We start from the raw sequence: 51,682 nt of genomic DNA on the forward strand, positions 1-51,682 counted from the left end.
ATATATATATGTGTGTGTGTCACCAAATACATACATACATACATATGCCAGGTTTGCAACTTCAACTTACTTTCGAAAGAATAAAAATGCAAGTTTTATGTGAAGGGATCTACTGAACCTAAGTGGAAGGTATATATTTTTATAATGCTAATTTGTTGACGTCAACCATCAGCTAACATTCAAGTTTCATATGAGGTGGCTTATTAAACCTAAGTGTAAGATACATTTTTTATTGTACTAATTAGTTGACATCAATCATCAGCCAATCATTGCTAAAGTGTACAAAAATTAGTACCTCGGAGGGTAATAATTCATGCATTTTTTAATTATTATTATTTAAACCTAGCGGAAACAAGAATTGTATTGGAAAGAAATTTAAAATATATAGCATTAATTTTAAATCAGTCTTACCTTAAACCAATGTAACTCACGTTGCATCTGCAAAGCTGCACCAGGAACAAGGTTTAGTTGATTTAAACCTTGTTCCTGGTGCCAATCTTCCAGCTAGGTGCAAGATGTTGTTTTCTTTATCATCATGAGACATCAACAACAAATTTTTGTGATCACTTATTCGAAATATGAGGTTAAATACTTCCTCTTGACGATTCATGACTGCCAACTGGAATACATTTTGTTTCTCATCATTTGTAAACCAGATTGCATCAGGAAATGACTTTATAATCTCTTCCACAACTTCACAAATCCCCAATTCTGCTGCTAAAAGGAGCGGTGGTTCCAAAATTGAGGAAGCTTGTTCATGGTCTAGATTCTTTGTAATTTCCTCACACAAGTGTTTGACAAGTTTAAGTGCTTTGTCATGCTTCAACTTTTTCTCTCTTACTTCCCTTAAATGACTCCGAACTGCAAATTAAACTGGCTACGTAACTAAGTAAAAATATTGAAAAGTAAAAGAAAACATCCTAGAGTTTCTTACCTAAAAAGAATTATGAAGTATTTGGTCTGACGTATGGCAAAATAATTAACTGATTATTGAAACGAACGTCAATTAAATGCGTTACATAATAAACTGCTTGTGACTATTTCTAAAACTAAGAATTTAAAGTGGGATTTGGTTAAGCCAAAAGAACGATGGTTGCCTCAAGGTTTTTTGCAACCTTTAGTCAAACTAACATTTTAAACCCAAGATCGATGTTGTATAGTTATAGATAAATTCGTATGTACCATTATATGTAGCAAACCTAGTATCCCTCTTGTACATAACTACAAATGTACCATTCTTATATCTATTTACATGTACTATATTATATTAATAATATAGTACTTGAAGAATAGGGCTTATTAATAGTTTACAATTAAACTCTAAAATTGAGTTTATGTGAAAACATCTTAAATGTCTTCTTTCGTATAATACAACTCAAAGAATAGAGCTTATTAATACATGATGCGGGAAGAGCAATTTTTTATTAAGTAAAATGCAGAAATAGAGAAATAATAATAACAATAACAAGGATCTTCATGAGATGGATGATTGAAGATTAGTAATTATCTGAGAAGCTTATACTCACGCTTAAAAAGGTTAAGGTATTGCCAAAACTTTAGCTTTTTTCGTCTTCCACTGGCAAGCCTTTTTCGTCTTCCACTAGCAAATGCAGATTGCTTTCCTGCTATTGCTCTCAAAAGAGACTCACCAGAAGACAACTTCTTTGTAGCTAAACGACCTTCATATTTCTCAAGCAGTTCTAGTGTCAAGTCTGAGACATAAGGATGCACATGAATTTATGGTTAATTTAAAATTTCAAAATGAAAAAATTGGTTGAAACTATAAGTTATTGAAGTAAAATAATGAAAACTGCACTACCAAAATTTTTAATTGGCCATGCGTTGGATGCATAAAAAAGTACATGTTTTGATATATACTTAGTGGCTCTAAATGTTAATGTTGAAATGCTTTTAAATCCGAATTCTGTTCATTACCACTAGTTTTTTTATGTACAATTATTTTTTAACTCAAATTTTGTTTTTTAACGATTACTCGCCATAAAAAAAAAAAAATTTAAACCAGGACTGATAAATGTGGACATTCCCGAATAAACGTGACCTGAATTTTAAGAAAAAAAGTGACCATCCATGTACCATGTTAGTGAAGGACTATATAGTACATGAAAGTCAGATTTAATTATCTCATTAATATCTGCTCGTTTAGTAGTACTAGTACTAGTGGTAAGAGAAAGAGATAACTCACCATAAAATCCAGCAGTTATAAGCGAATTTATGAAAGAAACACCAGAACTATATTGAATCTTTGTTCCGGTAACAAAGGCCAAATATTTACCACTGAATTGCAATAAATATGTAATCATCTTCTTTTGGCCATGTCGAGCTGCCTCAATCAAAGGCATCCGTCCAGAAAAATTTAACTCGTCAACTAAACTTAGATTTTTTTCATCTTTCTTCAATATCATTTCTGCTGCTTCTTGGTTGCCAACAATTGCAGCAACGGAAAGGACTGTGTTGCCGTCGTTATTTTTCACTGTCACTTGATCTGCTGACATTTTATTCACAAGATATTTGACAATATGATTCCCCCTGCCTGTTCCAACAGCTACATGAAGAGCTGTGTCGAGTTTCATCGTGATCCTGGCTTCCAACGCATGATCATCCTCATCACAGCGTTGTCGTACAATTTCCAAGTTGCCTTCCAGTATAGCTTTATATAATGGCAGGTAATTCTGGCAATCCTCTGAAAGAAAAACAGAAGGCAAAATTGCCAAATCTTGTTTATTTTTTTGTTTGTTGGACTAGTTATTTACTTGCTGAATTTTATTTTAATTTTCTACATACTACTTACCCTTATTCTGTGGGGATAGGGCGATGCGCTGCAGTGAAGGAGCGACAGGCCGCGGTGAAGAAGGGACACTAAGCTGAACTGAAGAAGAGGGAACAGGCAGAGGCTGAGATGAAGAGGGGGCGCTAGGTTGCGATGGAGAATTGACAACTGGCCGAGGCTGAGTTGAAGTAGGAGTGCTAGGCTGCAATAAAGAAGATGCAGTAGTTTGAGTCGGGGCTCTGGCCTGTGTTGAAGAAGCGGCGTGCTGCTGGGGTTATGAAGGTGCGCTGGGCTGCGATGAAGAAGGGGCAGCAGGTACAGGCTGAGATGAAGGAGTAACAGGCTGAGACGAAGAAGGGGAACTAGGCATAGATGAAGAAGGGGCGATAGTCGTCTGCGACGAAGAAGGGGAATTAGGCTGTGATGAAGAAGAGGCCATATATCCTTGAGTACTCCTCTTGAGAATGCAACGCAATGTGTGAATTATGTAGGGAGGACTGAGTATTTAGTGGTTTATTATATTGCAATCGTGGATTTTTATGTTTCTTTTCCCATATCGAAATTTCTCCGACGCCCATTTTTCCGCATGAGATACATATTTATATATTTCATAAAAATAAAAATAAAAATTACCAGCAAGAATCTTGTTACATGTGCATTTAGATTGTCCTCTCTGGAGTGATGAGTTTTTCTTATAAACGAATTATTCTCACTCCTTTTAACGTCATACTCTCTCTTAAAATTCGAACTTAAATTTCTAGTGGAAGAAGCTCATAAAAGAGAGAAATGTTGCGAACTCTTGTTGTAAAGCGTCAAAGTAAAAAATTAGAATGCAATATTGTTGTACTTGTTAAAAGACTTTTAAGTGTAAATTTGTGAAAAATTAGAATGTAATCTTGACTGATTGTTGAGACGGTAATTTAGGACCACAAAGCGTTTGGTCTCCATCAACTTACAAATAATGCTCTAAAGGTTAATGTCAAAATGATTAAAATTGTTGGAATTGGTGAATAAAATTTACAAACCAATTCCACCTGGAAACTTGGATGGACTTGCTTAGATAGTGCCAACTAGATAATTTGAGGATGACAATTGAGAAAATTTACATAAAAGCTACAAGGACAATTTGACCAATCACCTAAATTTATTTTAGGTGTAATGATATATTCATAGACTCTCTAATTTAGGCATTCACCAAAGAATGTTGTGATCAACTAACAAATTATATGTAATACGAGAATTTTGCACTCATTATAATTTAACCATAGCCTAAACTACTAGAAATAACATTATAATTTCTAAATACACTCATACTTTATTTTATATTTTGTTTTAATTTTTTAAACATTGAATCTTGTATAAACCCTAATCCTAAATTTTCATATACGAATTTGATTGCTAATAAGATTAGTTACATCATCTCCAAGAAGATAAGATTAAAAAAATCTGAGATGAATATTATAACATTAGATTGTTTTGGACATATACCTCGTTTGATACTGATTTTTATTAATTAAAGGGGTAATTACATAGCCTCCGAGAGGTTAATTAGCTTAAACAAATGCAAATGGTTGATGTTGTATGTGATTTTTTCACCACGCTCGGGCTACCACGAGGATATAGTTCTGCCCAAGATCAGTCCGACTCCACTGATTGTTCAACCCAATCAATTAAAACATGATCCCTTAATTGACAACGTCACCATATATATATGTATATGTTTGTTCTATTTTATGAATGATGCGTAGTAAAGATTCTTTCAAGGAAAATTGACCGGTAAAACGTCACCATATATATATATATATATATATATAAAGTGATGTTTGCATCTTGCCAATTAAAACGTGACTCTCTTAATTGGCAACGTCACCATATATATAAACAATAATATTATACTTACAAATAAATCTTACAAAGATTTCTATACAAAGTAAGGTGGGAAAAAATGAATAGAAAAGTGAAACTCATTAAATTCACTTTTCCATTCATTTTTTGGTACATCACTTTGTATAAAGATTTTTGTAAATTTTTTTTGTAAGTGTAGTATTATTCATATATAAATAATATTTTATAATACATAAAAGATAAGTATATCCACAACTTGTCATTCAACTCATGACTACACATCATTTATAATATATTAGGACATATGTGTGTGCTCCCTAGGTTGGTAAAATGTCACTCTCTTAATTGGCAAGATGTATTAAGTATTCAAAAACCATATATCATAATTTTCATTTTCAATTTGACCAATCACATAAATTTATTTTAGGTGTAATGATATATTCATAAACTCTCTAATTTAGGCATTCACCAAAGAATGCTGCGATCAACTAAAAAATTATACGTAATATGAGAATTTTGCACTTATTATAATTTAATCTTAACCTAAACTACTAGAAATAACATTATAATTTCTAGATACACTCATACTTTATTTTATATTTTTGTTTTAATTTTTTAAACATTGAATCTTGTATAAACCTTAATCCTAAATTTTCATATACGAATTTGATTACTAATGAGATTATTTACATCATCTCCAAGAAGATAAGATTAAAAAGATCTGAATTTAATATTATAACATACGATTGTTTTGGACATATATCGTGCTTGATGCTGATTTTTATTAATTAAAGGGGTAATCACATAGCCTCCGAGAGGTTAATTAGCTTAAACAAATGCAAATGGTTGATGTTATATGTAATTTTTCCAGCAAGCTTTGGCTACCACGAGTATATAGCTCTACCCAGGATCAGTACAACTCCACCGATTGTTTGACCCAGCATAAGCTCGTTAACTTATAGCTCAACTCAGCACAAGCTGATCGCGAACAAACCGGATGATCATTTAATCAATTCCTAGATAACTTCAGATCCCATATATTACGGGATTGACTAGATCAACAACAATTTCTACGCAATCACAACGCTCAATCGCAAGAATATCAGAATTTCAGTTCAGATCAATTGTAATCTCTTTATTTTCGCTGTTTCCTTTGTACAAACCTTGTGTTTAAACCCCCTCAAATGACGAAAAAGGGGCTACGGTTTTTACATAGAATTTTCATTGTTAGCTCTCACAACAAATACAAAACACAGTTGATGTAGGCTCAAGAGTTTATCTCACCAAACCACTTTAAAATTTTCCATTGTCATTTACTTTATTACATTCAATATTTGTCTATCGTTGGTTATTCATAATCACGCGTACATCTATTCTGATCCCACCAAGGTCGATCGAAATTCTTTGGTTAGTGTAGATTTCTGTATCAATAATTTTAAATATGAGGATTATTTTACATAATTTTGATTAATTAAAAGGGTAATTGCATTATTTGCAAGAGGTGAATTTAAATAAATACAGATGGTTTAAATTAAAAATTATTATATATGGTTTCGGAAGGTGTACGCCAGCTGGTGATGTATGAATTTGAATAATTAAACGGTTCCTAGAGGTTAACTTAATATAATTCTTTTACTTTGTCAAAAGTAGAGGTACTGTTATGTGTCCATTACATGTAAAATAAATTTAGATGACCCCAAATAGGTCAATTATATTTGTACTATTGTATGTTTCTTTCCCTCATAAGTGGTTATAACTATAAGGCTTCATTTGGTACACAATTTTTCAGTATTTTATTCCCTATTCTACCTAAAATATACATTTATTCTCTTATTCTCAAAATATTATTCTATATTATTCAATTTTTTTAAACCTCCTAAATTTGTTAATTTAACTAAACACCCCCAAAAATTTTAGAAATTGACAAAAACACTCCAACAACCCACATTTGCCAGATTCCGACCACCACCGTCGGAAGCTTATCAGAATATGGTATAATGACATACTACTAGTTGAATCTGCATTGTCGTCAATGACGACCAAGAGATGGCTGAGAGATGGCTGTCGTTGACGACCAAATGCGGCCAGATTTGACCATCAATGGCCAGATCTAGCCTTAAATCTGACCTTTTTCGACCAAATCCAAAGTAGATCTAGCCAAAAAAGCCCATATCAGTGCACGACAGGCCATATCCAGCTGATCATGTGCTGATACGACGACTCCGACCACCCTCCGGCGATGGTGGTTGGCTGTCCATATTTAATGGGTGGGTTGTAGGTGTTTTTGTCAATTTTTAATATTTTATTATACGGGTATTTAGTAAATAAAAAAACGTAAGGGATATTTTTATTAATTTTCAATTTTTACATCGTAATACCCATCTAATTTTACTTTTTTCAAAATATTAACCTAAAAAATATTAGAATAATGAACCAAACACACCCTAAGTGTTTCCAAGTTTTCTCTCAAGGAGTAGAGAGGACCTGTTGAAAATGAAAATTATGATATATGGTTTTTGAATACTTAATACATCTTGCTAATTAAAACATGATCTCTTAATTGACAACGTCACCGTATATATGTATATATTTGTTATTTTATGAATAATGTGCAGTAAAGATTCTTTCAAGTAAAATTGACTGGTAAAACGTCACCATATATATATATATATGGTGACGTTGCCAATTAAGAGATTCATGTTTTAGTTGGCAACATCACTCTCTTAATTGGCAACATCACTCTCTCTCTCTCTGTATATATATAAAGTGATGTTTTGCATCTTGCCAATTAAAACAGGGCTCTCTTAATTGGCAACGTTATATATATAAATAATATTTTATAATACATAAAAGATAAGTATATCCACAACTTATTGTCATTCAACTTATGACTACGCATCACTTATAATATATTGGGACATATGTGTGTGCTCCCTAGATTGGTAAAACGTCACTCTCTTAATTGGCAAGATGTATTAAGTATTCAAAAACCATATATCATAATTTTCATTTTCAACAGTTCCTCTCTACTCCTTTGAGAGAAAACTTGAAAACACTTATATTTATAACCACTTCTCGGAGAAAGAAACATACAATAGTACAAACATAACTGGCCCATTTGGGTCACCTAAATTTATTTTACATGTAATGAACACACAACAGTACCTCTACTTTTGACAAAGTAAAATAATTATTTTAAGTTAACCTCTAGGAGCCGTTTAATTATTCAGGGGGCATTTGGTTTAGGAAATATTAGATTACTAGAAAGTTAGATTAAAATTATTGGGAATATTCGAGGCTGCAATTATTCAGGGGGCGGCAGGTGGGTGGGGGTCGTGGCTTGGGTGGACTGAAATTTGTTTTGAATTAAAGGGTAATTTTGTCTAAAAAGTTAATTAATTATGATGAAATAGTAAAAGTCATATTCATGTAAATAAATTTAAAAATAATAGCATTATTGTCCTAAAATTTTATTAATAAAGGATAGAATTATAAAAAAAAAAAAAAAATTACCCTGACAATCTTAGAATACCTAAGAAAATAGAGCTAATTAGATTATCTCTAATATTACCAACGATAACTACTATTGATATTTAAAGATTATCGAAATCTTATATTACTTAAGAATCAAGTATGGTAATCAAGTAATATAAGATGATAACTCTAGTAATCTTACATTAATCCTAAATAAACACCCCCTCAAAGTCATACATCACCAGCTGGCGTGCACATTCTGAAACCATATATAATAATTTTTAATTTAAACCATTTGTATTTATTTAAGTTCACCTCTTGCAGATACCAAAATTACGCCTTTAATTAATCAAAAATATGTACAATAATTCTCATATTTAAAACCATTTGCATTTGTTTAAGCTAATTAACCTCTCGGAGACTCTGTAATTACCCATTTAATTAACCAAAATCGGTATCAAGCGAGGTGTATGTCCAAAACAATCGTATGTTATAGTATTCATTTCAGATTTTTTTAATCTTATCTTCAAAACAATCGTATGTTATAATATTCATTTCAGATTTTTTTAATCTTATCTTCTTGGAGACGACCTAACTAGCCTTATTGTAAGATAGTGACAAGAATAGCAATCTGTAGATTCGTTAAAATTGCTGGGCATATTTGTATGAAGTGCACGGTTCAAGACCTAAACCGAAGTTGGTATAGATTATATTTTATATCACATATAGATGTTTATGAAAAGTCAGTTAACTCAATATAGACCAAAACACCGCACCTTTTCTTTCCTTCTTCATAAAAACATGGCAGAATCATTTCCGCTGAGCATTGCAACTAATATTTTGACGAGAATGGTCTTTCTGAATTTCCAAAAAGCAAGCTTGTCGTGGGACCTTCCAGAAGAGACAAAAAAGCTCCAAAACACCCTGTCCAAAATCAAAGCCGACCTCTTCAATGTCCAGGAACAACAGGCTCAGATCATTGAGCTGCGGAGCGAGCTTGCAACGCTTTCAGATCTGTTGTATGATGTTGAGGATATGGTGGATGAATTGGAGTCTGAAGTGGCGAACTCATCGAGAAACACGGTATACAAATTTCTTTCGAGCATTAAATTTTCTAAAAAAATCAAAGAGATCAGGAAAAGGTTAGAAGAAACGACGGCTGTTATCAAGTCCAAGTATGATCAGAATAAGGGTGAGTTTAGACGTGTTTACTCAGGGGACTTGGTGATGAACTACACCTTTGTCAATCCTTCCGAAGTTTTTGGGAGAGACGTTGCTAAGGAAAATATTATCGACATTTTGATGAAACCAAACGAGGAAGATCATAAAAAGGTCTCTATAATTTCTATAGTCGGAATGGGAGGTACTGGAAAAACTACTCTAGCCAAACTGGTGTATAATGAAAAAATGATAGATGAACACTTTGATCTAAAAATGTGGGTACATGTACCGGAGGATTTTGATATAATTACATTGATGAAAGAAACTTATTCTTCTGCAACTGGTGAAAGTCAAGTTGAATTTGCAGTCGATAAGTTAGAAGACCTCTTGCTACGAGCATTGGTTGGTAAGAAATTTTTTCTGGTCTTGGATGACGTGTGGAATGAAAACTATGGTAAATGGGAAATATTCAAACATATATTGACGCTGGAAGCCCGTAATGGGAGTAAAATGTTAGTTACTACGCGTAGTAACCGAGTTGCAAAAATGATGGGCACCGTTTCTAGTTATGTTTTAGAAGGCCTTTCTGAGGAGGAATCGATGAAATTGTTTGCAAAATGGGCGTCTCAAGAGGGAGAATTCGAAAGACATGAAGACCTTTGTAACTTTGGGAGAGAAATTGCGAGAAAATGTAGTGGAATTCCTTTAGCAGTGACAACTTTAGGAACCCTACTTTATGGAAACAAAGATACACTTGATTGGTTGGCAATTAGAGACAGTGATATGTGGGAACTAAAACAAGAGGAAGATGGCATCATACCAGCATTGAAATTGAGTTATGCTCATTTACCATCTCATTTGCGACGATGTTTGGCATATTGCTCTCTGTTTCCTAAGGATTATTGTTTTAACAGTAATTATTTGATCCATTATTGGATGGCTCATGGTTTTCTTGCAACTAATAATGAAGATGAGGAGTTGGAAGATGTTGGATTGCGATATTTGAAGGAATTAATTTCGAAGTGTTTCTTTCAAGATGTTGAAGATCATGGTTATTTTTTCACATTTAAAATGCATGATCTTATACATGATCTTGTTGTGAAAATGGCACAAAAAGACTGCAAAACGGTAGATCTCAGAATCCGCCCTACTCAGATAAGTGCTCGCCATTTGTCAATTCTTGGCTTTGAAAATTATAACGGAGAAGTTCCATTTATTTTGAGCAAATTGCTGACCATCATCATGCAAAGTCTCAAAACTGAGCGTGTTACGGAGTCCTTCATAAATACATGGACAACCAAGTATAAGTACCTCAGGTTATTATGCTTAAGTGGTTTACAAGTTAAAGGGTTGCCGAACTCTGTCGGTGCATTGAAACATTTGAGATATCTTGACTTATCTCGGAATTCAATCTTAAAGGAACTCCCGAATTCTATTTGTAAACTTCAAAGTTTACAGACCTTAAGACTTGAACGTTGTTCAAATCTTCAACTGTTACCTAATAATCTGCCAAACCTGATCAGCCTCAGATATTTGGATTTGACTACAATACAGAAGCGTCTACCACGAAATGGAATTGAATGTTTGACTTCTCTCCGATCTCTGCTGATACTTAATTGCGACAATCTAGAAAGTTTGCCACGCAATATAGCACGGTTAACCAAATTGAAGAAAATGGTGATTTGCAGTTGTCCAAAGCTTAATCTGGAGAGGAATTTTCCTGAAGATGCTGACAGTACTTTACAGTACATACGGATTGAAGCATGTACCAATCTCACAGCACTACCAGCCTCGCTTTCAAATCTCACATCACTTCAAGAACTTGAGATTTTAAGTTGCCCAGGATTGTCATCTTTGCCAGACAGGATGCAGAACCTCACCAACCTTAAAAAATTGAAGATACAGAAGTGTCCTGAGCTGAGTGAAAGCTGCAGACAGAACTGGTCGAATATTTCTCATGTCCCAGAGATTCATCTTGATCCTGCAGTTGCTTCAGAATCGGGAAATATAAAAGGATCAGGTATGTTATGTTAAAATCACTCTCCCGATTTTTATTGTCATAAGCCAGTAAATTGTTTAAATGCTCTAGTTCGGTCGGTATTTGATTATCGCAGTGAGTGAGAAGAAATTAATTAGTTATTTCTATTGATATTAGTGATAAGAGATTACAACTCTATGATTTTGATTTAGGTAAGTACTTGGTAAATCTGCGAAACAACGGCGAAGATGAATCTCTCTTAAATATAGTTAAATAGTTTCTTTTAAAGAAAAAAAAAATGTAATAATGTGAGCCAACCCACCAAATGACTGGAATTATTTATTGCAGAACCTTCTTTTTTGTGTTTATTATATCCTTTTTATTTTAGTAGTGTAAATATCTTTCTGACTTATTGTACGATTTGTGTTGTTCAGTTGTTAAAGCTGTCTCAGAGATTGTATCATATGCCTCCAGCAAGTGAAAGAGGTTTGAATTCCATTTCCTACTGATTGTGATGCTTTTTATCTGTGTTCTTGAATTGCTATTCCCCTGTATTTATCATTGTCCAGAATATATGCGTTTGAATATTACTTTCATACAACCGGAAGGGGGGTTTGATTCCAAAAATATTTTATTACCAAAAAGATATAATAATAATATATTATTATTATTATATAGGGCATTTTTGGTTCAAATAATTAATTAATGAGATTAAAGAAATCATTCAACAAGTTGAGTTAATTATTATTTGACATCAAAAGAAGGGCTTGTGTCTATAATTTTTACTAAGGGTCAAATTAGAAAAAAATTTAGGATTACTAGGGTAAACTTAAAATACCCTCTGAGTCGGTAATCACATATCATCTATCATATTACTTGAGTAATAAAAGATTACATGAATCTTATATTACTTGCTGAATCAAACAAAATAATGACCGAATTAAAATATAAGATTATCAAGAGTAACCTTCTTAGGGCCCTAACCGTAAGCAACCCAAAGGGAAATGTGTTATTTCCCTGTTTTATAACTTGATTGATACAAATAATTTGGATCATTTCCGAGGTTTTAACCAAATAAATTAGCTCTCGCTTGGTTAAAAAATATAGCATATGGGTTAATAACTATTTGGACAGCCTTCCTTTATAAGGAGGTTTTAAAGGTGAATTATAAAGTTTGTGGTTGTTAATTGGGTAAAACTCACCCTTATTGTGCAAAATCTATACGTGTGAATCTTACTTTCACACAACCTTAAGGGGAAATGTGTTATTTCCTTATTTTCTAGCTTGATTGATACGAATAATGTGGGTCATTTCTGAGGTTTTAACAAAATAAATGAGAACTCGTTTGGTTAAAAAATATAGCATGTGGGTTAATAACTATTTGGACGCCCTTCCCTTATAAGAAAGTTTCAAAGGTGAATTTTAAAGTTTGTGGTTGTTAAACGGGTAGAACTCAACCTTATTGTGCAAAATTTATGTGTGTGAGTGTTACTTTTATACAACCTTAAGGGGAAAGGTGTTATTTCTCTGTTTTATAGCTTGATTGATACGAAAAATGTGGATCATTTCCGAGGTTTTAACGAAATAAATGAGGTCTCATTCGGTAAAAAAAATATAGGAGAAAAAAATAACTATTTAGACACCCTTCCTTTATAAGGAGGCTTTAAAGGCGAATTTTAAAGTTTGTGGTTGTTAATAGGAGAAAATTCACCCTTAAAATTGACTTGAATTATTATCAACCCACATGGCAAGTGATTCCTTAATGATGTGGGACTTTAAGATCCTTACACCAACCTGAGCTAACCCCAACTATGAGCAAAAGGGATAAAGAGAGTGGTGAGGTGGCAGAGTTGAAAAATAGTTTGGGAGAGAAAGGAGCGAAATTGGAGGAATTAGAGAGAGAGGAATTGATGGGTCAAAGAGTGAGAAGAAAGTGAGGGAGTTGCAGAGAAAGATTGGGACTTTGGAAGTGAGGGAACCCATGCAACCCACCACATAACTGGAATCTCTTTTCTTTTTCTTTTTATTTATTTTTTTATTTTTAAATTTTTCCGGCCCCTAAACCCTGAAACAGAAAGAGTAGTTAAACTTTTTCTGTCTTTTTACTTATTGGGTAACTCGTACTTTTTTTTTTTGGCAGCATTATGGAGACTTTGTCAAAAGTCTTGAGCGAGTGCAAGAAGTTTCAATTCCGATTCCTGCTTATTGTGATGTTTTTTCTTTTTATTAATGTCACGGATTGTTATGTTGGGAGTATTTGTTATTTTCTGAAACTCATGGGTGTGTTAAATAATTTCATGAAACCTCAAGCGAAGATATACTTCTCCCTGTGTTATGACTGGATTCATGTTAATAATGTTTGTACTGGATAATGCTACTGTTTGTTTGGCTGTTTTTGTTCCCATTCAAAGACTATGAATATTCTCAAACTAAAATGTACCTCAAATGGTCTTTTTTTTTTTTTTTTTTTTTTTTTAAATTTATTTTTAAAACAAGGTCATAGAATAAATATGATATTGTTCATTACAAAGGGAGTGGCCTGCTTGCACCCAAAATTACCTCAACAAACAAACCAACTATGAAATGGAAGTATAAAACTAGTTGATCTGCAAAATTCATAACTTACAGTCAAGGCAGGGCAGCTTGTCGTAAAGATAACGCATTCTCATTTTGAAAGGTATAATCTACCTGACCAAATCTCATGAAAATTGAGAAAGATAAATGGCAAGTTTTATGTCCAGGATTTCCAAGCTTTCCGCATTTTGTTAGCAAGATATCTAGTAGCATTGATGCCACCAACGGCAAGTAGACTATACACTGCCTGTCTTGCACTTGAAACCATTACGGTTCGTCGCAGAACCTTCCGCATGCATTTAGCTGCCTCTTCTCTCGAACCAATTATAACTTCATTTATAGCTCGACCAGCAAAATGTTATGTCATGTAATCATTCAAGTATCCAGGATTAAGTATAGAAGGTCTAATGAAAAATTTTCGATCACATGTTCTCTTAAGGCAAATTGGATGCAGAATAAGTTTTAATTTGTACACTGCCTCAGAAAATAATATTTCCTATTAGTCTGTGCATACCAGCTGAAGTTCATACCATATTCATTTATGATTTAGAAGGCTAACCCAAAGATTCTTGAAGGATCTGCTAACATTTTAGAGTATCTGCGGATTGACTCATGTCCTAAGCTCACAGAGTTACCAGCATGGATTGGAAATCTCACAGCGCTTCAAAAACTTGAGATTGTAAGCTGCCAGGACTGTCATCTCTGCCAGATGGGATACTGAACCTCTTCAACCTTAGTGAATTGATGATACAAATGTCCCACCCTGAGTGAAAGCTTTTTCAAATGACAGACTGGAATAATGAATGATCAGGTATGTGTAAAAGTCTCTCTCATTACCTTCGATATAAGTCTGGTAAATTGTTTAAATACCCTTCAATACGGTAATTGCTTTGAGAGAATTAATTTATTTCTAACTTCATACTGCCTTCTATGCAAAATTTAAGTTAAAAATTTTCTTAGTCATAGGTTTTACTAATAGTACGTAACTTTACCACCAAGGATAAAATTAATTAAACCATAGCCGTATATTGGTATACACTACAACCATAGTATATTTTAATAATTTTTTGGATTCATGTTTTGTTGTGTGAGGTTCGATGTGTAACTTTGTGTTGTTCAACTGTTGCAGATTTCTTAGAGATTTGTCAAGTCGTCAACAAGCGAAAAAGGTTTCAATTCCGATTCCTGCTTTTTTTTAACTTGATTGATGTCAATCATGTTTCTACTGAATAATGTTTTGAATGTTTCCCAATAAGTTTGTTTCTATTGTTCATCCATTTGGTATTCCAGAATGCAGCTCTTTTTAGTTAGATTGCAACTCCTATCCGTGAATATAGCAAGCTGAATTTATTTCTTGGACATCTATTGGTTGGGCTCATTCGTTATTATTGAATGAAATAGGATTAAATTTTTGGTGCATTACAAAGAGACTAGCTTGTTTGATCCCAGAATTACCTCACCAATCAAAAACCAATTATGATTGAAACCATAAGACTTGATCTGCAAAATTTATAACTTACAGTTACAACTTGTGGTAAAGATTATCAAGAGACAAAACATCAGCTCACTCCTCATTTATCAGATCTCATATTGATTTTGAGAAAGAAAAATGGGAAAAATTATGTCCAAGACTTCAAGCTTTCTGCATTTTTTTAGCAAGATATCTAGTATCTTTGATACCACCTAGCAAGTAGACCAGAACTGCTTGTCTTGCACTTGAAATCAGTCTGCATGCATTAGCGGCCTCTTCTCTTGAACCAACTATACTTCATTTATACCTCGATCGGCAAAAGGTATATTACGTAATCATTCATTTATCCTCAGAAATAATTTTTCGTATAGTCTGTGCATACCAGCGAAAGTTCATACCATATTCATTTATATCTTCTTCTCTCCAAGCTTCATGCCCATTTGACTTCTAATTTCTGGTGGCCTAGTGACAGCAAGCCACAGCCTGATTCAAGCGACAGAAACATGTAAGAACTCAGCGCTTCAGAGCATAGATGACAAGAACAAAGCTGTTCAAACAACAGTTTCCTTAATAAAACAATTTTTAGAACTTTTTCATGAAAAAGAATTTACTTTCACCAGAACAATTATATTGTGTATAAACAACGGAACATTGAACCGACAATGGAGAAATCATAAATCCAAAAATTAAAAACCAAGTTAGATCCATAACAGAACCCTTCTCAAGAATTGATTATAAGTAACTAGTAAATAGAAGTTAGCCTAAATTTTACATAATAAGTCATATTTGGTATGAGGCCATATATAATCAAGTATTTGGGTACTAAAAGGTCGAATTTTACAAACCTGTGATATATTGCTTGGTGACTTCCAGATGATGTGACTCTCAAGAAGTCTTTGGCCAAATATTCTTGAAGAAATGGCTTACAAATTGAGCGGAAAAAATCAAACTGCCCTTGCACAATCTTCTTTACCTGAGGTAAATTTTATACATGAAAACCAGATTTTCTTAGACAAAAAAAAATGCTATTCTTTTCTGTATAGCTCTTATTATTAACGTAAATTTAATATATGATGGAGCAACAGAGGGGAGAAGAGGGACTCTGTAGCGAAAGTTGGTATTCTACACCCTCAACGAATTATTTGTATGACTTTTTAATGATCACCATTTATTATGCATACCTCCAATGAACGGCAATTTCTCACTCACAGATCACGACTATCTCCATAAAGACAAACATTTTTTTTTTTTTTTTGGTGGTTTAGTAAAACTTCAGTTTTAGCCACCACTCCAGAAAAATTCACAACATGAAAACGTCAACCATGAACTATGCACATTTGAAAGCCCCAAATCAATTTTCTCAATATTTTTATTTAGGTGTGATCAAGCTTTACCTTGTTTTTATTCTCTGCAACAAGCACACGCAAATCTCCCATATATGAAAGGCTACAGATTTTGGCAAAGAGATCTTCCTGCACAATCAAAGACCTAATCATAACTCCAGCAACTATAAAATGAATGAAAAGTGACATGGAAGAGCGGGGCAGCAGATAATGCAGCCCTCAAATTAACAGAGTTTGTATTTGCAGTATCCAGATTATCCACAAGTATGTGTACCTGCAAGAGCAACATTTGAACTCCCTGAGATTGGTATATGAGTAACATATTATACATGAGATGACAACCTCAATTTTTCCATCTCAGGTACTAATAAAGCAGTAAAAGCAGAGCAAAGAAAGTAGAAGGCAGCTATGAAAGACACCGTTCAGGAGAAGAGGAATTAAGGATAATCAGCTAAAAATAAAATATTCTCCTGCCATTGATGTGATCACACATCAAATGAAATCTAAGCAACCTATTGTTGATGCTTGATTTTGACACAAACGACTCGCACATGTGAAATGCTGAGCTGACGCAGAAGACATACGTGAATAAGGGGATAATGGATTGAATAAAGGATGAAGGACAATGTTTAATGTGGTTCGGATGCTTAAGCAAGTGAATCCTATGTCCACTGATATTATATTAATGTATAAGATCAAGTTACTTTTGGCGAGCTGATTTATAGTTTTTAGAAAGTACAAGAATACAAGAGAGCAATTCCAGAGTGAAATTAGCTAATCCCACAAAAGGGAGAGCAACCCTCTATTTATAGTGGGGTGAATTAAGGCAATGATTACTGAATCTGTAAAAAGGGGACAGATACCGTGAGAATCCTTCTTTGCGTCTCATTGCTCACCTGCTCGAGTGATTTCCTCGGTTTGTGCAGGGATTGGATAAGTGGACCATCTCCAACCTTTCGTCAATCTGGCGTGCACCCACTGCACTGATAGGAGCATGCCGCTCTCGTCAGTATACGACGTGGTTGCATCTGAATGGCTGTTAGACTTACCTAAGCTCTGATCGCTTACGCTGACAGGGCTCTGTGTCAACCCTATTTTTTCAGACATAGCACCTATGAACCACACTTGTTTGTCAATCTGTACATTTTTGTAACATTACAATTGGCAGCCAGGCAGCCTACAATATCTAATTCTAAGCTACTAACAATGATTGGTGGTTTATAATGACTAGTTGGCATGACGTCTAGCAGTTTAACCATGTAGATGTTATTGTAGTCCTGTTCCTACATAATCAGATAAAGATAAAACAAGCAGATTATTAAAATTAAAAAAATTGTTAATCCAGGGTTGAATCTGTTAGGTACTGAGCACTAAATAACTGAGGAAAGACAGGATTACTGTGGCACAGCAATTTTCACTCTGGGTTTAACACATTTACTTATGTCTAAAACCTTTTAAAGCTCTCAATTCGAAAACCAATAAAATAGACAAGATCTTCAGCCAGCTTGGAAGACATGTCGATTGCATAATACAGTTAAAAGAAGCAACATTGGAGAAAAAAAAGGAAAAATCAGGAAGGCACACCGGTTTCTGTAGACGACCACTCAAATAACATCTTTCCCAGTTCATTATGTCCTGTACGAATTCATGCATTCGAACATCCCCATATTTCAACATCTGCCCATAATTGATCCATACAAAAAAAATACAAGAAAACTTATTATCCATCATAGAACCGGAGGTGCATTTCATGCTTAAATACTGAACACTCAAGTTGTAATCTAAACCGAGAAACCCAACCAATCTTCAGTTTCAGCTAATTAGAATGAAATTTCAACAGCTCGCGTGCTGAAGCGAAGAGCTTACCTGGAGGCCGTGACCTGCGTGGCGGCACTACTAAGAGCAGCTCCGGGCTCCTATGGCTGCCACAAGAAATTTGCTTCGTCATTTCGTTAGCCTTTGGAAGTTTGATTGCGAGTTTTCTTCTTAATTTTTTTATCTGTGTTTGACGGAGGTTTTGTGAGTATCCATGGTAAGATGATTTTTGTGACGGTTTAAGGTTGGTTTGAAGGTGGTTTTTGCAGTGGATGGGAGGGATTTTGTGGTGATTTATGGTGATTATTGGTGGTTTACGGTGGTTTTCATAAAATATCCAATTTTACTACATTATGCATAAGTAATTTTATATAATACATAATTAAATAGTTTTCCCATAAATTCTCTTAAATTTATCTCCTGTATATCAATTTATAACTTCTTTTCCACATTTTACTTGTATTCTTGTTCTAACTGAATTAAACCACACATGGAATTAATTTAATTACATAACAATATTTTGGCAACTTCTGAAATTATAATTTTTTCTTCTTTTTTTTAAATCGGGGTATCTGGACCAGTTTACACGCATATCAACTAATCATCTGGGACCCTTGAACTACTAGTTAGGTAAAAGCTTTAGTGTCTATCCCTATTTAACAGTTGATGAGAGACTCAAACTCAGGATATCTTGAGTAATTCATCAAAAAATTTCTATCAAACTACTTGATGATCAAGTTTAATATTTCATACCCTATTCCCTATCCTATTCCCAAAATACATGTTTGTTTAATTATTTGAGAAATACTATTTTATTTTTTAATTACTTTTAGACCCTTTAAGTTTATTAATTTAATTAAACACCCGTGAAAAAAGTTTAAAAATTAACAAAAACACCCTTACTCACCCATAGTTGTCAGATTCTGGCAACCACCGGAATCTATCACAACGGCATATAAATGACAGAAACTGGCCGGTAATTCGCCAATCTGGCCTTTTCTGATCAAATCCACAATTGATCTGTACGGAAAAGGCTAGATCGACGCACGACCGGTCAGATCCGACCGGTCTACATCATAATGCCATTTTCTGGCCAGATTCCGATGGTGGTGGCCAGAATCTGGCACTGTGGGTGGGTGGGGTTATTTTTGTCATTTTACAAAATTTTTATATATTGGAGTGTTTAGCTAAATTAGCAAACCTAAGGGTTTTTTTGTTAATTTTTAAATTTTACCTTGTAATACTCACCCTATTCAACTAGTCAGTAGACATTCTTTCATTTCAAAATAGCAGTAGAAAGCAATATTACAATAACTTACTGAAATTGGTGTACGTAATATTTTTATATTAGGTCTTGAGAAAAATTCCAATAAAAAATAATAATTTTTTTTCTTCTAGTTATTAGATTTAATATAAATGTTTTAAATAAGACTCTTGCCACTTAGTGATAAGCCTTTATTTGATATAAAGTTTTATAAATCACATCTAAAATAAAACTTTCATAAATTAAAAGAAATTTTACTACTCCTTTTTATATTGATAGAACTATTTTTAGTAGAATAAAACTATGTGCACTAATCAATGTGTACTAATCCAAGTACTAACATTGGAAATTTAAAATTCCCTTCAAAAAAAAATTTCAAATTTCTAATGTTAGTACTTGGATTAGTACACATTGGTTAGTGCACACAGTATTACTCTTTTTAGTACTACAAATAACAACCTAAGACAAGCCGACTTGACTTCTTGTAGATGTGACCTGAAGTAATTAAGGATAATTGACCAAAGAATCGTGCTAGTTAAGACTAAAGTTAATCCAAAGAAAGAAGTCTCAATCCATCAAAATCCAAAAATTAAATACATATAGATTATGTCATTTTTTTGTGTTACAATAGTTTTATACAAGTAAATGTAAGAATAAAGTAAAATTAAATAGAAGGGATGAGTAATACAATTACCTTATTATTAAGACTATATTAATCCAAGGAAAGACTAATCATTAAGTCTTACTAATAAATAATGGTAGGTGAAGAGCAAGTTTGCGTTTAACTAAACACATGATTAGCCAATTATAATTAAAAGTATTTTTTTTACATCAAATTTTTTTCTTTCTTTTTTAATAATCCATAAATTCAATTGCAATATATAGAACCTTATTATCTTTGAGAAGTAGAAAATAATGAGCTTTGATTATATAGATGTCCATGATAGAATTCAAACCCTAGACTTTGTGAGAGCAAACCATAAACTTGACTGTTCAACTAACCTCTTATAGGTGAAATTTAAGTTTCTATTAATATATATGATTTCTTTATAAAACGATATCAATTTCATTCTTAAAGAAATACTTGTGAACTTTACATTAACAGGCATGTCGATATATGTGCAAATTGAGCATATAAATTCTTGTTCACAAAATAATGTAACATAACTATATTCTTGTCATATCATTTATCTACATTTATCTACATTATGCTGGTCAATTCTTTTGTACCACATCAATTTGTATATAAAATTTATATTTAAAGTTCATACATTTAGAATTATTCTAACTTGATAGCAATAGAAACAATATGAGATGAAAATGTGAGGTTCATTCAAGTGAGTTTAATCTCCCTTTAGCCCACGAGATCAATTTATCAGGCCCATAAAGAAAGCTTCTCAAGACTACAATAGAGGTCCATAATCCAGTCCATATAACAAAGTGACTTTCTCTTAAAAGCCTGTAATTGATCGTTTGTGGAAATTTTAAAAGATTTCATGCTTATAAATAATTCGAAACTATATCAACGGCCTAAAACCATCCGGAGTAATAGTCTTGTTCATACTTTAGCTTGTACAATATTGGTTTAAAATCAATCTTTATTTCCATGTGGTACATACACAGAATGCATTTTCTGTGAGATTCAACATTCTCTCTGTTGATTTGCTCTCCTATACATTAAGATAATTCAGCATCAGAACTAGATCATGATAATAACGGCTCCGTTTGGCTTATTATTTCTACCCATATTCCCAATCTTATTCCCCAAATATTGTTTGGCATATTATTTGAGAAATATTAGTTTATTTTTTAATTACTTTTAGACCCTTTAAGTTTATTAATTTCATTAAATACCCCTAGAAAAAAATTTAAAAATTAACAAAAACACCCCCACCCACCAATACTTGTCAGATTCTGGCAACCACCGTCGATGGTAGTCGGAATCTGTCACAACAGTCTACAACACCACCGAAAATGGCAGATAATTCACAGATCTGGCCTTTTCCGACCAGATCTAGCTGTCAGTAACGGCCAAAAAAATGGCCGTTGTTGACCATCAACGACGACCAAAGATGGAGTTTTCCGACCGTTGACGGTCAGATCTCACCGTGGATCTGGCCAAAAAAGGCATATCAACACGTTACGACACAGATCCGACAGGTCTGTGTCGTAACGCAATTTTTCGGCCAGATTCCGATGGTGGTGGCCGGAATCTGGCACTGCGGGTGGTGGGAGTGTTTTTGTCATTTTACAAAAATTTTATATATTGGAGTGTTTAGTTAAATTAACAAACCTAGAGGGTTTTTTATAAATTTTTAAATTTTACCTCGTAATACGCCCTATTCAACTACTCAATATTATTTCAAAAATTCTATCCAAAATAATAAAACAAACAGACCCAACAGTTTCATGTATTTCAGCCCATGTGAAGATGGCAAAACAGCAATGTCAGTAGAATTCAAAATAATAGAGCAAATCTTTTCTTATCTAATCACACTCTCTAAAAAGACTAATTTCAATATGTTTTCTCACTTATCATCACTTTAGTAGAGGACTCGTTTGCCTTGCTTGCGGAAAATGCCAGGGCGATATGTCGAAATGAACAGTTCCCATAAGAGGGGAAACTGCGAAACAGCGTACATGAACACAGGTACTAAGGCTGAGCCCACTACTAAACCAAATAACCAATTTGCCTTTTGGTCACAAAACACCAGAAAAATAATGGCACAAAACGCTACCATCAGGGTAATTAGAGAGACGAACAACATAAAAAGACCCCATATTAACCTTTTGGGTAGGGAATAAAGAAAATCATATTCTGCATACCGTGCCGTAAGGATGGACAAAAACATTATGATGGCAGCAATTGATGAGGATAGAGAGAGTGCATCTGAAATGCTAAAAATCTTGAAGGCTGCCTCTCTGTAAAAATTTGGTACGCCGTTATCCGCGTAATCACCAGGTATAGTGATTGCTGCTGCAAATACTATAGTGGCAATCAGTGCCGCAGCTATTGAGCATGAGTTTGCTGTAACTTTCATCCATTTCTCACCGTCTTCAACGAGTTTCTTGTGTTGTTCAGTAAATATCATTGCTGGAGTTTCTTCTTTAGGATTTTTATCCTCTTTGTACTTAGGCTTCACAATTTTCCCTACTTCCTGTAGAAAAAAATATTAATAATAAAATAACTAACAAAATATGAAAGACTGAACTTCTAATAACAGTTTCCATTTTAGCCTAATCGCTATAGGTTAAAAAGTAATATCATACTGTCATACATATGGATATGGGATGCATTTGGCTTGGGGGCCGCGGGGAGAGACTGAAGTAAATGAACATGCATATATAATGTTTATAACAAAAGTCATAGTACCTCAAACCACTGTAACTCATGCTGCATCTGCAGAGCTGCACCAGGGATGCGATTGAGCTGATATTCGGGAGCCAATTTTCCAGCTAAGTGCAAGATATTATTTCCGTCAACATCTTGGGACATCAACAACAAATGTTTGTGACTGCTCATCTGAAATATGAGATTGAATACCTTCTCTTGACGCTTCAAGACTGCCAAGTGGAATACACTATGATTCTTATCATTTATAAACCAGATTGCCTCTGGATATGTTTTTATAATCTCTTCCACCACTTCGAAAACCCCCAATTCTGCCGCTAAAAGGAGTGGTGGTGTTAGTAACATGCGAGCTCTATTATAGTCTGGCTCACTACTTTTAATTTTCCCACACAAGTATTTGACAAGTTGAAGTGCTTTGTGATGCATCATTCTTGTTTCTCGTATTTCCTTCCTATAAATTGAAGCTGCAAATTAAACACACATTAATATATATATAGCTAGCGAGAAATATATTGTAAATCAGAAGAAGAAAACATGCTAGAGTTTCATACGTAAAAGTTCAGATTCCTTTCAGTGTCATGCATAAAAAGGAGAGAAAGAGAAAAGCCCCTCGAGAGCTGGATTGTTTTATCAAAAATTTTGAAATTTTCTTAGCTCTTAATTTTTTATAAAAGTTGATGGTTTTTAATTTTCTTTAATTTCAACGTGTTATCATTTCATAATTAATTATATCTCTATTAAATATCTTCCTCTCCAGAGTAGGAATAATACTGGAAGAATAAAAATAACTTTTACTAATGCATGAAAAGGTAAGAGAAATTTAGAACCCAGAAAATACGGATAAAAAAAAAGTAATAGGGATATATGTGAGATGATGGACGCGATAGAAGATTTATCAGTGTGTAAGAAATATATACTCACCTTTAGAGAAGTACAAGTAGTGCCAAACCTTTAGCTCTTTTCGTCTTCCACTTGAAAATGCCAATGGCTTTGCTGCTATTCTACTCAGAGGGGACTCGCCATATAACTCCATTGTAGCAAAACTTTCATATTTTTCAAGCACATCTAGTGCCAAGTCTGAGACATAATTATGATGGACAGGAATTTAGGATTATTAATTTCAAATTTATATGTCAACAAAATGGCTAAAAATATGCATCAAAAGTAAAATGAAATTTGCACTACTAGCAGAGAATTGTACCGGCCATGGATTTGAAATCTGTTTAGAAGTATCAGCTATCTCGTTAAAGTCTATTCATTAAGCAGTAGTAATAATAGCAAAATAAAAAATTAACTCACCATAAAATCCAGCAGTTATAAGCAGATTTACGAAAAAAACACCAGACTTTTCTTCTTCAAAATGTGTTTCAGAAACACGCTTCAAGTAGCCTCTGCTAAATGGCAATAAATATTTAATCATCTTCTTTTGGCCATGCTGAGCAGCCTCAATCAAAGGTATCCAGCCAGATGCGTTTCTAACTTCAATTAAGTGTAGAAGTTCTTCTTTCATCAGTATCATGTTGGCTGCTTGGACATTGCCAACAATAGCAGCAACGGAAAGGACTGTGTTGCCCTCCTTGTTTTTCACTGCCACTTGATCTGTTGACATTTTAATCAATAGATACTTCACAATATGATGCGCCTTGCCTGTACCAACAGCTACATGAAGAGCTGTGCCCAAGTTTACCGAGATCCTGGCGTCTAACGCATGTTTATCTGGGTCTTCACAGATTTCTTTTACATGTTCCAGGTTTCCTTGGAGTATAGCTTCATATACATATAGTGACTGGTATACTGTGATATCCTCTGCAATAAAAACATACCGAAAACTTTTCATTATTATTTATGTACTTCTGAAAATTTAATTAGATTTTCTAATACTTACTCATGCCCTGTTCTGATAAGTCAGTAGACCGTGATAAAGAAGAGGCCATCTGTAATGAAGAAGAGGTGATCGATAAGCTAAGATGAAGAGAAAGCAATAGCCTGTGTTGAAGTAGAGATTATAGTTGGACAGTGCGTACCCTTGGATTGACACAGCCCGTCCTGACCCTCCCTATCCTATAGGTTTTGGGCACACCTATAAGACTCGGGTGACCAAGACCTACCATGTGAAAAACTGTGAAACCCATAAATAAATTAAAAAAAAAAAAAAATTGTTTTCTGAATATGCTTCTTATAAAAACATTCTCTTGATTTGCCATGAAAAACATAATATATAATATATACGCATTTGAAAATTTGAAAACATAGAACATTCATTATATGAAACCTGAAGAGCGAGGCATCAGATTTTCATATCTGTTACAATCAGTCATATGAGATCAACATATGAAATAAAACATAATCTGCTACAGAACAAACATGACATTTTACACATATGATGAGACGATGACATGTGGGCCCAACCTTGAGAGGAATCACTACTTGACACAATCTTCTTGTGAACCTGGGGGAAAAACATTCTAAAAGGGAATGAGCTGAAAAAGTAAAACATTTTTATGAAAATAATAACTCTGAAAGGTCATGCTACAAACATCTAAAACATCACAAACAATCGTGTATCTCTGAAAAGAAATAATGCTCTATGAATGTCATGCACATAACAAAGACTTCGTGCAATTGTGATTAATGCAATTAATCCATAGTTTTTCTGATATTAAAAACTGAACCTGATTCTGATAATCTACAAAAAGAAATCATATTGCAAACTCCCACATCATCACTCAATGAATGCTTATTTAGTGTTTCTGGAACAACATTTTAAAACACACAACCAACGTTTATGCTTGCAAATTAATACTCATGCATCTCAAATTTCTTATGTCTTTAAAACAACATTACTAAAACCATATTTCAAATGTCTGAATTAGTCTCATAAAACTAGTATTAATCATTGATTACTATTTTAATGATATGAAACATAAAACTGATTCTAAAAAACTATACACTGATATCTGATCTTTTAATACTGAAAACTTTATAATGATAATTGAACTTTAAACTGAATACTGTAGATTTTACTACAACTGAAAACTCTGAGTTGAATACTACTTTACCATAAAATACTGAAAACGGAAAACTGACTACTACTTTGTTACCGTATATAATTTAGGACTTCTCTATTAATATTAGTTGTATAGATATATTAACATATATATAGGCTAAATAATAGGGATCAGCTAGGGGCTCTCACGTGTATAGCATTTGACATTTTTTTAATGTATAGGACTTTTACATTGATAAGAAAAAGGTGGCTAAAAGTCAGAAAACACTTTTTCCAAAACCTCTCTTCTTATATTTCTTCTCTCTTGTTCCTGACATGGTATCAAAGCGGGTTTGATTACTTGCCTGTTTTGCAATTATTTTTTCTCTCTTGAGGGTGTTTAGGTGTTGATTTCGACACTGTTTGTGGCTATTTTTTGGTTCTTGGGTTTCTGTCGGCATCAAAAGTGGGTGTTTTGGTTCGCTTCTTGCTGTTGGCACTATCGATTGCATGTTCCAGTTCTGGGCTCTTGTTTTCGGCGCCGTCTGTGGTGTTTTCTAGTATGGTCTCTTGTTTTCGGCGCCTCTAATGTTGATTTCTTGTTAGTTGTGGCTTTAGGAGATGTTTGTTGCCGTCCCTGGTTGTGCTTCTTTTCAGTGCAATAGATTTTCTGGTGCATGTTTCTTTGTGTATTTTTCATGGTGCAAGTTACAATTTTGTGGTGGGATATTCTCTGTCTCTTGGCTGCATCATGTCAACGGATACAGTGGAATCATTCCATATTAGGTTTACTGGCAAAAAATATTCTTCTTGGTAGTTCCAATTTAAATTATTTGTTAAAGGAAAAGAATTGTGGGGTCATATTGATGGGAGTGCTCCCGCACCTCCAGGTGTCGAGGCTTTGTCTAAATGGAAAATTAAGGATGCTCGGGTTATGACTTGGATCCTTAGCTCGGTTTAGCTTCATCTTGTTCTCAATTTGAAGCCTTATAAAACCGCTGCTGCTATGTGGAATTATCTCAACACAGTTTACAATCAAGATAACTCTGCTAGGCGATTTCAATTGGAGTATGAGATGGCTAATTTCACACAAGGAAGTCTCTCAATTGAGGAATATTTTTTTGGTTTTCAAACTCTTTGGGCTGATTATTCCGATATTGTTTATGCTAATGTTCCCGTTGCAACTCTCTCTGCTGTCCAAGCAGTGCATGCAACCAGTAAGCGCGATCAATTCTTGATGAAGCTACAACCTGACTTTGAAATTGCACGGTCTAATCTAATGAATCGTCATCCTGTACCAGCTCTGGATGCCTGTTTGAGTGAACTTCGTGAGGAGTAGCGTATTGTCACTCAGGCTGCCATGGAACATCGGGCTAATGTTAGTGCACCTGTTTCTGTGGCTTATGCAGCACAAGGGAGGAATAAGGGTAGAGATATGTGTGTTGTCCAATGCTTTAGTTGTAAAGCTTTTGGTCATATTGCTCGGGATTGTCCAAAGAAGTTCTGTAAGTACTGCAAGAAACAGGGTCATATCATCTCTGCTTGTCCCATTCGACCCGAAAGGAAGCAGGGTACTGCTTATCATGCCTCCACTGGTGCCTCTAGTTCTACTACATTGCCTACTGCCTCGCCATTTGTTCATATTCCTCCTTTTACAGCCTTATGTGACGCCTCTCAAGCATTTCATCAAACACTTGGTGTGCGTCACTCAGACATTCTAGAGCCTTCCGGAATACTCTTGTATATGCTAGAATCTTGTAATTAATATGGTAGTTGGTAGATAGTAGTTGGTAGGTGGTAGTTTGGAGTTAGCTAATCTCCACCGTTGATTTCGAGAGATCTAGACCGTCCATTGTAAACTCCAACTATTATAAAAAAGGGAGGTCTTCATTTGGCCAAACCATCCAAGAATTGTAAAGTTCTCTCAATTAGTAAAGAATTCTCTTCTAACATCTCTTGTGAGTTTGTGTGAGTGTTTTCTTACTTGCAAGGCTAGAAGCGTGAGCAAGTAAGGCTGACTTAGGGCAATCGTCGGGAGATTTGCACCTAAGGCCGCACGAGTCCGAAGGGAAGTAATCGGGTCGTGACACTTGGTATCAAAGCGGGAAGATTCTTGGCTCAAGATGTCGTTCGAAGTTTGCCATAAAGAGCAAAAAGGGAAGGAGACCAATCCTAACCCCAACCCTTCCAAGAAGAACTCTCGAGAAAGGAAGGACAAGTCCGTGGATGTGATAACCTCCATGGAAGCACGGGTAATGCGCAATGAGGTGAATGTTGCCGAAGTGAAGGAACACCTCGACATCCTCGATCAAAAGATGGACGATGTTGAAGACATGGTCGAAACCATAGGAGAGTTTCGCCAACATTTTGCCGAGAAGCACCAAACTTTTGAGGAGTTCTAAGCGGTGATGCTGGACTCTCTCAAGACATTACAAGCTCAAGTGGAAGAGCTCCGATTGGGTCTAGAGGAAAGCAAGGGCGAGTGGGCATTTTGCAAAAAGGTGATGACAAACGGGGTCGTCATCAATGCCGTACCTCCTACAAAGGTCGAAGTTCCAAGACCACGAAAGTATGGGGGAAAGCGAGATGCCCAAGAGTTGGAGAACTTTCTATGGTCCATGGAGAGGTACTTTGAAGCTACTAATGTCCAAAGTGAGCAAGAGAGGGTGAACATTGCAACCGGGTATCTTGAGGATCATACAATCGCATGGTGGCAACGGAAGCATGCCGAGATTGTGCAAGGTACATGCATCATTAACACTTGGGAGTTGCTCAAGTGTGAGATCAAAAGGCAATTCTATCCGGGTAACGTGGCATATGAAGCACGAAAGAAGATGCAGGAGCTTAAGCACATGGGGCCTATTTCCAGGTATGTGGATGAGCTCTCTAAACTTATGCTTCATGTTGATAACATGAACTTGGAAGATTTGCTATTTAATTTTATGGAGGGGCTCCAACCCTAGGCACAAAAAGAGCTCCAAAGGCGTCAAGTAGCCAACATCTCCACAGCCCTTACCGAAGTAGACACCCTTGTTGAGTTTCACAAGGGAGAAACATCTAAGCCGAAGAAGGATGGCAAGTCTGATCACGACAAAGGTGGGGGAGGAAAGGGAGACAAATCATCCCACCGAGAAAAGGGAGATAAGCCGCCTCACAAGAAAGAATGGCGGAAGGATGGCAAGAAGGAATACAAGCGCCATGAGAATTGTTATCTTTGTGATGGGGACCATTGAATCCGTGACTACCCCAAGCGCAAGGCCTTCAATGCCATGTTCGAAGAGAAACAACTTGAGACATCCGCATCTGAGACTGCCAACATGGGATGCCTTCAACTTCTCAATGCCTTGAAGGTAAAGCCCGCACAACCGAAAGTTCAAGATAAGTCCCTCATGCATGTCGAAGCCACCATCAACGGGAATAAAGTTCAAGCCTTATTGGACACGAGTACTTCCCACAACTTCATCAAAGATAGTGAGGCATGACGATTAGGCCTCAAGGTGGAGAAATCAGACGGATGGCTCAAGACGGTGAATGCTGAAGCTAAACCACTTGGGGGCGTGGCTCGGAATGTTGAGCTACATCTTGGCACATGGAGCGACAATGTATCATTTTCTGTTGCACCTTTAGATGATTTTAACCTTGTTCTCGGCATGGAGTTTCTCAGGCAATTCAATGCGGTGCCCCTACTGCGATACAACTCTATGTGCAAAGCCGCACCAAGCAACCAACTCTCCGCAATGCAAATTGAGAAGGGACTCAAGCGGAAAAAAGAGACCTTTCTTGCCATGGTGCATGAGTTGGAAGATGAGGGAGATGTGAACACCGTGGAGTCAGTACCGAGGGAAATATCCCAAGTCCTTAAAGAGTACAAGGATGTCATGCCATCCGAGTTGCCAGAATGCCTACCACCTAGAAGGGAGGTAGATCATAAGATCAAGCTAGAGCCGGGAGCCAAACCACCCGCCAAAGCTCCATACCGGATGTCGCCACCGAAATTAGACGAGTTGCGAAGACAACTCAAAGAACTCTTAGAGGCCGGATTTATCAAACCTTCGAAAGCACCATACGGAGCTCCGGTTCTCTTTCAAAAGAAGCATGATGGGTCGCTTCGCCTTTGCATCGACTACCGAGCACTCAATAAGGTAACCATCAAAAACAAATATCCTATTCCACTAATTGCTGATTTGTTTGATCAACTTGGACAGGCCAAGTACTTTTCTAAGCTTAATTTGAGATTGGGGTATTACCAAGTGTGAATTGCAGAAGGGGATGAGCCGAAGACCGCATATGTGACGCGTTATGGAGCCTTTGAGTTCAAAATCATGCCATTCGGCCTCACCAATGCCCCTGCCACGTTTTGCACCCTCATGAACCACATCTTCCATCCATATCTTGATCGGTTCTTGATGGTTTATCTCGACGACATTGTGGTGTACAGCAACACTCTTGAGGAGCATGCCAAGCACCTGCGGACAGTTTTCTAAGTGTTGCAAGAAAATAAGCTATATGTCAAGCGAGAGAAGTGTTCATTTGTCAAGCCGGAGGTAGAGTTTCTCGGCCACAAGATCACGGATGGGAAGCTCATCATGGACAAAGCCAAGGTGAAGGCTATTGCGGAGTGGGAAGCTCCAACAAAGGTTAACGAGTTACGTTTTTTCTTGGGCCTCGTCAACTATTATCGGAGATTCATCAAAGGCTATTCTACCATTGCCGCACCACTCACGGATTTGCTTAAAAAGACCATAAAATAGGAGTGGACGGTTGATCGCCAACATGCCTTTGACACTTTGAAAATGGCCATCATGGAGGAGCCGGTGTTAGCATTGCCCAACCATGCCCGACCATTTGAGGTACATACTGACGCATCTGATTTTGTCATTGGAGGTGTGTTAATACAAGAGGAACATCCCATAGCCTTTGAAAGCCAGAAGCTCAATGATACGGAGCGACGATACACGATATAAGAGAAAGAGATAACAGCCGTGGTGCATTGTCTACGCACTTGGCGACATTATTTACTAGGGTCCAAGTTCTTGGTGAAGACGGACAATGTGGCAACCAGTTACTTCCAGAGTCAAAAGAAGCTCAGCCCCAAGCAAGCTAGATGGCAAGATTTCTTAGCCGAGTTTGACTATGTGTTAGAGTACAAGCCCGGGAAAGCCAACTTGGTAGCGGATGCATTGAGTCGGAAGGCCGAGTTTGCAGCTATAAGCAAAATACAAGGGGATCTTCTCAAGCTTATAAGGGAGGGTCTCGAGCACGACGCATTGGCCAAGCAACTCATTTCCTTAGCTCGGGATGGCAAGACCAAGCGCTTTTGGATAGAAGATGGCCTCCTGTACACCAAAAGGAGAAGGGTGTATGTTCTGAAGTGGGAAAATTTGCGGAGGAACTTAATCAAAGAGTGTCATGACACCAAATGGGCCGGACATCCCGGACAAAGGCGCACTCGAGCACTATTAGAAGCGGCTTATTATTGGCCACAAATGCGGGACGATGTGGAGTAGTTTGTAAGAACTTGTCTTGTGTGCCAACAAGATAAAGTGGAACACCGAAGCCCCGCAGGATTACTGGAACCGTTGCCCACACTGAGTAGACCATGGGAGAGCATCTCAATGGATTTCTTAGTGTGCTTACCGAAATCCGAGGGGTTTACTACCATTATTGTTGTGGTGGACAGGTTATCGAAGTATGCTACCTTCATCCCCGCACCAAAGGAATGTTCAGCGAAAGACACGGCCAAGCTCTTTTTCAAGCATGTGACGAAGTATTGGGGTCTTCCGAAGTCTATCATCAGTGATCGGGACAGTCGGTTCACCAGGAGATTTTGGACCGAGTTGTTCAAACTTATGGGGTCGACATTACACTTTTCCACAAGTTTTCACCCTCAAACCGATGGACAGACCAAGAGAGTGAATGCTTTGCTAGAGATTTATCTACGGCACTTTGTGAGCGCCAACCAACTTGATTGGGCTAAGTTGATTGATGTAGCCCAATTTTCATACAACTTACAGAGAAGTGAAGCCACCAACAAAAGCTCGTTCGAGATGGTGATGGGTCAACAACCACTCACGCCGCACACTTTGGGTACAAGTTATAAGGGGAGCAGCCCCGCGGCATTCAAAGTTGCTAAGATGGCATGAGCAAGCCGACATCACACAGGTGTATCTTGACAAAGCAACTAAGAAAATGAAGAAATGGACGGACAAGAAACAGAGGCATGTGAAGTATAATGTGGGAGATTTAGTACTTGTCAAAATCCTCATTTCACAACACAAGTCCACCCGGCCATTGCACAAAGCCCTTATCCAAAGATACGAGGGGTCATTTCCCATAATCAAGAGGGTCGGTAATGTATCTTACAAGCTTGAATTGCCTTCTTGGTTGAGACTTCATCCGGTTTTCCATGTGAGTTGTTTGAAGCCGTACCATGAAGATACGGAAGATCCAGGAAGAGAAGAACCAAAGCGGGCACCATTTGGCAACACCAAGTTCTATGACAAGGAGGTGGAGTGTGTGTTAGCCGATCGTGTCATTCGACAAAAGGGCCAGCCTCCAAGCCAAGAATACTTTGTTAAATGGAAGGGGCTACTGAAGAGTGAAGCTAGTTGGGAACCCAAAGATGTATTGTGGCAATTCAAAGACAAGGTCCAAGAATTCCACGAGGACGTCTCCGGATTAGGTAGGGGAGAATGTGACGCCTCACAAGCATTTCATTAAACACTTGATGTGCGTCACCTAGACATTCTAGAACCTTCCAAAATACTCTTGTATATGCTAGAATCTTGTAATTAATATGGTAATTGGTAGATAGTAGTTGGTAGGTGGTAGTTTGGAGTTAACTAATCTCCACCGTTGATTTCGAAAGATCTAAACCGTCCATTGTAAACTCCAACTACTATAAAAAGGGGAGGTCTTCATTTGGCCAAACCATCCAAGAATTGTAAAGTTCTCTTAATTAGTAAAGAATTCTCTTCTAGCATCTCTTGTGAGTTTGTGTGAGTGTTTTCTTACTTGCAGGGCTAGAAGCGTGAGCAAGCAAGGCTGACTTAGGGCAATCGTCGGGAGATTTGCACCTAAGGCCGCACGAGTCTGAAGGGAAGTAATCGGGTCGTGACACTTAAATGTTACAAATCCCACATTAGAAGCGTATTGGGGAAGTCTTGGGCTTATAAATGGGGGGAGTCCCTCCACCTAACAGGTTAGCCTTTTGGGTGTGAAACTCTCAGCCCGTGACAAGTGGTATCAGAGCAGACCCAATCTGTCTTTTGATGTCCCGCCAAGAGCCCACGCAGGGGCATCCACGTGTGATTATGGGTCCACAAGAGAGTGAGATTGCCGGGTAGACAGGGGGCCCCACCTATGACGAGGGCATCATAGGATTGGGTGGTGGAGAACGTTACAAATCCCACATTGGAAGCGTATTGGGGAAGTCTTGGGCTTATAAATGGGGGGAGTCCCTCCACCTAACAGGTTAGCCTTTTGGGTGTGAAACTCCCAGCACGTGACACTCAGTAAACCCGAACACACTCACTCCTGAAATGGTACAACAGATGATCATTTTTGCTTTTTCTGCTTTTGGGCTCTCAGGTAATCATAGAGTTTCTTCTAAGCCATGGTATTTTGACTTTGGAGCCTCTAACCATATGACCAATACTATTGTTTCTCTTTCTAATGTCAGAAATTATGATGGAAATCTGAAAATTAACACCGCTGATGGTAGTTCTCTACCTATCAATGCTGTTGGTGATCTTTCCTCTTCCTTAACTAATGTTTTTGTGTCTCCTGACCTCTCCACAAATCTTATTTCTGTTGGTCAATTGGTTGATAATAATTATAATGTCCATTTCTCCCGTTCTGGTTATGTTGTGCAGGATCAAGTGTTAGGGAAGATGATCGCGAAGGGGCCTAAAATGGGACGACTCTTTCCTCTTCATGTTTCCTTCCACTATTATTCCTAGTTTTCCTTTACTTTCAATTGCATGTAATGTTTTTGGTTCTGGAACTAAGATGTAGCATAGACGTCTAGGCCACCCAAACTCTGATGTACTTCGTACTTTGTTTAATTCTGGATTATTGGGAAATAAAACATGTTCTTCTCTTGATCTTTCTTTTGATTGTATATCATGCAAACTTGGTAAAAATAAAGTTCTACCCTTTCCTCATCATGCATCTCGTGCCTCACAATGTTTTGATATTATTCATAGTAATGTTTGGGGGATTGCCCCTATTGTTTCTCATGCGCATTACAAGTACTTTGTTACTTTCATTGATGACTTTAGTCGCTTTACTTGGGTTTATTTCCTCCGGGCGAAGGCCGAAGTTTTTTCAGTCTTTAAATGCTTTGTTGCACTTCTTGAGACTCAATTCTCTACTAACATCAAGGTTTTGCGCTCTGATTCTGACGGAGAATACATGTCTAATGAGTTTCAGAACTTTCTTCAAAACAAAGGGATCTTCTCTCAACGTTCTTGTCGTTCAACACCACAGCAAAACGGTGTTGTTGAGAGGAAAAATCGTCACCTTCTTGATGTGGTAAGAACTCTTTTACTTGAATCATCTGTTCCTCCTCGTTTTTGGGGTGAAGCACTTTCTACTACCGTTCATTTGATCAATCGCTTACCCTCTCCTACGTTAAATCATGTTTCTCCTTTCTTTAAGTTGTTTGGTCATTCTCCTTTATATTTTGATCTTCAGACATTTGGTTGTGTTTGTTTTGTGCATCTCCCTACTCATGAACGTCATAAACTTACTGCTCAGTCTGTTAAGTGTGTTATTCTTGGTTATGCTATCCCTCAAAAGGGTTATGTTTGTTATGATCCTTATGCTCGTCGTATATGAGTTTCTAGGAATGTGATTTTCTTTGAAAATCAATATTTCTTTCCATCTCATGTTGAGCTGCCATCTGCGTCTTTATCTCTTTTGCCTAGTTTTTCTGATTCCCCAACAATTGTAGAAAGGTTTAAACCTGGTTTTGTGTATGAAAAACGTAGTCGACATGAGTCTGGTTCCACTTCCTCTGTGCCCCTTTCCGATCCTAACCCAGTGCCTGATCCTGCCCCTGCTTCCACCACTCTTCGTCGATCTACTCGTCTTTCTCAACCCCCTGATTGGTATGATTTCTTCTCTCCTATCTCTCTTATCGCTACTTTCTCCACTATTTCCATTCCTTCTTGCTACAAACAAGCCATGGAACATGCGTGTTGGCAAAATGCAATGCAAGCAGAACTTCACGCACTTGAGGAGAATCACACTTGCGATATTGTTCCTTATCCTCCTACAGTCAAACCTATTGGGAGTAAATGGGTTTTCTCTGTAAAACTTCGTTCTGATGCCTCTTTGGATCGGTACAAAGCTCGCCTCGTAGATCTAGGTAACAAACAGGAATATGAGGTTGATTATGAGGAGACATTTACTCCTGTTGCCAAAATGACTACGGTTCGAACCATCTTAGCTATTATCGCTTCACAGTCGTGGCAACTGCATCAAATGGATGTAAAAAATGTCTTTCTTCATGGTGATCTCCAGGTAAAAAATGTCTTTCTTCATGGTGATCTCCAGGAAGAGATTTACATGAAGCTTCCCTCTGGTATGACTACTTTTTCTCCACATGATGTCTGTAAGCTAAGGCGTTCTCTGTATGGGCTCAAGCAGGCGCCCCGAGCTTGGTTTAAGAAGCTTCGCAATACATTTCTTTCCTTTAGTTTTACACAAAGTCAGTATGATTCTTCTCTCTTCATCCACACGTCTGCATCGGGTATAGTCATTCTCTTGGTTTATGTGGATGATATTATCATTACTAGCACTGATTGTAGTTTGATTACTAAGCTTCAGCAGCAGTTACATGCAACTTTCCATATGAAAGATCTTGGCCAGCTCACATACTTCTTAGGATAAAAAGTTCATCATTGAGCCAATAGTATTTTCGTGAACCAGCATAAGTATATTCAGGATCTTACCACTTTGGCTGGTTTGGACGACACTTCTTCTGTTGATACTCCTATAGAGGTAAATGTCAAATACAGGAAAGATGAAAGGGACCTTCTAGATGATCCCACTCTCTATCGACGCCTTGTTGGGAGTCTTATCTACTTGACCACTACGCGACCTGATATCTCTTATGCTGTTCATCAGGTCAGTCAGTTTATGTCTTCTCCTCGGCATCTCCATCTTGTTGCAATTCGACACATCATCAGCTATCTTCGAGGTTCACCTACTCGTGGGTTGTTCTTTTCCACCAGCTCATCTCTTCAACTTGTTACCTATAGTGATGTTGATTGGGCTGGGTGTCCGAATACACGTCGATCTACTACGAGTTGGTGTATGTTTTTAGGTGATGCCTTAATTTCTTGAAGGTGTAAGAAACAACATCGTGTTTCTAAATCCTCTACTGAGGCCGAGTATCGTGCCATGTCTACTGCTTGTTCTGAAATTGTATGGCTACGTGGTCTTCTTAAGGAGCTTAGGTTTCCTCAGACTACTTCTACCATTCTTCATGCTGATAACACTAGTGCTATTCAGATTGCCACCAATCCCGTTTTCCATGAACACATCAAGCACATTGAGGTTGATTGTCATTCTATTTGAGACACCTTGGAAAGTCAGGTGATATATCTTCCTCACATCTCTTCTGATCTCCAAGTGGCTAATGTCTTCACCAAAGCTATGACTCGACAGCGGCATCAATTTCTGGTTGGCAAATTGTTGTTGGTTGACCTACCAGCATCAATTTGAGGGGGGATGTTACCGTATATAATTTAGGACTTCTCTATTAATATTAGTTGTATAGATATATTAACATGTATATAGGCCAAATAGTATGGATCAGTTAGAGGCTCTCACGTGTATAGCATTTGACCTTTTTTAAATGTATAGGACTTTTACATTGATAAGACAAAAGGTGGCTAAAAGTCAAACAACACTTTTTCCAAAACCTCTCTTCTTATATTTCTTCTCTCTTGTTCCTTACATACTTGGGCTGGCAAAATCAAATCATATGTAGCGATATCTGCCTCGCTTGGGCCTTTGACCCCCTTAGGCTGGCAAAATCAAATCATGTATAACAATATCTGTCTTGCTTGGGCCTTCAACCCACTTAGGCTAGCAAATGACCAATTGCGCAAGGTCATCACTTAATATGAAGAGAGGAATGGGTACTATGTAGGGTGGTTTTGAAAATCACTTTTATCTCTACTTTCTCAATCCTCTCCTTTATCATAAAACTTATGCTTTTCTTCTTTTTAAAAGGCATGCTTAAAAATCCTAATACTTGATGCAATGTAAATGGGTCAACATGTAATTTCATAATGTTTCTCAAAAACTAACAATTTCGACACATTTTTCATTTCTCATTTCAACTACTTGTCATTCACATCAGAATTTATCTCCACCCATTGCAAACAACACTTCCTGCATTTAGTAACAATAAAACTTCTTCTAATGTGAATTCATCAGCATTTTTAAGGCAGCATCTTACAAATAGTCACATTAATTCAAACATAGTCTCACAACATTTCTCAATGTATTTCCACTCTTCTCAAATTTCCAGCAAAACAATGAGCAATAGCATTTTTTTAATATAAATAAAATATTCATTTAATTAACATGGTTTGGAAAGATAATTAAGTAATTTAATGCGTTGAAAATTAAAATGCAAAAATCATGTGTCTCATGATAATTTCAAGTAACATATAAGTCAAGAACATATCACATATGAGCTTATAAATCATGCATATATGACATAATATTCAAAAATCACATCCAGGGGTGAAACTGCAAATTTCCAAATACGTTTCAGAGCTGACCTTCCAGCCCAGATTCTTCTTCAACATTGCAACTCACTACACTTGACCGACTCCACCCATTAATTCAACATCACAAGTTCACTAATTCATCAACAATTTTCCAGCAGCCAACACACTAATTTTCATAAAGTAACTTTATTATGACGTAAAGTTATAAACTAATATATATGTATAAAGTGCCCATGATAAATAAACAAGCTTATGACCAACACAATGCATCAACCCAACAACCACTTCCCATTACCAAAGTCTGCACCCATTTTTAATCATTCTCCCTCCTTTACTCTTCCATTAGCCGAGCCCAAACAACAGTCCATAATGTAATTGCTCCCAAATCTAGCAACCCACATTTAATTAAAAATATAAAGCCATTTTCTTTTACAAATACTTACACCATGCAAAGGAGACAAACTTAATATCTAGTACTAAGCAAATGCATTTTTCCTCACCAAGATTCCAGCCCAGCCGAGACATGCAAAACAGTTCAGTAAATATTACCCATAAAAAAAAAAAAAAAAATGCAGATTTTCTTCCCTCTTCAATTAGCAAATTTTACCTCCCCTGTACAGAACACATTTTAGCTTCAATATCCCGCCTCACACACCATTTAACTTCATGCAAGAAACTCTACTTATACATATATATAACACAGCATATAGTCACACATTTTAAACCAAACAATTTCAATGTCACCCAAAAATGCAAGCTTGTAATTCATTCTGAAAAACACATAATATGTTCATGACCCAGGCAACTCATATATCCAACAAGCAGCCAACATACAAAAAATTGAAAACCCAAATAAATCATGAATAAGAGTCACATGCAACAAAATAAATCCCTTACATCTCATGTTTATTTTGGCCACATCTCATCATGCATTCGGCTATACCAAGGCAACCCCCTAACCATAAATTTTCACGTAAACAACCAGGTTTCAAAACATAGCACAATCAAAAAATCAAATATAACCAACCGAACACAATATAGCAAATTTTAAACTCAATTTCAACAAGCAGTCACACAAACTCAAATACATTAACAAATATAACTTAAATCCACTCAAATGAAAACTTGAGATGCATGGGTTGTGAACGGGTTTACTATTCCACTCACCATATCAGCTCAGCCGAAAATTGGAAGCAACCTCAAGCACTCTTCTCTTCTGAATCCAAGCTTGGGTTTGCAGGTTTTTGCTAAAATTTCCTTCTCCTCTAGTTAGATCGCCTCACTCTCACTCTCTCTCTCTCCCCTTCATTTTCTTCTCTTCCTCCTCCACTCTTCTTATTGGCCGAAAACTGGGGCGTACACTGTTCATCAAAATATCTAGCAAGTTTCCCTTTGCTCCCATCTTGTTTCGTATATTCACTACTCCCTCAAAACTTCCAAATCCTTACATTTTAACCCCAAAAATTAGAAATATAAAATTTGATAAAACAACTTATAAAATATGGGATATTACATGGATTGCCTTGGAACTCTTTTTCTAAAACGTCCCATGCATCCTTCGCTGTCATAGCTTTATTCATTTTTGATAATACATCATCCTCAACAGCTTGTTGTGGGATGACAACGGCTTAATTTTTTCCTCAGATAGAGTGCTAGAGTGGAGTTATTCTCTGGAATAGAGATTCCCTTGTTAACAATGTCCCATAAGTCTTGGGACAAAAAATATGCCTTCATCTTGATACTCCAAGAATCATATGCTTTCCCAGTAAAGATGGGGATCGGAAGAGCAAATCTATTGGAATTTCCTTCTGCCATTATGAGTGATTCGAGGTAACATTTAGTACTGAACCTCACTCTCAAAGTTAGTATTAATTTGGTAGTCGGTTTAGTATTTGGTGGATGGTGATTGTAAGAAAGTATGTGGTATTTGGCTCCAAGGATTTTTGCTTAAATATTAAATTACCTAATATTTTAAGTAGGTTTTAAATGTTTAATTTTTTAATATGTGTATATAATTACTGAGTTGTGATTTTTAGACAAAAACACCCGACGACGTTTTCTCATTTTTCGACTTGTCTAATAATTTTCAATATTTTCAAAAACATAGAAAAAGAATACACAAAATTCGAAAAAAAAAACACTCAAAAGTTTTTCTTATTGTGTCCTTCATTTTGTAATCTACTCAATTTTGTAAAACTTAATACATTAATACCCCAATCCTTATCAGAAATAACTTTACGTCAATTAGACAAGTGCTGCACTTTCTTCAATAACAAGTTTTAATCTCGTTGGTATCCATTTTTTCAGTCAAGGTTTAACCTAAATATAAATTTTATCCTTAATTTTAAAAGTCATCAATGTTATACTCGATCTCATATATCCAATTTCAAATTTTTAACTGTATCTATGTTTTTTATTAACATATACAACCTAGAGAAAACTAAACCTAAGAGTCTGTTTAGTAGTTTTTTTCATTGGTTTTGAGAGGTTTTTAATTAGACTGGTTTTGAAGTATTCTAAAATCATAATCTCACAAATTATCATTCCCAATCTCACAAATTAAAAAAAAAATTATTAAAATAATAAAAAAAACCAACAAGTATTTGCAAAGGCCAGACCATGGCCATCTGCTCGTTGCAAAGGTCTTTCCACAATGTTCGATTCGGATCTCTATCTCCATAATGTTATAAAGGTAAGATGAATTGAAGAGATTGACCTTTCACAATTAAGTTTTAAGGTCTTAATCCAAACAAATGGGAGTAAATTATTGTGATGTAACATTACTACATAAGAAAGTAATAATAATAATAAACAGATGTTGATGTAAAACTCAACATATAGGTTCACTTCAGAATTTTCCAAATCCAGTGCAAAATGAACTAAAAACTCTTTCAAAAACCATATCCATATATACAGCCAATGATGAAAGATAGAAGTGGTGATTAAATTTGAAGTCCTATTGCACTTCTCATTAGCCAGCCTTTTGCAACATATATATATATTAACATTCTTTTATCAACGATTATAAGGATAATAATCGGTACTCCTCACTAATTTTTCATTTTATTATAACTATGAGCTGTCTTGAATTATACCTTTAAGATACATGATAAGATCACGAATTGATGAAGATTTTATATATAGTATATATATATTTTTTAATATTTTATCTTTCTGTAATGGCTCTCATTATCAGCGTCCACAAAACACAACTTTATCCCCTTTTTTTTCCACAAGCTAATCTCTTTTGTCAATAAAGAGAATTTGGTTGTCCCCTCTGAGGAAAAAGAGGGCTAAATTTCCTTTCCTTTTCTGTAACCTTTTAGAAAAGAAAACCATAAAGAAAATTTCCTTATCAAAGAGATGCTATGGTCCAATTTTAGGAGCTAGCTAGTGTTTGATTCGTTACACTGAAACTTTTAAGGGTTTATTGTAATCACACCTTCAAGAGGTGCGCAAAATTATACTGGATAATGTTACTTCATAAGAAAGTAATAATAATAACAAACGGATGTTGATGTAAAACTCAACATATAGGTCAATTTCAAAATTTTCCAAATCCAGTGCAGCAAGAACTAAAAACCCTTTCAAAAACCACATCCATGTATACCTCCAATGGTGGAAGAAAGAAGTGGTGATTAAATTCGAAGTCCTATTGCACTTCTCATTAGCCACCCATGTGCAACATATATTAACATTCTTTTATCAACGATTATAAGGATTATTAATTGGCACTCTTGACTAAATTTTTATTCTACTATAAAATTACGAGCTTTTTTGAATTGTATCATTAAATATATGTGAAGATCACAAATAGATAAAGATTTCAATTGTTATGCATGAAAAATATAGGGCTGACGTAAGGCCCCGTCAGCGTGCAAAAGTCAAAACATGGGTACACCCGCAGCCTGCTTTTGTCAGAATAGTGGGTGCGCGCTAGACCAGCCAGAAGCTGTTGTGATCCCACGTGTCCAATCCCTGCGCCAAATCGCGCAAACCACTCTAGAAGGTGGGCAATGTGACATAAAGAAGGATTTGCACGGATAATCTCACCAACTCACAGATTCAGTAATCATTAGCTCAATGCATCCCACTATAAATTGAGAGCTCCTCTCTCATTCAAGGGATTCGCTCATTATTACTCTTGATTAGCTAATCTCTCTCTATAATTTATAGCATTCACTCACTTGTACTATCATTTGTAAATTGGTCAGCTAATGCGACCTGACCCCTATTATTAATAAAATAACAGTGGACGTAGGACTTGCTTCCTTAGCATCCGAACCACCTTAAAAGCTGTTCCCATTTGTATTTACTTTCATATTTCCTTATATTCACGTGTGTCTTCTGGGCCAGCTTAGCATTTCACACTTGTGTTTTGTTGGTGTAAAAATCATGCATCAACAGTTTGGCGCTAAAAGGAGGGTCTGATTTAGTGTTCATCCTTCATCAGGAGAATCTCTAACTTACTAGTCCTACAACAGCAAATGGCCTGCCAACCTAAACCTGAGCAAACCAACCAGGGTGCTGAGGGGCTCCCCCAAGTCCAAGGGGACACCTCTTCCAAAATACCTTCAGTCCCGCAAAATGCTGTAGGGGATATCCCATCAAGTTCACAGCTTGACCCTGTCATTAGAAGCTACATAGAGAGGTTCGACAATACTCTCCAGATGGTCAACCGAATGTTAGATCGTTTGGACCAAGGCATGCCATCCAAATCAGCTGGGGCGATGCAACCGCCAAAAAAGCCTACAGGTCGCGCGAAAGCTCGGCAAAGGGAAATAGCCCGTGCCGCGAGCACTGCAGCGCGTAGATGAAAGGATAAGCAAGTGGCAAAAAAGGGGCCCATGGGCTCCAAAGGGCCAGCGAACACCGACCGCGTCCTAAGCAGAATACCAGTCTCATTAAGACTCGGTGAAAGGACGCAACCCGAGTTGTCCCATGCCACCTCGCAGGTACACCCCCATAAAAGTACTGGGCGGGGCCATTCTTATCACCACCAGCAAAACGATCCTGATCGTCATCGTGCGAAAGGGTCCTACACTTCGCGGGGTGGTTCTTACCACCGCGAAGGTCGTGAAAATACCCCGTACCATTCATTGCCATCACACAGTCTAGCCAGCGTGTGTTGAGAGTGGCCGGAATCATCGACTGAGGCGAAGTGGAACCCGACCTCCGGACTTTCCTCAACCGTAATTGCGGGGGTCAAACTCACATGGGTGAAAGCAATCCCCAAATGGCTTCATTGCCACAAATTGAGGAGCTGCAGTGAGCTCTAGACCGACTGAGAGCTCAGCAAAATGAACAAGGGCAGGTCGCATCTGCTTCCCCCTTCTCTCCCGAAGTGCTAGCCGATCCACTCCCATCAAGATTTAGGATGCCCGACATGCGGGCGTTTGATGGAAATTCTGACCCGCAAGATCATTTATATGAATTTAACGACCTGATTGAGCTTCACCATGTCTCAGATCTAGCAAAATGTCGTTGTTTGGCAGTGACTTTGACCTCTCATGCCAAACGGTGGTTCAGGTCGCTCCTAGCGGAATCAATCAGTTCGTGGCCTCAGATGAGCGCAACGTTCCTAAGGCATTTTCAAGCAAATTGAAAGTTCTCGATGCCTTTGAGCTACCTCAGCAATATAAGGCAAGAAAAGGATGAATCCCTCCATTCCTACATCAACTGTTTCCATAGAGAACTCAACAAGGTGGCTCATACTCCCGAAAAGTCTGTTCGGACTCTCATTATAGTAGGAGTTTGTCCACAAACCGACCTGTTGAAGGAATTATAGGCTGAGGACGATGTTTCCCTCACCCGATTCTATAACCTTGCGGAGAAGTACCTCCGGATAGAAAATTCATTGGCGGCACTCCGCCGTCGCGACCCCTGTGCTTTAGGCAGTATGTCTGGTCGGGGGGAAAGTAGAAGAGTTGATCGCAAAGGGGCCGCTGACGATCAGCGAAAAGGAAAGAAACCTCGCTACAAGTCCAAAAGTCTTATGCTTCTGTCCCTCATCGCGATCGCGACAAAGACCAATATACACCTCTGAATGCATCTGTATCGGCTATTCTTGATCAATCCGAGGAAGCCAACCTGCTCGGAGAGCCCGAGCCCATGAAAACTCCCACGTCAGCCAGAAATAATAAAAAATACTGTTGCTTCCATCGGGATAATGGGCATCACACAAATGAGTGTCGAGCTCTAAAACAAGTAATCGAAGAGCTCATCAAGAAGGGGCATTTCAAGGAGTATATTGACGACTCAGCTCCCCCACAAGAGAAAAGTCAAAGGGAGCAAGGAAAGAAGCGTCGTGATCACACAAGATACTACAGTGTCATCATGATCTTTGGATCGCGAGGTGCCCAGGAAAGATATGCTCGCGCAGCTCATCACGACCCAATCAGTGTGATGAACACGTCGCAGCGACCACAAAAGGTTTGGAAGGAGGAGCCAATTACCTTCTCTGAAAAGGATGCAGCCCATTTGCATCATCCCCACGACGATGCACTTGTGATCACGCCCCTCATAGGGCACCATAACGTCTGCAGAATGCTAGTGGACAATGGAAGTGCTGTGAACATCCTGTTCTAGACCACTTTCTAAAGAATGAACTTGGACGAGGCCGACCTGAAGCTCGCCTCGATCCCTCTTTATGGTTTTACAAGGGACCACCTGATCCCCAAAGGAACAATCTAACTTTCAGTCACGCTGGGTGACTATGACGAAGTGACTAAGGTTACTGAATTCTTGGTCATGGATTGCCCATCTGCCTTCAATGGAATCCTGGGGCGACCTCTACCAAGAAACTTCAAGGCAGTCACTTCAATATACCATCTCAAGATGAAGTTCCCCACCCCGATGGGGATAGGGGAAGTTAGCAGATCTCAGAGTGCATCTCGCGACTGTTACATAAAAGCAGTGCAGATGGCGTGCAAAGGGAATGGCATCTCGCATGGTATTCCCCGACAGGCCATGGCGATCAGTCGGATCGAGCCACAGCTTGGTCTAGCCGAGGATAATATGGATCCTCGAATTTAGGAAAGCCCTTCCAGTGGGTCAGTTGAGGATTTGTCCGAAGTATTGGTCGACCAAAAGGATCCGAGCCGAGTCCTAAGGATTGAGAGCAATCTTAACCCCCAGCTTGCCTCCGAGCTGATCAGCTTCCTCAAGGAAAATATCGATGTGTTTGCCTGGTTGCACGCAGATATGATCGGGATCAGCCTTGATATCATTTGCCATGCGCTGAACATCGATAGCGAAGCAAAGCCAGTGCGCCAAAAAAGAAAAGTGATGGATCCGAAACGATATGCCTCCTTAAAGCTAGAGGTGGATAACCTCCTCCGAAACGAGTCCATCCGAGAAGCACTCTACCCGACCTGGGTTGCCAACCCGGTTTTGGTAAAGAAGCCCAATGGTAAATGGCGAACCTGTGTCGACTTCAGCGACCTCAACAAAGTCTGCCCTAAAGATAGCTTCCCCTTACCTAGAATCGACCAGCTCGTGGATGCCACCTCGGGGCACGAGCTGCTAAGTTTCATGGACACGTACTCGGGATATAATCATATTCTGATGTACACGTCAAACGAAGAGCATACATCATTTATTACAGATTGGGGATTGTACTGCTACAGAGTTATGTCGTTCAGCCTCAAGAACGTTAGCGCGACCTACCAGCGATTGGTTAATCGGATGTTCTCAGACCAGATCAGTAAGTCGATGGAGGTCTATGTAGATGACATGCTGGTCAAATCCCATGTCGCTTCAGATCACATAGCGCATCTCGCTGAGATGTTTGATATCCTCTGACTATACAGAATGAAGTTGAATCCTCTCAAGTGTTCGTTCGGAGTATCCTCAGGAAAATTCCTAGGATACATGGTTAACCAGCAGGGAATAGAGATCAACCCCAAGAAAATCCAAGCTCTCCTCGATTTGGAAAGCCCGACCAGCAAAAAACAGGTCATAAGTCTAAATTGGCGAATAGCGGCACTGAGTCGCTTCATATCGAGGCTAACAGATCGCTGTTTGCCATTCTTCAATGTTCTGAAGGCCAATAAGAAGTTCGAGTGGACTCCCGAGTGCGAACAGGCATTCCAAAGTATTAAAGAGCACCTCGGGAAGCCACCTCTCCTGTTCAAACGTCTTCTGCAAGAGATCTTACTCCTGTACCTATCTGTTTCTCAGTTCGTGGTCAGTGCAGCCTTAGTTCAGGAAGAGGAAAAGGTCCAATGGCCAGTATACTATGCGAGCAAGCGTCTGTTGGATGTCGAAATGTAGTATCCGAAAATGGAACGATTAGCCTATGCCCTGTTGATCGCTTCCAGAAACTGCGATCTTACTTCCACGCCTATACAATTCATGTAATGACTAATTACCCGCTTAGGCAGGTCCTCTAGAAGCCAGAGGCATCGGGTAAATTGCTTAAATGGGCCATGGAATTAAGTCAGTTCGATATGAAGTACAAGCCAAGATCGACTATCAAAGGGCAAGCTGTTGCTGACTTCATTTCAGAATTCTCCTATCTTCCAAGTGAGCCGGAGCAATAGCCCAGCGAAGCCATCTAGGAAACTGCTCAGAATCTATCGACTTGGAGCCTCTACGTCGAGGGATCATCGAACAAAAAGAGGGCTGATGCAGGTCTTCTCCTTTTGAGTCCCGAAGGGGCTCGCGTTCACGATATTCTTCGGTTCGGATTTAAGGCAACCAACAATGAGGCCGAGTATGAAGCTCTGCTCGCTGGATTGCGGTTGGTCAGAGAAATGGGTGCAACCCTGATCAGCATCTACAACGACTCCATGCTGGTCGTCAACCAGATCTTAGGAAAGTATCAAGCCAAGGAAAAAAATATGATCCACTATCTGAAGGAAGCTAAGGCCGCACTCGAGTCATTCAAGCACTTCGCGATCACCTAGATTCCCATAGATAGCAACTCTGTGGCAGACGCCTTGGCAAGGATAGCCTCATCGTTGGACTCGGAAGCACCGGATAGCATTCCTGTTTAATTCATCAAGGCCCCCAAGTATCAGCCCGATTGAACAAGTCGTGAATGTAACAGAATCGGATTCCTGGATGACTCCCATTTTTCAATACCTCAAGGATTGGACCTTGCCTAACGACAAGGTCGAGGCAAGGGTTCTGCGAACAAGATCTGCTCGTTACACTCTTATCGGGGACCAACTATACAGGCGAGGGTTTAGCACCCCTCTCCTCTGATGTGTAACCAGCGAAGAAGCAGATTACATCATAAGGGAGATACATGAAGGGATCTGCGGTAATCACAACGCCGCACGATCTCTTGCGAACAAGGTTGTTCATCAAGGGTACTATTGGCCCCGAATCCAAGAAGACACCTACAACTTTGTCAAGAGGTGTGACAAGTGTCAACGGTTTGCAAACATACCGCGAGCTCCTTCTCACGAACTGATAACAATGACTAGCCCCTAGCCATTTTCCATGTGGAGAATCAATCTCATCGGTCCCATGCCAGTCGGCAAAGGGGGAGTCAAATATGTCGTGGTTGCGATAGATTACTTCACCAAATGGGTGGAAGCCGAACCGCTAGCCGCGATCACGACCAGAAAGCTCAAAGACTTCGTTTTCAAGAATATTGTGTGCCGCTACGAAATTCCTCATACCCTCATCTCAGATAATAGAAAACAGTTCGACAACGAGGAGTTCAAGCAGTTTTGCGACAAGCTGGGCATCCATAAAAAATTCGCCTCAGTCGCAAGACCACAAGCAAATGGTCAAGTTGAAGCTGTCAACAAAACCATCAAGCACACTCCAAAGGCCAAACTTGGCGCAGCCAAAGGGAATTGGGCCGACGACCTCCCCGAAGTCTTATGGGCGTACAGGACAACTCTGAGAACCTCTACCTCAGAAACCCCTTTTTCGCTAGTATACGGTTGCGAAGCAATAATCCATGTGGAGGTAGGAACTGGTTCGCTATGGAGGGACTTGTACAATGAAGCCGACAATGAAGAACTTATGTGAGCAAGTCTATACCTTATTGAAGAACATCGCAGCAAGGCTTCACTAAGGATAGCAGCCTACCAGCAACGCGTGAAGAGGTTCTTCGATTCTAAGGTCGGACGAAGAGACTTCTAGGTCGGCGACCTTGTTTTGAAGGAAGTTCTTCTCGGTACTAGGGAACCAAGTGCGGGAGTTCTAGGGCCAAACTGGGAGGGTACATATTGCATCGTCAAAGTGATAAGACCAGGGACTTATCATCTCAAAAGGCTGAATGGTTCCAAAGTACCTCGAGCTTGGAATGCTGAGCATCTTCGACCTTACTATCAGTAATTCCGAACTCAGTTTTCCTTGTAAATTAATTTTTGATCTTTGTAAATTATTTCCTTGTAAAGTATTATTCTGTTCGCTTGTAACAGTCTTCGCATGTAATCTTGTTCGTATAAATGTGTTACCATGTTCGCATAGACTTGTTCCAATATTGTGGATAGAATGTAAACTCATGTAAAGCGAACAGAAATTGTAAAAGCAAAATGTATTTCATTAATGCAAAGAGTACAGCAGGCAAAATGGTAGGACTGTTAGCCTTAATCTGACTCTTGGAGGACCGACCTCATCCTCCTAAGCCTGGTCAACTGGGGGCTTCTCCGAGGCATGTCTCGAACCCTCTGTCTGATCTGATTTTTGGGCAGCCGCCGCTTCATCATCCTGTCGCACCATGGACATGAGAGTTTCCCGCCAGTCCTCCGAGAGGTCGGATATGTCAAGCTGCGGATTCTTTGGTCGCAAGGCATTGATGGATTGAATCACCCATTCGGCAGCTTTTGCTTCGACCTCCTCTGCTTGGCTCTGCATCTCTTGGGTTAGCAAAGTAACTTTCCCCTGACTCGTTTGGAGTTCGGCCTCGAGAGCCTGCCTTATCTTCTCGGAAGCCTCCCTCTCCTGCTCTGCTCATGAAGCCTGCTGGAAGGTCGCCTTGAGCTCCTGATCTTTCTCCTTGGCCTCCAGAGTGAGGCGAGCCACCGTCCTTTGGAGCTCGTTCATCTCCTCACCCTGCCTCTCCAGCTCGGCCTTTTGGAAATCCACTGTGCGAAGGGCCGCGTTCCTTTCACCAAGATACTGGTTCGTCGATTCCTTTGATAGCTCTCTTTCTGCTTCGGCGGCTTCCAGGTCCCGCTTAAGCCGTGCGTTCTCTTCCTTCAGTGTGACCTCCCCCTTTGCAACTCCCAGCCGAACCTTCTCCAGGGACAGTTGCATGGAAAGCAAGGCCTGCAAACAAGAAAAATAGCAAGTTAGTTTATTGATAAACTAAAGGAAGTCCTCGCCGAGGACAGTTCATTTACCTTGCTCAAGTGCTATAGCGATGTGCACATCAGGTCCACGTCGCTGGAACCTACGAACTACTCGAATGATTCCGAGAGTCCGCACTCTAGTAAAGTGTAGATCATCGGCTGCAGGTACTCTGGCAGGTTCCCCAGCGAGTCTAGCACTAGAGTTTCCTTCTTCGCGCCTTCTGTAGGGGTCGTGTCGCCCGTTGGTTCCTTACCCGACCTTCTCCCGACATCTGGCTACGACCTCCTAGGTTGATCGCCCTAAGATTCGGTCCCTGACTCTTCAACCTGAATCTGCCTTCTCTTCTTTGCTCGCTGAGACGTTGTCTTTAGCCTCGGGCGAACAGCCGATGGCTGGGAAGCCTTCGCAAGTCGGATTGGTACGTCCTCTGAAGGTTGATCTTGAGAAGTTCCAGCAGGTCGCTCATCCTCTGCAAACAATGACCATGCGAGGTCGTGTTCGCAAAAAATGCTACCTCGACCTACTTTCAAACAGGTCGGAATCGCCAAAATTTCCAGAAATCATCCAATCGCGACATGACTAATAGTTTCCAAGGTTCGATCCTCAAACCTTAAAAACTAGGGGACTTCTGTTATGCCTGAAAAATATAGGGCTGACGTAAGGCCCCGTCAGTGTGCAAAAGTCAGAACATGGGTACACCCGCAGCCTGCTTCTGTCAGAATAGTGGGTGTGCGCCAGACCAGCTAGAAGCTGTTGTGATCCTACGTGTCCAATCCCTGTGCCAAATCGCACAAATCACTCTAGAAGGTGGGCAATGTGACATAAAGAAGGATTTGCACGGATAATCCCACCAACTCACAGATTCAGTAATCATTAGCTCAATGCATCCCACTATAAATTGAGAGCTTCTCTCTCATTCAAGGGATTCGCTCATTTTTACTCTTGATTAGCTAATCTCTCTCTATAATTTATAGCATTCACTCGCTTGTACTATCATTTGTAAAGCAGTCAGCTAATGCGACCTAACTCCTATCATTAATAAAATAACAGTGGATGTAGGACTTGCTTCCTTAGCATTCGAACCACTTAAAAGTTGTTCCCATTTGTATTTACTCTCATATTTCCTTATATTCACGTGTGTCTTCTGGGCCAGCTTAGTATTTCACACGTGTGTTTCGTTGGTGTAAAAATCACGCATCAACATCAATTATTTAGATTCATTTTTATTTTAAAAAAAGAAAAATATAAAAAAAACATGTACTTTTTAATATATCATAAGATAAATGTTTTATCTTTTATGACCAGCGTCTATCAACCACAACTTTATCTTTTGTTTTTTTGGCATGCTAATCTCAATAGAATCTGCTATTTTGTCCCATCTTAGGAAACAGAGAGCTAAATTTTCTTTCTTTCCCAAAAAAAAAAAAACAAAAAAACAAAAAAAAAAAAACAAAAAAGAAGATAATAATAATAATCTGCTATCTTGTCCCATCTTAGGAAAAAGACAGCTAAATTTTCTTTCTTTCCAAAAAAAAAAAAAAAAAAAAAAAATAATAATAATAATAATAATAATAATAATGCTCCGTAATTGGGAAATTTATGCAGTTGTGATATTTATGCAACTGCGAAATTCGAGGATAAAGATAACGACTCCCATTCTAGAATTTCACAATTGCAAATATCACTTAGACACCAAAAAATTATGGGCTTTTTTTAATTGTATCTTTAAATATATGTGAAGATCACAAATAGGTAAAGATTTCAATAATTTAGATTCATTTTATTTAGAAAAAAAGATTAAAAAAATATACTTTTTAATATATCCATGAGATAAATGTTTTACAACTTTAAGAAGTTGATCTGGCGGTTAAAGAAGTTTGCTTCCTCAAGTTTCTGGCCCCAAATCTTAGAGCCATATAACACAATAACGTTGTGGTTTATTTGGTCTTTTATACTTGGAAGGATGTTCAATAAATCCCAGAGATTAGTTAAAGTGTACGTAAACTGACCAGTTACCACAAAAAAAAAAAAAAATTGATCTTTTTGTGACCAACAATTATCAACCACAACTTTATCCTTTGTTTTTTTCACACGCTAATCTCTAGAGTACCGTCATCTTGTCCCCTTTAAGGAAAAAGATGATTAAATTTTCTTTCTTTCCATAAAAAAAAAAAAAAGAAAAAAGATGCTTCACAATTGAAATATTTATGCAATAATAAAGATAGGCTGACAAACTATTTTTACTAACTTTCTTTCACAAATCCGATGTAGTAATTCGTAATTAGTTAGCTTACATTTGATCAGACATAACTTATTGTTGGCAAGTGAAACTTATTTATGAACTAATTAACTATGAATTGCCATGTGGTATTTGTGATATTTATGCTATTGTGAAATTTGAGCATAGAGATGATGATGATTCTCCATGCTCAAATTTCACAATAGCATAAATATCACCTAGACATCCAAAAATTTACTAGAATATCATAATCATCTTACATGGTTTTAAAAATATTACAAATTCCTTTAATTTTAAAAATATTATTTGACTCAACCCCAATAATTTGAATAATTTTTGTGATGATTAAAAAATACTTAAATATGAAGCAATATTTTGGA

At 37.8% G+C, this 51,682-nt stretch overlaps 3 protein-coding genes and 1 pseudogene across 5 annotated transcripts; 1 reads left to right on the plus strand and 3 right to left on the minus strand.

Annotated features, from left to right (window-relative positions):
- Nucleotides 1–411: 411 nt before the first annotated feature.
- Nucleotides 412–3,227, minus strand: LOC116110866 (the record flags this gene model as incomplete). The annotated part of the gene is made up of 6 exons (XM_031397079.1): nucleotides 3,108–3,227; nucleotides 2,810–2,990; nucleotides 2,204–2,701; nucleotides 1,527–1,712; nucleotides 593–861; nucleotides 412–504 (listed from the first exon to the last, which is right to left on the minus strand). Coding segments are annotated over exons 1-6 (1,347 nt in total), but the record flags the coding sequence as incomplete, so codon positions are not given.
- Nucleotides 3,228–8,908: 5,681 nt separating this feature from the next.
- LOC116110883 (putative disease resistance protein RGA3) lies at nucleotides 8,909–11,727 on the plus strand. The gene is made up of 2 exons (XM_031397100.1): nucleotides 8,909–11,288; nucleotides 11,681–11,727. The coding sequence occupies exons 1-2, from the start codon at nucleotides 8,909–8,911 to the stop codon at nucleotides 11,725–11,727; spliced, it is 2,427 nt and encodes an 808-aa protein (XP_031252960.1).
- Nucleotides 11,728–13,977: 2,250 nt separating this feature from the next.
- Nucleotides 13,978–18,323, minus strand: LOC116110859 (annotated as a pseudogene).
- A 3,794-nt stretch (nucleotides 18,324–22,117) lies between these two features.
- On the minus strand, nucleotides 22,118–39,058 carry LOC116110913 (protein ACCELERATED CELL DEATH 6-like). 3 transcript variants are annotated; one of them, XM_031397142.1, is made up of 7 exons: nucleotides 38,972–39,055; nucleotides 25,475–25,530; nucleotides 24,951–24,999; nucleotides 24,365–24,871; nucleotides 23,987–24,142; nucleotides 23,087–23,529; nucleotides 22,118–22,871 (listed from the first exon to the last, which is right to left on the minus strand). In XM_031397142.1, the coding sequence occupies exons 3-7, from the start codon at nucleotides 24,997–24,999 to the stop codon at nucleotides 22,257–22,259; spliced, it is 1,770 nt and encodes a 589-aa protein (XP_031253002.1). In that variant the 5' UTR covers nucleotides 25,475–25,530; nucleotides 38,972–39,055; the 3' UTR covers nucleotides 22,118–22,256. The 3 variants fall into 3 exon arrangements, with proteins under 3 accessions (XP_031253002.1, XP_031252995.1, XP_031253011.1); XM_031397135.1 differs by lacking the exon at nucleotides 25,475–25,530 and having other exon boundaries at nucleotides 38,972–39,058; XM_031397151.1 differs by lacking the exons at nucleotides 25,475–25,530; nucleotides 38,972–39,055 and having other exon boundaries at nucleotides 24,951–25,091.
- Between the last annotated feature and the right edge of the window lie 12,624 nt (nucleotides 39,059–51,682).

Source organism: Pistacia vera, unplaced genomic scaffold (genome assembly GCF_008641045.1).
Source record: "Pistacia vera cultivar Batoury unplaced genomic scaffold, PisVer_v2 Contig1184, whole genome shotgun sequence".
NCBI classification, from domain to species: Eukaryota; Viridiplantae; Streptophyta; class Magnoliopsida; order Sapindales; family Anacardiaceae; genus Pistacia; species Pistacia vera.

Bases quoted from the DNA above. Each gene is read 5' to 3' on its own strand.
- LOC116110913 (XM_031397135.1), bottom strand. The intron at 24,143-24,364 runs GTGAGTTAATTT...ATTATGTCTCAG, and splicing joins TATAACTGCTGGATTTTATG to ACTTGGCACTAGATGTGCTT. The intron at 22,872-23,086 runs GTACTATGACTT...TTTTTTCTACAG, and splicing joins ATGAGTTACAGTGGTTTGAG to GAAGTAGGGAAAATTGTGAA.
- LOC116110883 (XM_031397100.1), top strand. From the start codon at position 8,909: ATGGCAGAATCATTTCCGCTGAGCATTGCAACTAATATTTTGACGAGA. The intron at 11,289-11,680 runs GTATGTTATGTT...TGTGTTGTTCAG, and splicing joins GGGAAATATAAAAGGATCAG to TTGTTAAAGCTGTCTCAGAG.